The sequence below is a fragment of the Balaenoptera ricei genome, chromosome 15, assembly GCF_028023285.1.
Source record: "Balaenoptera ricei isolate mBalRic1 chromosome 15, mBalRic1.hap2, whole genome shotgun sequence".
NCBI lineage: Eukaryota > Metazoa > Chordata > Mammalia > Artiodactyla > Balaenopteridae > Balaenoptera > Balaenoptera ricei.
This window is the reverse complement of record NC_082653.1, coordinates 58,059,611-58,130,240: the sequence shown is the minus strand read 5'-3', so window position 1 is coordinate 58,130,240 and position 70,630 is coordinate 58,059,611. Positions and strand designations below refer to the sequence as shown.

At 47.2% G+C, this 70,630-nt stretch overlaps 1 protein-coding gene across 1 annotated transcript; it reads left to right on the top strand.

Moving 5' to 3' along the window:
- Positions 1-14,465: 14,465 nt before the first annotated feature.
- USP7 (ubiquitin specific peptidase 7) lies at positions 14,466-70,303 on the top strand. The gene is made up of 31 exons (XM_059895882.1): positions 14,466-14,606; positions 39,867-39,971; positions 45,038-45,236; positions 47,169-47,307; positions 47,965-48,053; positions 49,828-49,936; positions 50,782-50,912; positions 51,689-51,743; positions 52,761-52,841; positions 52,942-53,032; positions 55,301-55,383; positions 57,259-57,368; positions 58,706-58,862; positions 59,626-59,770; positions 60,044-60,174; positions 60,837-60,971; positions 61,350-61,451; positions 61,661-61,766; positions 62,549-62,641; positions 62,732-62,799; positions 63,136-63,236; positions 64,104-64,257; positions 64,869-64,936; positions 65,411-65,519; positions 65,614-65,691; positions 66,412-66,512; positions 67,292-67,391; positions 68,848-68,967; positions 69,122-69,193; positions 69,321-69,411; positions 69,726-70,303. The coding sequence occupies exons 1-31, from the start codon at positions 14,525-14,527 to the stop codon at positions 69,830-69,832; spliced, it is 3,312 nt and encodes a 1,103-aa protein (XP_059751865.1). The 5' UTR covers positions 14,466-14,524; the 3' UTR covers positions 69,833-70,303.
- The last annotated feature ends 327 nt before the right edge of the window (positions 70,304-70,630 follow it).

Here is a 70,630-nt window from a genome sequence, read left to right as displayed (position 1 = left end):
ATTGGGTTGGGTCTTTGAGCAGCTAATGGAAGGATGGGTGTGGGGGACAGAGGTTAGGGTTAGGGTGGAGAGCGAAGGGGGAGCTTTATCAGTCTAACCAGAATAATGACTGAAAGGGCTCCTCCACAGAACCCAGGCTCCAAGATGGGCACAGATGCCCAAGTGCAGTCCTAATTACCCTTGAAAATCCCTTAAATCACTTTTGTTACCTATTATCTTCCAAGGAAGGAACAAGATTACCTTATTGAGTACAGCTGAATTGACTGTTGTATTTAGAAATATCATAACATTTCCCCCTTCAAAAAAACAAAACAAACAAACAAAAAAACAACTTCAAATCCAGAATCACACCAGTCCAGAGCTGAAGTCATGTAAGTGAACATGAAAATACTGAGCATTTGTTCTATCTCCATAAACTTGTAAGATCCCTTTCCTCCCTCGGTTTCATCTGAAGCTCGCAGCCCTTACTCCCATCCCTTTGTAACTGACATTCAGGCCCACATTTAAACACCGTCTTCAGCTTTCTTTTGCATGTTTTTTGTGGTTCCCCATACATTGGATGCCCCTCCTTGCTTTACCTGCACAGAGAATTCAACCTTCGGAACCCCACAGACAGGGAGAGGGTTGTGTGCCGAGTGTGAGGTTGGAACATTGGAGAAAGGTGCGGGGCTTCACCTTAGTAGGTGGGGCAGCTACAAAGCTCTGCTAGTTCCCACAGCTGCCACTGACATCCTGGCTCCGAGAAACCTACAAAACCTACAAACGAATAGGTTTGTTCCTTTAGGCGCTATTTGAGTCTTTCCTGTGGAGTCTAACGTGAAGGAGATAAGGGCAGTTACTACCCTACGGAGAACACATTCCACTCCGATGGAGGAGGCAGACTTTTTTTTTTTTTTAACTTATTTTTTGGCCGCACTTGGGGCGTGCGGGGTCTTAGTTCCCCGACCAGGGATGGAACCCGCACCCCCTGCAGTGGAAGCCCGTAGTCTTAACTGCTGGACCGGCAGGGAAGTCCCAGACTTTTTTTTTTTTTTTTTTGGCTCTGTTGGGTCTTCATTGTGGTGTGCAGGCTTCTCATTGCGGTGGTTTCTCTAGTTGCGGAGCACGGGCTCTAGGCGCGCGGGCTTCGGTAGTTGTGGCTCGCGGGCTCTAGAGCGCAGGCTCAGTAGCTGTGGCGCACGGGCTTAGTTGCTCCGCGGCATGTGGGATCTTCCCAGACCAGGGCTCGAACCCATGTTCCCTGCATTGACGGGCGGATTCTTAACCACTGCGCCACCAGGGAAGACCCCAGACTTTTTTTTTAAATCTACATTTAAAAAAAATTTCAGCTCACATTTATTGAGCACTTATGTGTACCTGGCCCTGGGAATGTGGCTCTGCCTCATTGAAGAAACACATCTAGTGGGAAAAAGGCAAGACACGTAACAACGTGTGTTAAGTCATCAGCACTTTTAATCAACTGCAACAATGGCTGTGAAGGAGAAGTATAAGGTACAGTAATAGGGTGCTACAGGTGACCTTAAGAAAGTGAGTGAAGTCACCTGGGACGAAGGTTGTTGGAGGGAAGAGGATCAGGCATCTCCAGAAAGGCCCTGAGGCCTTCAGATTCAAGGTGGGGTGGAAAGGCTGGCAGGGAGGGTCCAGATCAAGCAAGGCAGGGTTTAGAAGGTTCTTAAGGGAGTTATCCCATCAAATTGCATTTTGAAAGGATGACTCTGGCTGCTGTGTGGAGGAATGGCTTAGATGTGGAGAGTACCTGGATGGACCTGGGAATGCCCCTGGGAAACTGGGATCACCCTTGGAGGGGGGAGGGGGAAGACAGCAAAAGAAAAGCACGGGAGGGTGAGAAGGAACCTTGGCCTGAACTTGAACAGGCAGGGATGGACAGAGGTGGGGGACTCATTTAAGAGCTCTGAGGAGGCAGGATAGGTTTACAAGTGGGAAGAGAGGATAAGGCATGACGGACAGACTTGGGCTTGGAAGTCTGGGCTACTTGGAGGGTGCCCCGATGAAATACCTGCATAATATCCAGCACTCTATTGCGAGGTGGACAGGCACAGAGCTGACGAAGCCCTTACATCCATCACCTCAGTTAATCCTCATAATAACCCTCTAACACTGTGCTGTCAGCCAAACTTTCTGCCATGATGGAAATATTCTATATCTGGGCTGCCCAGAATGCCAGCCACCAGCCCCATGTGGCAATTGGGCCTTTGAAATATAAATAGTGCAACTGAGGAGCTGAACCTCTAATTGAATTTAAGGTTAATTAATTCAGTTTTAAAAACTGATGCTTGATTCTGTTACTGGAAAACTTTCAAGTGTGTTTGAAATGACTTGGATATGGTGTTCTACTGTTTTTTTAAATTAATATATTATCTTCAAAGGAAATTTGAAAATACATAGAAATACCATTTAAACAGCTCCTGATAACATTTTGACTCTACTTTTTCCAAAGGGAAATTTTATGAAATCTAAATGGAGATCAAGTATTTCCCAATGAAATTTTAACATCTAAATTAAGATAAGTTGTAAATGTGAAATATAAGCCAGGTTTCAAAGATTTAGTAAGAAAAATGATGTAAAATGTCTCATTATCAACCTTTTATGTCAATTACCTGTTGAAATGATAAGCTTGGATGTAATTGGGTTAAATGAAGTATGTTATTGAGATTATCAGCAGTTTTTTTTTTACTTTATACATTTTTTTACTGTTAAAAAAAATTTTTTTTTTTTTTTTTAATTTATTTTTGGTTGTGTTGGGTCTTCAGTTCGTGCGAGGGCTTTCTCCAGTTGCGGCAAGCGGGGACCGCTCTTCATCGCGGTGCGCGGGCCTTTCACTATCGCGGCCCCTCCCGTTGCGGGGCACAGGCTCCAGACGCGCAGGCTCAGCAGTTGTGGCTCACGGGCCCAGCCACTCCGTGGCATGTGGGATCTTACCAGACCAGGGCTCGAACCCGTGTCCCCCGCATTAGCAGGCAGATTCTCAACCACTGCGCCACCAGGGAAGCCCTACTGTTAAAAATTTTAACACAATAAGTTTAATGTTAATTAACATCCCTACCTTCTCTGTGAACAATATAAATATATCAAAACATTTTATCTCAGTCATACTCTTACATGTTATTATTCTAGTTCCTTTTTTAAAAAATTTTTATTGAAGTATAGTTGATTTACAATGTTGTGTCAGTTTCAGGTGTACAGCAAAGTGAATCAGTTATACATATACATATACTCACTTTTTTTGTTTTTGATTCTTTTCCCATGTAGGCCATTAAAGAGTATTGAGTAGAGTTCCCTGTGCTATATAACAGGTTCTTATTAGTTATCTATTTTATATATAGTAGTGTGTATATGTCAGTCCCAATCTCCCAATTTATCCCTCCCTCTTTATACATTTTTAATTGAGATATAACTCAAAAACCCATTATTCACCCTTTTAAGGTGTACAGTTTGGATTTTAGTATACTCACAAAGTCGTGTAACCATAATTCTAATCCCAGGAAATTTTCATCACCCCCAAAAGAAACCCAGATCCAAGAGTGGTCACTTCCCCCACCCCCCCTACCCCGCAACCCCTGGCAACCGCTAATCTACTTCCTGTCTATGGATTTGCCTATTCTGGACATTTCCTACAAATAGAATCATACAATATGTTGTTATTTGTAACTGGCTTCTTTCACAGTACATAATGTTTCCACGGTTCATCCACTTTGTAGCATGCGTCAGTGCTTCATTCCTTCTTATGGCTGAATAATAGGCCAATGGATATAGACCACGTTTTGTTGGTCCATTCAAGAGATGACATTTGGGCTGCTTCCATTTTGAGGCTGTTGTATGTACAAGCTTTTTCTAAAATAAATTTATTTATTTATTTATTTATTTATTTATTTTACTTTTTGGCTGTGTTGGGCCTTCGTTGCTGCACGCCGGGCTCTCTCTAGTTGTGGCGAGCGGGAGCTACTCTTCGTTGTGGTGCGCGGGCTTCTCATTGCAGTGGCTTCTCTTGTTACGCAGCATCGGCTCTAGGCGCGCAGGCTTCAGTAGTTGTGGCTTGTGGGCTCTAGAACGCAGGCTCAGTAGTTGTGGTGCACGGGCTTAGTTGCTTCATGGCCTCTGGGATCTTCCCAGACCAGGGCTCGAACCCGTGTCCCCTGCATTGGCAGGTGGATTCTTAACCACTGTGCCACCAGAGAAGTCCCCAGTGCTTTGATTTTAGCTTTATATTTTTCATTAAAAATACCATTTTCCAAAGTCATGTGTCAGCTCCTGTTTTCCCCCACTCCCTTCAATGAGGTTATGTCGAACACTTGCAATATAGATTCACTTGTTACTGTCTGCATTCTGTCCTAGGATCCCCCAATATCCCTCTTGATTTTTTAAAACATTTGTGTACAATAAAGTTCGCTCCTTTTTTTTTTAATGTTTATTTTATTTATTTATTTTTGGCTGCATTGGGTCTTTGTTGCTGCACGCAGGCTTTCTCTAGTTGCAGCAAGCGGGGGCTACTCTTCATTGCAGTGCGCGGGCTTCTCTTGTTGCGGAGCACAGGCTCTAGGCGCGTGGGCTTCAGTAGTTGTAGCACATGGGCTCAGTAGTTGTGGCTCGCGGGCTTAGCTGCTCCATGGCATGTGGGATCTTCCCGGACCAGGGCTCGAACCCGTGTCCCCTGCATTGGCAGGCAGATTCTTAACCACTGCGCCACCAGGGAAGCCCCAATAAAGTTCACTCTTGGTGAGGTTCTCTCAGTTTTACAGATGCATAGGGTCATGTATCCCCCTCCCCCACTATCAAAATGAACACCTTAAAAATTCCTCTGCATCCCCCCAGCCCCATAGTTGACTCCTCCTTCTCCCTGCCCCTGCCCAACACTGACCTGCTGCCCCACGCTTTGTAAGATACACACACTGGACAACTACAAGCATGGCTCCGCTCCTGGGATTGTCAGGACATGCAAATGAATGCATGGGAAGCACTCAGGACGGAGCCTGGCACTCAGGAGCCTGGCACGTGAGTGCCCATCACATCAGAGCTGTTATAACTATCAGACTGGGCTTTGTTCACTGTGGGGTGAGGGTGGGGATGCTGGACACCAGCAAAGCCCAACAGGCTGCCAAGGGTGTGAGTCAGCACCGCCGGTGAGGCACGTAAAAATGCCCAGCCCCAGTCTCACCCTAAACCTACTTGAAAGAGTCTTCCTGGTACAGGATGTTTTTTTGGCTGCACTGCGAGGCATGAAGGACCTTACGTCCCCAATCAGGGATTGAACCCACGCCCCCTGCGGTAGAAGTGGAGAGTCTTAACCACTGGACTGTCAGGGAAGTCCCAGGCAGGATGTTTAACAGGACTTTCCTGGGATGGTGATGCTGAAGGTCCTGGGACATGCGCTGAGAAACTGCTTTGGGGTGACTTGTATAATGTGGATCAGAAAGTGCTAGAGAAGTTCTGGTGACCCTTGGGGGGAAAGGGGACAGAAGAGGTGTTCCATGGCTGGGAACCCATTGTACCAGATGAAACAACCAAGAAAAATGGTACAAGGTGGAAGTCTCAGATAAGGGCCGCCTGGACTCCCTACCACCGACCCGCTCCTGAGCCCTGGGGTCTCAGCCTTCTCATCTCAGAGGTTCCCTGTAGCTCTGCTCGAATGCTATATAGTTTTGATGTGTACTTCCTCCAAATGTTATTATTACAGTATTATATGCACATGATTCAAAAAAAATTCAAACAGTACAGCAGGAATCGACACACTTTCCATTAAGGGCCAGATAGTAAGTACTTTTGGCTTTGCGGGCCATATGACCTCTGGTCTTTATTGCAGCTTCTAATCCTGCCTTTGTAGGGTGAAAGCAGCCATAGACAATACATACATGAATGAATGCTGTGTTCCAATAAAACTTATTTTTTTAAATATGGAAAATTAAAAAAAAAATTATTGGCATATAGTTGATCTACAATGTTGTGTTAGTTTCAGGTGCCAGCAAAGTGAATCAGTTACACATATACATATATCCACTCTTTTTTAGATTCTTTTCCCATGTAGGTCATTACAGAGTATTGAGTAGAGTTCCCTGTGCTGTACAGTAGGTCCTTACTAGTTATCTATTTTATATACAGTAGTGTGTATATGTCAATCCCAATCTCCCAATTTATCCCTCCCCTACCTTACCCCCTGCAATAAAAGTTATTTTTACAAACAAGTGCTTCCATATTTGGCCCACGGGCCATAGTTTACTAATTCCTGTGGAAAAGTAAAGTAAAAAGTAGACACGGAATCCCCCCCCCCCCCACTTCCTCCAAGGAAACCACTGTTAATTTTCTTGTGCACAGTATTGTGGCTAGAAGCACAAAAGTCAAGTTGTTACGTGAAGGCGAAATAAAACAAGCCAGGTAACATCATAAGTTCAAGTGAAACCGAAAAAGCCCAAACCACTTTCCACCCTCTTTGAAGCCTTGAATGTAATAGAGATACAAACATATTTGTTTTTGAATTGATAAAGCAAATCAGAGTCGATAAGTAACAATAGAAATGATCTAACATAAATGGCTCCTATGTTTAGGGTAATGACCAACTTAGTAGGTGTTCCAGAAATGTTTGTGGCATCGTTTGATTAAAAAAAAACAAAAAACAAAAAAACACGACTCCGGAATGACAGTCATTCTCCTAGAGAATCAGGGCAGTTCAATTTAAATTTGGCCCGGTTAATTAAGTGCAACACTTGAAGCAGGGCTATAGCAATCATGTAGATTTATTAATTGAAGATTTGTTTTCTCTGCCCTCTTCTTTTGAATTTCTACTCTTAGAGCATCTAAGAATTTAATTCTGTCTTAGTTGTATTTTACCACTGCCCTCTTGCACTCATTTTCTTGGGAAGTTACTTCAAGTCAATAGCAGAATTAACCTCTGAATAATAATAAATAAAAAACAAGTACAAAGTGGTTAAATTAGGACTCGGGTAAAAGGTCACTTTTTCTCTAGGCCTTGATTTTTCTTATTGTGAGAAAAAATATCTCAATAACACCAAATCCTGAAACACATTGTTCTTTGCCACTTAAAGATACTATTGTTGATGTTTAAAGAAATTCAAAAGGCTCTCTCAAAATGTAGAAACTTGAAGTATAGATAAGAATTCCCAGGGGCTTCCCTGGTGGCATATGGTTAAGAATCCGCCCGCCAATGCAGGGGACACGATTGGAGCCCTGGTCTGGGAAGATCTCACATGCCGCAGAGCAACTAAGCCCGTGAGCCACAACTACTGAGCCTGCGCTCTAGAGCCCATGAGCCACAACTACTGAGCCCATGTGCCACAACTACTGAAGCACACGTGCCTAGAGCCGTGCTCTGCAACAAGAGAAGCCACCGCAATGAGAAGCCCTGCACTGCAACAAAGAGTAGCCCCCTTTGCAACTAGAGAAAGCGCGCGCACAGCAACAAAGACCCAACGCAGCCAAAAATAAATAAATAAATAAATAAATAATTTATTTAAAAAAAAGAATTCCCTTTCTGCTTTACTTTGGTAGACATGCTGGGGAGGAGCAGAGATTATTTGTGAATAAAAACTATTTTCTAGGGCTTCCCTGGTGGCGCAGTGGTTGAGAATCTGCCTGCCAATGCAGGGGACACGGGTTTGAGCCCTGGTCTGGGAGGATCCCACATGCCACGGAGCAGCTGGGCCCGTGAGCCACAACTACTGAGCCTGCGCGTCTGGAGCCTGTGCTCCGCAACAAGAGAGGCCGCGACAGTGAGAGGGCTGAGCACCGCGATGAAGAGTGGCCCCCGCTTGCCGCAACTAGAGAAAGCCCTCGCACAGAAATGAAGACACAACACAACCAAAAATAAATAAATAAAATTTAAAAAACAAAAAACAAAAAAAAACTACTTTCTAAAGAAATATGGTAGTTATTAATATAGGATATGTTTCTGTATTAAGTCTTTGGAGGTTCTGGACTATTTAAAGAAAAAAAAGAGAACACTCACCAGGGTGTCTGGCACATAGTAAATGCTTAATAAACGTTGTCCCTTTTTTGTGTGTAATTTTCTTTAAGACGAAAGGGACCTTGGTGTTCTCAAGCTGGTTTCTTGCCCTCAGAACCTGAGACTCTTTCCCTATCAACCTTGATATCAAATGCCATTATTTTAATTAATTTAAATTCCCTGAGTTCCCATCTGGCAGATGAAATCCAGTTGCTGCTTGCAACAGTTACTGCACTCCTAACAGTGGAGCAAGAAATCTGCCTATTGCCAGCATGTGTATTCGTTGATTCAATCAAAAATATTTCCTGAGCAAGGGCTATGGAAGGAAAGAACTACCTCCTGACCGGCCGTAGAGCCCAGTAGCTTAGCTGTGCTCTGTGTCTAAGTGTCCTAAGAGATGGGAGAGAGGGGTTCTGAGAAAGGGCATTTCCAGCTGGAAGGATGAGCCAGCCTCATCAGCCAGGGGACCCAGATTACTGCCTTAAAGCAAGATTTCTTTTTTTCTGCCTCCATCCAGACCTTGAGTGTGGGGGCCAGGAAAGGCGTTTGGCCGATATTTGTTGAAAGAATGAATGAATGACTAAGTGTGAGGTTAAATGAATTTTACTTTTAGCACATAGATATTCTCCACCCTCATTTTCAAATGTCTCTGAAAATAATTTTCCAAGTCAGCAGTTTATTTTTAGGCTTATTAGTAGAAAAGTAAGTTGAGTCATTGAACAACCCAGTGCCAGTTCTGGAGGCATTTTTGTTTGTCACAATTGCTATAGGAATCCGGTGGGTAGACCAGGGATGCAGCTAAACATCCTACAGTGCACAGGACAGCCCTAAATGGCAGTGGTGCTGAACCCATCCAAAGCCAGGAGCTCCCTGTCCTTGGGAGGCAGCTCTTAGGCTTGACTTCTGAGACAGGCAGAGCTAGGTGTGAATCCCATTTTCACCATCTCCTCGCCATGCCTCAGTTTCCCCATCTGTAAAATGAGAACAGTAATACCTTCTAACAGAATGTAAAGCATGGCATAGTGGTTAGAGGCATATGCTATGGGATGAGAGGATACCCTGGCTCAAACCTTTACCTTGTTATTCTTTTCAGTATAGTAAAGTACATAAAATAAAATTTACCATTGATGACATGTCATCCATTCACCATGTTATGCAATCATCACCACTATTTCTGGAACATTTTCATTACCCCACTCCCCAAAACCCCGTATCCATTAAGTACTCACTCTTTCCACCCCCATAACCAGCCCCTGGCAACCACTAATCTGTTTTCTGTCTCTGGGTTTGACCATTCTGCATATTTCATATAAATGGAATCATACAACATGTGGCCTTTTATGGCTGGCTTCTTTAACTCAGTGTAATGTTTTCAAGGTTTATTCGTTTCGTAGCAGGTATCAGTGCTTCCTTTTTAGTGGCTGTGTAATATTCCATTGTAGGATATACCGCCTTTGGTTAACCTATTCATCTGTCCATGGACATCTGGGTTGTTTCCACCTTTTAGCTATTGTGCTTTGTGCTGTTATGAACATTTGCGTACAAGCTTTTGAGAACCTGTTTTCCATTCTGTTGGGTACATAGCTGGGTCACTCGTCTGCTAAGTCTATGCTTAACCTATATTAAGAAACCCTTCCCTTGTTTTTTTTTTTTTTTTTTTTTTTTTTTTTAATTTTTTTTTTTTTTAATGATATTCTTGTCTGCTTACATTCTTTTTATGTATGTATGTATGTATGTATGGCTGTGTTGGGTCTTTGTTTCTGTGCGAGGGCTTTCTCTAGTTGTGGCAAGCGGGGGCCACTCTTCATCGCGGTGCGCAGGCCTCTCACTATCGCGGCCTCTCTTGTTGCGGAGCACAGGCTCCAGATGCGCAGGCTCAGTAATTGTGGCTCACGGGCCCAGCTGCTCTGCGGCATGTGGGATCTTCCCAGACCAGGGCTCGAACCCGTGTCCCCTGCATTGGCAGGCAGATTCTCAACCACTGCGCCACCAGGGAAGCCCCCTTCCCTTGTTTTTATTACCTCTGAGACTTTGTGCACCTGCCCTCTTTGCGGCTTGGTATCCTCCCCTGTAAAGAGGGGTGCATGACAGTTTTAGATCACAGGGCATTTGAGAGGATTAAACAAATGAGTTGCTGTATGCCCTTGGCCCCGTGCCTGCCACAGGGAAGCGCTCAGTAAACACGAGCAATTACTATTGCTCTTACCTGGTTGTGGGGATTCAGATACTCAACATAAAGCATGTTACCTGGCTCTTTGAGGAGTGCTTATTATTTGGTTTACAATTCGTGCTAAGAAAATTCTGTCAAGAATGTGCATTATGTGACAAACTTCTAGCCTTATATTAGCCAAATACAGAGTTCATTGCCCTTTAAATTTATATATTTATTTATTTTTGGCTGCATTGGGTCTTCATTGCTGCACGCGGGCTTTCTCTAGTTGCGGCGAGCAGGGGCTACTCTTTGTTGTGGTGCGCGGGCTTCTCACTGCGGTGGCTTCTCTTGTTGCAGAGCATGGGCTCTAGGTGCGCGGGTTTCAGTAGTTGTGGCACGCAGGCTCAGTAGTTGTGGCACATGGGCTCTAGAGTGCAGGCTCAGTAGTTGTGGCACACGGGCTTAGTTGCTCTGCGGCATGTGGGATCTTCCCGGACCAGAGCTCGAACCCGTGTCCCCTGCATTGACAGGCCGATTCTTAACCACTGCGCCACCAGGGAAGTCCCTGAGCTGTTTTTTAAAAAAAGTAAACAAGACCCCAGTATCTACAGCACACCTGGCTAACCATGAGCAGTCATTCTAGAAAAGACCTTACTTTAAGGGCATTAAGGTTTTGCCGGCTCACAGCCCAGAAGAATGTTGGCCACTTGACCTAATTAGCCACCCCTGTGGTCATTTTTGCCATTTGTTTAACCTCAGGCAGCCCCGTCCCTGTCCCTGGCACATAGTGGGTGCTCAGCCTAGGAATCGTTTTGAGTGAAAGGATGGTGGGTCAGGAATGCGGAAGGCCTGGGGTCTCATCTCATTCTCTCTCTTACAAGAACCATCTCACAATTTCTGGATGGGAAAGTAGTTCCTTAACAGCCACTTTAGGTAGAAACTGCCCTCCCCATTTCCCTGATAAGAATGTTGAGTTCAAAGAGGTTAAGTCAATTTCCCAAGTTCGAGTTTGCAGGACCCCTCTATGGAGCCTGGATCATCTGGTTTGCATCCTAAAGCCCCTTACCCTCCCAAACTGCTTACAGCAGCATGACCTTGGCCAAATGCCTTATCTCTAAGCCCACATCCTCACTACCCTTGTGGTTGAGGGGTTAGGTTGTCTTTCCAGGTATGGATTATAACTTAGTTATACTGGAAAAAAAGTGCCTCTGATTCCCATTTCCATTAAATTATTTGAGACCCTGACCAAAACATAGCTCCCAGGTAGATAAATATTTTGGGTCTAAAGAAGAAAAACCAACTGGCTGTTTATGCCGAGTCATGGCACGGGCCCTGGGAGCAGCAAAATATGTTTTGCTCAGAGAGTAATGATAGGGTGGCGCCCCTCCCTACTTGGCTCTACCTAATGACAAGGCAGATGGTCCAGCGGTTCCTGTCTCCCCAGTTTTCTGTCTCCTCTGGTCACTGGTTTTGGAACCAGGGTAGGGGTTGTAAAATTTCTAAAAATTAGCAGTGATCAGAAATAGTGCCCTAGGGGCTTCCCTGGTGGCGCAGTGGTTGAGAGTCCACCTGCCAACGCAGGGGACACGGGTTCGAGCCCTGGTCCGGGAAAATCCCACATGCTGCGGAGCAACTAAGCCTGTGCACCACAACTACTGAGCCTGCGCTCTAGGGCCTGCACGCCACAACTGCTGAGCCCGCGTGCCACAAGTACTGAAGCCCGCGCACCTAGAGCCCGTGCTCTGCAACAAGAGAAGCCACTGCAATGAGAACCCTGCGCACTGCAATGAAGAGTAGCCCCCACTGGCCGCAACTAGAGAAAGCCCGCACTCAACAATGAAGACCCAATGCAGCCAAAAATAAATAAATTAATAATTTATAAAAAAGCAAAACAAATTAATTGTATTGAGATCTGACACATACCACATAATTTACCCATTTAAAGTGCACAGTTCAATAGTTTTTCGTATATTCGCAGAGTTGTGCAACCATCACCAGAATCAGATTTAGGATATTTTCATCACCCCCAAAAGAAATCCTGTACTTGCTAGCAGTCACTCCCAAACCCTTAACTGTCCAGTCCTTAATCTATCTCACATCTCTATAGGTTGATTTTCCTGCTCTGGACATTTCATGTAATTGGAATCATACACTATAAGATCTTTTCTGTCTGGCTTCTTTCACTCAGCACGGTGTCTTCAAGCCTCATCCATTCTTCATTGCCAAACAGTATTTTATTGTATTGGGTGTACAACATTTAATTTATCCATCGTGCGAGGTATTCTTTTTACTCTTATTCTTTTTAATTCCCTGGTTGGTTTTGAACCCAGTGATGAAGATAAGGTTGGCCAGTGTGGAACCCGATAGACACCTTTATCACTCCCTGCCACCCCTTTCTCTGCCAGAGCAGTCCTTTCTGCCCTCCCCCAAGTCTCTAGAGAGCTGGAGAGAAGGATTCCTTTGCATCTGAGAACTGTTCATTAGCATTTGTGAGAATCTGTGTGAATAACAACACCTCTTCAGAATCTGGGGGTGACCAAGGGGCTGGGATTGATTCCTGGTGAAGTAGCTCCTTCCCTCTTGTCTGCTCACTGCTTTGGTCCAGCAAGAAATTCACTGGTGGGAAACATTTAAGTGTATGAAATGCTGGGGGGGGGGGCAGAAGGGAGCGGAATCTAGTCACATTTGAATCATACATTCATTCAACAAATAAGTATTGATTACTTGCTATGTCCCAGGCATTTGGGATACCACAGTCCACAAAACATTCTTTTCTGGGCGGGGAGACGGACAGCGAATAAAGTGGAGAAAACTGGAGAAAAATGCAGGGACAGGAGATAGGGAGATAGAAAGTGGGACAGGAATCACAATTTCTTGGTCATTTGGGGGCAAAATTATATTCTCCCTTGAGACGGTCACTTAGAGGTGCACATATGTAGAGATGTGTATCCTTTTCTTCCATTATCTTTTTTATCCGCATTGCCTTGGTTCTCATCAAAAAGTTGAGACCCCAATCACCGGTCTCTCAAGGATCGGGAATGAGGGAGGCCCTGGGTGAAGGATCTTACCCAGACTGGGCTGATATGAAGGGGATAAATTAATGCCTAAGGAAGAGCTATTTGGGTTGGTTTTGAGGGACCAAAACCTGGTTTCTGGTTTGGGCTATAGTGAGAAAAGAAGTTCTCGTACGCGAGGTACTGGGTGAATAAAGTACAGACCTATTAAAGGGGGTAAATAACAGTGCCAGCAAGTGCTGATCCGCGGTGGCCGCTCGCTCCGATCCGGGCCCTCTTCTCCGGAGTCCACGGGCGATATCAGCTACCGGCTCGAGATCACCCGTCTGCGGGCAGGGTTTCTGCCCCTACCCACGACGGCCTCAGGGGCTTTCTGGGTGACCAAATGCCCGGGATGGGGCATTTGCCGGGCCACTCGCCCCCTAGGGCTGGGGCACCCAGTCGCCCACATCGGAGCGCCCCCGGGCCCGGCCGCGAGGCTCCGGGCGGGCACCCGGCGAGAGGCCGAGGCGGGCCGGGCGAGGGGCACTGGGGGCGCGGCGCTGCGGGCCGCAGGCGGGCGGGCGGGCGGGCGGACCCAGGAGGCGGCGGCGGCGGCGGCGGCGGCGGCGGCGGCGGGCGGGGCGCTCCCTGCTCCGCCTCCCCGCTCCGCCCTCCCGCTCCCGCTCCGCCCTCCGGCTCGGCGCCTGCCCGCCCGCTCCCTGCGCCGCCCGCCCGCTCTCCTCGCTAGCTCGCTCGCTCTCGGGCCCCCCATGCGGATGTGACATTTCACGCCGCCGCCATTTTGAGAGCGAGCCGAGCCGAGCCGCCGGGCGCCGCGTCCGCTGCCGGAGCCCCGACGACGACGCCGAGGAGGCGGAGGCCGTAGCGCCTGGAGCGCGGCCGGCCCGTCGCCCGCCCGCGCCGCCACCGCTCCCGTCAGCCCCAGGCCCCGCAGGCCCGCCGCGGCCGGCCAGGCCTCCCGCCCGCCGCGCCCGGCCCGAGGCGGGGCTGACTCCGCGGCCCCCGCCCGGCCGCCCTCCGCCCCCGGCCGGCCCGCGGCCCCGCAGCCCCGGCCCCGGCGGCGGGAGGCGGGCCCCGCGGCGGCGGCGGCGGCGGCGGCGGCCGCAGCGAGCGACGAGGCCGCCCGGCCCGGCCCGCCGGCCGCCCGCCCGCCTCGGCGCCGAGATTGGGCGAATCGCGAGCAAGTACGTGCGCGTCTCCCTGCCGCCGCCGCCCGCCGCGGGCCGCCCCGGGGCCGCCGCCGCCGACGACGCGCGGGAGGAGGAGGAGGAGGCCGCCCCGCCGCCGCCGCCGCCGCCGCCGCCCCGGCTCGCCGCCGCCGCCCGCCCGCCGGGCCCGCAGCCCCGGCCCCCGGCCGCAGGCGAGGCCCAGGCCGCGGCCGACATGAACCACCAGCAGCAGCAGCAGCAGCAGCAGAAAGCGGGCGAGCAGCAGCTGAGCGAGCCCGAGGACATGGAGATGGAAGGTGAGGCCCGGGGGCGGCCGCGGCGGGGCCGGGGGGCGCCTTCCATTGTGGCCGGGGGGAGCCGCGGGAGCCACGCGAGGGGCTCGCCATCTTTAACCAGGCCCCGGGAGGCCCCGGGCGGCCGCGGGCCTCGGCCTGGCCGGCCCGATCCGGCCGGCCCGGGCCGGGCGAGGCTGCACAGTCATGCCGGGCCCGCGGGCGGGGGGCGGCCGGTGGCCCCTCGCCCGGCGCATTGTCCGGCCCGCGGGACCCGGGCGGCCTCGCCGGCACAAAGCGCCCGGAGCCTGGAGTTGTAAATTAGAGCGCTCCGGCCGCGGAGGGACGCGGGCGTTTGCGGACTGCTGGCGGCCGCTGCGCGCCCGGCTGGGGAGCCGGGCTCCGGGGACCGTCTCCCCGTTGGGGCGTCGCGGGGGCCTGGCTCTAGCCGGTAAAGTCGGGGAACCGGAGACCTCCTTGGGCTCGGGGCTCGCCCGCACCTGCTCCCGCACGCTCCCCAGCAGAGCCCATTGGGGCTTCGAAGCGGACCCCCAGATCGCTCCATAACAGCACTTGCTGGCGTCGGGCTTCATTTGGAAACACCTGCAAGGGGCGCAGATGTTCTCAGCCTTTGGACGGGCCCAGAGTTCGGAGTCAGGCGCTCTTCGTTTCTGAGTTAGCTGTATTTCGGGGAGTTTGGCTGTGTACGGTGCAGTCAGCCTCCGGCCAGGTGTGTGTTTGAAACTACGTGAAAGTCGCCGCCGCCCTCACCCCACCCCCACGACTACCTATCTCTAAATCCACCCTGATTCCAGAGATAACTTAATTTTCTGCCCATGTGCCAGCAGTTTTCCAGGGTAAAACTGCTTTGAGATACAAGGGCATGGTAATAGAGGTTTGCTGCAGAGGCGCTGGACGCGGAAGGGTCTTGGGCTTACGTACCTCAAGCGGACTTGGTGGTTGGAAGGCATCTTTTATTTCTCGTGGCCCCAAGTACTGAAAAGGGCAAAGTCTAAGGAGTCTTAAAAGAGAGTCCTTACCTATTTCGAGGGGGACGGACAGGCAGGAGTCAAAAGAGTGCCCCTGAATGAACGGGGCATTGAATGTTCTGTTCTTGTTTTGCTTTTAGCCAGAGATCTTGGGGTGTGGAAGTGAATGGGGGTGCTAAGGAAGCTCAGGTGAAGCAGCATTTGTCCTGTGGGGTGGCTGCACGTGTGGGGTGCTGCCCCCTGGTTGGTGGGAACTCTTACCATGACTGGTACTCCCCTGTGAGTAACGTACTGCCAACAGTTGGATGTGCTCTGAAGAAAATGGCCTGCAAGATGGCAAAAGGTGAAGTGGTGGAGATGCCTGCGGAAAGCACTTCCCGCTGGTACTTCAGTGGCCAGTAATGGGGGACAGGAGAACCCAGTCCATGCCAAGGACCAGGCCCCACTTGGCCCCAGAAAGGCAATAACTTGGTAGAGTTTTTGTCACGTGTCATTAAACAATTAGCTGAAGGATACATTGCAGAGAGAAGTATGTATATTCCTTTTAATGCCTTGTAAAAAGGGATTGCTTTTCAGTTTCCTTTTCAAGTTATCCCCCAGTCAAGACAAAAATCCACTAGTGCTAGCATATCTGTGTCCCACTTATGTTGTCTTAGCACTTTTTAAGCGTTTTGAACACAGGTGAGAGCTGATCAGCGTGGACCCCACTGCATAGTGTATTTCTGGTACAGAACTGGGTCTCTGGGGAAATAGTCATGTCTACAAATTTCAAGGGCTTTTCTATAAGACTAGAGAGTGTTGAGTGGAGGAAGAGTTTTCAGAAGTCATGCATGCTTTCAAGACTACGTTTTTTTTTCTCAAGGAGTTTTGTTCTCATATCCAAGTTTTCATTGGAAAAGTCTCCCGTAAAATCATTAATCTGCAAATTTACTGGTGTCTTAAACTGGATGGCAAAGGTTGTAGTTTATTATTGCTGATTCCGTAAACTTCAGTCTTCTTTTGAGTGGGCCTCCGATTCATTATCCAGAGGGTACCTTGTCTTTATAGGGGTTATGGTCGTCAGCACCCTGTGAACAGCCGCAGGTGTGCAGTTTAAAAAGCTGCCTATGTCTTAGGCAGTCTCTTTCAGCCTTTCTTAGCCTTCCCACTCCTAAAATGTGGCGTTAGGTTTATACCTTGTAGTTTAGGACCAGAAAGTGTGAAAATCCTTCCTATTAAAAAGCGAGAAGGGTGGGATTTAGTGACCATCAGCTCTGCTTGGCTTCGTCTGCCAGGCTCAGTGAGAGACTCGCACCTGCTTGGTTTTTGCCTTGGTTCCTGTAGACTCACTCAGCAGCTGGAAGCTGTCAGGGCTCCCTCTGATGAGCTCGAGGAAGGGAAGCTTTGTGGATGAGGAGCATTTGCTCGCCCCTCCTGGGCAGGGCAGTTTCGAAGGAGCCGGGGAGACTGGTTTGGTTGGCGGTTTTTTCCTACCAGCAGGTCCGGTGTTAGTTTGCGCTCCTGCTCCGCTTTATAGGGGTCACATTTGCTTTTGACTGATCCCTGCGCAGCCCTTGCACATCTGCTGGAGAATAACAGTGCTCAGGATTAGTTATTTTAAAAATGTCTTGTTTTGAGCCGTTAGGAAAGTTATGAAGGGTGAAGGGCAGAGAGGGAAAAGATGGGGGGGGGGCGTGGGGTATGGTGGCAGTTCAGTGGGGTTGAGACCACATGTTTCCTTCCTGTGAGGCCCCTGCAGGTTTTCAGGTTGGGAGGCAAATAGCACCATGGAGGTGGTGGCCTTTGTCGGCCTGGCCAGGAATGAATGTGCTCCACAGTTTATTCACTCTCTAACTCAGAGGCAGTGCAGGCCGAGGGGCTGCAGGAGGGACCTGCGGTGGCCTCTGCCCTCTCGGGTGCTTGAGAGGTGATAATCTGGTCTGTTACGCCCCCTCCGAATCACCAGGAAGTTTTCCCAAGGCCTGGCTTCAGCATAGGCGGGCTGGCACAAATGTCAGTACCTTGATGTTTGTGCCCTGGTGTGGCTCTGCTGCCCGTGTGAGCAGTCTGTGTTTCAGAGTGTAATCTTTGACACTCATGGGCACAGACAGTTTTGGTTGACTTTTGTACAACACTCAGACCACTGCTCTCAGGACACCAAGCTGGGAGCAAATCAGTGAGTCGTCTGCAGTTTCTGAAAAGAATCGATCACTGACTTCTGTGGTTTTTGTTTGGGGGGCAGCAGTGGTGGATTTCTTTTTCTTTCCAACTTGTGTGGGTAGATGGAGTTTCAAGTTACTTTTCTGCTAAAGCAGGTTTGGGAGTGGAAAGTGAGTTCTCTTGTACACGTGTACCCAAATAAACTACACTTGGGCATTTTATTATATCTAAAACATGTTTGCTTTTCAAATCGTGCCATAACAAGACAAAAATTAAATAATATGAGAATATTGATTTTCCTCTCACATTAGCTTTGGTTGGTAAAAGAACTCTACAAAGTGAGCATCAACTTGGAGAACCCAGAAAAGATAGAGACACATAGAAGAAATTAAGCCAAACCTAGAAACATCTGACTGATGTGAGCCTGTCAGGTTTTGATGGGACTGGAAGTTACTTTCCAAAGGCATCCACCCTCCTGATTCTTCCAGGCTGCTGATTTTGATTATCTGTAAACAAAAGATTGTTAACAGCACATATTGCAAAAAAGTGTATACCTTCATCTTGTTTTTTGGGGGGTGGGGTGGGGGGGATCAGTTTTGTGGAAAGGAGGAAAGAAGCCACTGAGTTAACTCATGGTGGGGCAGTGTGGTGAGAGAGTACAGGCTTAGCGCCAGGCCTGAGTCTGAACATGGACTTAGCCGTTTAATTGTTGTGTGACCTCATGCACGTTGCTTAAGCTCTCAGTGCCTCAGTTTCTGCATCCTTGAAAAGGAGGTCTGTCGTATCCTGCAAGGTTGTTGTGAGGGTGGAAGCACAAAGCATGTGTGAAGTGCAGGGCACAGAGATAGGAACATCAGTGTTCACTCATGGTGTTGTGATGGTAAAAGGGTTGCACCTGAGGCAGGGATGGGCACAGGTTAATCAAGCATGGCGCACACAGGTGGGGCAAGTTGACTTTCGTGGTTCTATGGTAATTATATCCTGACATGGATTAGGAAGAAAACTGACCAGCCTCAGTCTAAGCAGCATTGTTTATGAAATCCTAGGCTTGATGTGCCTATATAGATATATAAGGTTAACGGTGTAATATTTTAAGAAAAATGTGGTGGATGATAGAGGAGTGGCTAGTGGATTTGGTGCGTTGTGACACTGCTGCCGAAGCCTGGTCCGCTCAGCGGCCTTCGTGATGAGAGTATTCTTGCTCTTGCACTAGGCTTAGAGCATCTAGTAATGGATTTGATGAGGTTGCCAATCAGGTTGGAGCAGGGAAGCCAGGTCACACGAACCTCCAGACTTAGGGAGTCGGCCCTGAATTGTTGTCTCTAAATCCCACATCCTGTTACCAAAAGCCCTTTTGGTTTTCCATCCACCACCCTAAACGAGGCGGCCCCTGTGGCCTCATGCTGGAACTTTGCAATAGCCTTCTTACTGGTCTCTGCTTCCACTCTTCCTGGACCCCACACAGCTGTCTTTTCACTGCCCTGCTTATTAGAAGGACTCAGGTGTGCTGCCTTCCTCATGCAGGTAGACGGGTAGTCGCACAGCCCGGCCTCTGCCATCAGGATCCTCAGTCAGCCTGCTTTGTGCTTCAGGCTCTGGGTGCACACACACTTGCACTGCATGGGGTGCAACTCTGGCTTTTGGGCCCTGTACTTGCACAGGTAGTGTCTGCTTCTCCTTGGATGCAGACAGGACAAGAGACCCCAGGAAAGTGATTTAGATGCCACCTTTTCCCTAAACTTTTCTGGTGGTCTTAGCCACTTGCCTTGCATAAGAGCCATGTCTTGCCCCATGAGCTACTTGTGGGGTTGCTCTTGTGTACTCATCTTCCTCACCGCTGGACTGTTTGTGCTGAAGATACCCACCTTATGTTCCTTCTTTGTTAAATGTGTTTGTGGGAGACACTCATTCAGGAAACAGCAATTTTAAGGCAAAACAGTAGTGCAGGAGATGGCTGGCTGGCAGGGTGGTGTGTGAAAGAGAATGCCAAAGCCATAAACCAATATTGCTTTGATAGCTGCTAATTCAGTTTTATTGCCTTTAACGTAAGTTGCTTCAAGTGGCATTTTTGATCCTTTTGCAAGGAAAAGCTCCTTTTCCAGACAAGGGTATTGATGGACCTTACTGAAGTTTTCTATTGAGTATTTTAAAATTTGTTATTGTTTCTGGTTTTTTGCATGAGTAGTATGTAGCCTGGGTACTTCTGCTTGATTTCGAAGGCAAAGGAATTTACTCTGGGGACCGAGTTGTAACCAGGTATTTCTTGACATGTACTGTGATGGTTAAATGTTAAAATGTCACCTGCTTCAGAAACTTCTTGTTCTGAACTAATTTGGACTTAGGCAAGTTGGAGGAAGCAGGATTTTTAAGTGTCTTGCGTAGGCAAGAAAGTCAAGTTATGCCACTTTGGTAGTAACTTAACACATGGCTTGGCTAATGAGAAGTCAGATGTGTTGAAATTCTCTTGAATAGAAGCAGGCCTTCTTCTGAGCGTTGGTGATTTAAACTTGGAAGTTGGACATGGAGGTAATTAGAAAGTTTGTTGTGTAGGGAAATACACCGACCTGGACTAGAGTGAATGCTTCCAGAACTTAATGATGACACTAGTGTGGGCTAGCAAGAGCCAGGGAGTGGGGGAGGGGCCTCCGGGGGGCACGCCTTGGGGAGTAGTGTCACTGTCTTCGGTGTTGGGCAGAGCAGAGCGCAGAGCGCTCCAGGGGGTGACGAGACGGGAGGGCTCGTTGACTGTGCAGCTGGGCCCTCGCTGGGCTGAGCACGTGCTGCCTTGTCACCAGCTCGGCTGGGACCACTGTTGTGCGGGCACAGCTGTTAATATTCTCAGAGATGCCCAGGTGTCCTTCCAAGGAGCCCAAGTCATCTGATCGACCTGGGGTTTATCTTAACAAATGTGAGTGAGTGCTATATCAGAGTCTCAAGGTGGTGGTCCTCCCTTCTTTCTGGGTTATTTGAGAATCTGCAAGATAAAGAGAAGGAGGTTCCCTTCTGTGACCACAACAGTTCCACGTGATTTTCCTGCCTGGCATAGAATATTCGAAACCCAGGCCCTCCCTGGGTTCTGATTCCATGCTAGTGACTAATTGGTTTCCCTGACATCCTGATACTGGGAGGACAGTGTCCTGTACGAGGTACCAGCCCCCAGAATATTGACCAGAGGAAGGTCTGGCTCTTGCAATAAGTTGTTGAGCTGGCCTCTGCTTTGGAAAGGGGCTGTATGAGATTGTTGGGGTGACCTGTAATGCAGAGTGTGATCACACCCAGGGTGTGGCCACCAGTGTCTGGGTAGTGATCTGACTTCTTGGCTCCCTCCTGCCCCCCCCCCCCCGCCATGGTACTTTCAGAAAGAGTTGAGGGGGCTTTTCTCTAGGGTATAGGCTGAGAAAACTAAACTTACTCACCTGGAGTTGCAAGTGCATTTCATCAGTATTACTTTGGGGAATAAATTACATTTCAAGGCCCTGAATTGACCCTGTGCTATTGCTGTTTTCAAGTGAGGACATGTAATGCTCCTTAGCCTGTTCGCGTGGTTAGAGAGTCCAGCTCCTCCTCGTAAATAATGTAGGGCAGGTCATTTTTTTTTTTTCTTTCTTTTTGAAGTATAGTTGATGGGTAGGTAATCTTGAAGTGCTTGATTCTTAGAGTTGGTAGTTTATGTCAGCTAGGAGGAAAAATTATTCAGTCAAACAAAGTGTGTGTGAATTGGTTAAAAACATTCCTCAATTCCTATTGCTGTTTTATAACCATCATAGATGGGCACGGAAGAATACTCCAAGAGTCTCAGCCTTTTCCTCTTCTGTCTTTAGCTTGTAAGGACAAGAGGGAGAACAGATAGGGGCTGGAATGCCTGACCTGCACAAAGTCCACAGAAATAGCTGGTGGAGTGAGGTTGCTGAGCTCTAACCCTAACCCCGCTCCCAGTGGTGGCCAAGGGGCGGCTTCTGACCTGTGTGATATCCTGCCTGTGCTAGCCAGAGGACTCCTCCCTCCTCTAAAGCACTCCAGGTCTCCTGCTGCTACCCATGAGAACAAACTGAGTCTGTTTTCCTACTGAGACCTGGATTGCTTGAGAATGCCAACTCATTTTCTTATGGGGGCAGAGGAGAAGACATGTGGGGTAGGAGGATGCTGAGGGTTTACCCTGCAGTGTGCAGTAAGGTAGCCACCGGCCACATGGTGGCAATCACATTCCTTAACTGACTAGCCACGTTTCAAGTATTGAGTCGCCACCCGTGGCCAGTGGCCACCACATTGGACAAGCAGGTACAGCACACGTCCGACAGGGCAGACAGTGTTAGTGGCCAGAGTTCACCGAGACAGTCTGGCTGGATCCTTAGCTAGAGGGTGTTTCTGGTAGCATTAGTGTCACATTGGATGTTGGAAAGATACAGTGTGTCCTGGAAAAGCTAAATTAAAATGAGTGAATAAATAGTTCCTGGGCAAACGCTACAGAGCAGGCTTTCTTCGGTTATTTGTGGTGAAGAAACAGTTTTGTTTTTTTTTTTTTTAATAATTTCCAGTCTGTTGTGGACAGTTTCTTTCTGTATTTTGTAGACACGCAGTGTAAACAAATTGTTTAAGAAATGAAATAAAATACACATACACAGTGCAAGCCCCAGGTTGTTATTAAAGTCACATTTCAACAGTTATTGCTTAGAACAAACACGCAGGGAGGATTTGCAGAAACTGTACGTGTTCACTGCAAGCGTGTATAGGCCATTAATATAAGGGAACGTGCTGTTGCACTTGTAACTTTGTCATTCCACCATGGTAACTGAACAGTTTTGTGTGAAATAGCAATTCCCCGTATTATCACTGAACAGTTTTGTGTGAAATAGCAATCCCCCGTATTAAAAGCTTATTTGCACACTAGTTTTTAAAGTAAATAATCTCGCTTCCTGCTTGGATGGATGGCATCCCTGCTCCTCATAGAGAATGTTGATTCAAGTCATTTCGATGTTCGTTTTACTAATATGCAAGTGAGTCCAGTGCTGCGGAGCTATACCCCTGAGATTGGGAGCCATCTTCCAGCAGTTCTCCAAAATGTATCCATAAACAGCTCCAACTCTATCCTGTAAACCAACATCTAAATTATGTTTCGTTGAAAGAAATGGGTTCTGGGTCCTATTGACTTGGGTTGCAGTTAACCAGCTAACCCTAAACTCTTACAAACTGTAATGGGGTCCCGTGGGACACGTGACACCACACTCCAGTTTGACAGCGCACCCACTGGCCCAGGCTAGGGTGTTGCAGGAAGTCAGGTTGCTGCAAAGTCTCCCCGCTTGCTCTGTTTCGGTGAGGTCCGCGGAGGGCACCTGCTCGCAGGCTCTGCGCAGGCACCTTGGGCTTTGCCACCCCCGCCCCCTGCTTTCTCGTCTGGATGTCCCCGAGCACCAGGCCTCATGGCTTGCTTCTGACTCCACTGTACCCTCGTGGCAGCAGAGCTGTACTTGCTGTGCACTCGCAGAACCTGGCGCAGGGCTTCTGCTCACGAGCTAGACATTTATGCAAACCCTCCCGACTGGCAGGTACAGGGCTGGCTGCCCCCAGCACTTGAGTGAAGGCTCTTGGTAAACATGTGCCAGGGAGGGCTGTGATGGGGCGGGGGTACTGACCTATGGTGGGAAAAGGGTGGGTCATCGGAGGCTTCACAGAGGAGGGGACACAGCTAAGTTTGAAGAGAGGGAGGGGTGGTGTGCTCAGAGGCAGGAGGTGTAGAACAGCATCATGGGCTTGGGATCTAGAGCGAGAGGATCTGTGGTCCCCAGAGTAATGGTCCACAGAGATGTCTGTCCTAATCCCTTGGAAGCCGTGACTATGTTACTTACCTGGCAGGGGACTTGGCAGGTGTGATTAAGTTCAGGATCCCTAGACGGGGAGATTATGCAGTGTTATCCAGGTGGACCCAGTGTAATCACAGGGTCCTTAACCCGTGAAAGAGGGAGGTTGGAGTGGCGTGATGTGAGAAGGCCATTGCTGGCATTGAAGATGAAGCTGGAAAAGGCCAGGAAACAGATTCTCCCCTCGAACCTCCAAAAGGAGCCAGCCCTGCTGACACATTGATTTTAGCCCAGTGAGGCCCATTTTGGACTTGTGCCCTCCAAAACTATAAAAGAATAAGTGTGTGGTGTTTAAGCCAGTAAGTTTGTGGTAATTTGTTCAGCAGCCAACAAAACTAATAAGGATCCAAGAAGGTGGGTAAGAAGCAGTAGGTGGGTGTCCAGTAAACTGGCCTTGAACCTTAGAGAGCTGCCTAGAGGCTGGGAGAGCTCGGCAGCTACCCCTCCCTGGGCCAGGCCCCTGGACGTGAGGGCTGTGTCTGTATCAACTCATTGGCTCCTTACCACAACTCTGAAGTAGATGCAGCAGCGTCCCCATTTTACAGCTGAGGGAAACAAGGCGCTGAGGAAGTTAAATACCCTACCCAGGGTTGGTGGCAGCAGTGGGATCTGAACCCAAGCCATGTGGCTTCACAGAAATTTGCATCTCATCATAGTCAGTAGACACTATTTGTCGTGAAGACGTTGCTATTGCTTTTTAATTTAAGCCGCTGCCTTCTCCCGCGTTTTCCTATCTCACCACCCAAAATGGCACAGCTGCAGTTGGGCTCCGCAGTCTGAAGATTTTTGTGTGGTGTTCACCACATGCTTTGAATATAGAAAGTAGCTCACTGCCGAAACCAGCCGGGTCCACCTTATCCTTCAGCAAGTGCAATATGGTGGCAGAAGCAACATAGATGTGTTTTTAAAGGTAGATGCCTCCCTTCTTTGAGAATCAGGTATTCAGTAATGCGATCCTAAGCTGAAATGAATCATCCCTAAAGCAAACCATTCAGGGCTCTGGGCATATGGAGAGATTTAAACTTGAGAAGGCTCGAGCCTCATCTGCCAGGGCTCAGGGCGAAAGCGTACTGCATTTCAGAGGCCCAAGTTCTGTGGAGCTACAGGGTCAGACCTCAAGGCACCTTGTCCACTCAGGTCCTCCTGTCACCTCACCCCCATGACCCTGCATCTGCACATGAGCAAACTGAGGCTCCTCCAAGCCACACAGATGGCACCAACCTGTCTGTACCCCTGCTGTATCTTGAAGTCCTGACCAGCTGCATTCCTCTCCTCCCTGTCACCTAAATCATCTGTTTCTTTCTTAAGACAGCAGCTTTCACAAGGTGGAAGGAAAACAGGGTCGGAGGTGCCAGAGCCTGGGATTCCTCAGCTGGGCAGGGGTTGAAAGAAATGAGGTCCTAAGAGGCCTGCCAGTCTCCTCGCTTCACTGACTTCCAGCTAGTTGCATGGTGGTGTTTCTGTGGCACATGCAGAATATCTTCCTTCTGGGCCTCTTTCCCTGACAGTGAGTTTTAAAACATGAGATAGATACATACACACAACTTTAACAAACTGCTAATGCATTCATTGCTGAGTTGGCGAAATTGAGACCTTCAAGCCAGTGGATTTGGGGTGTCTGGAGAAGATGCAAATAAACGAGGTAACTCTTGGGCATCCTGGTAGGGGGGACGACACAGAAAGCAAATGATCCGTAGAGGTGACTAGTTCAGCTTCAAGATGTGCGGCGGCCAGCCACACAGATTCACACACTGCCATGCACAGTAAGGACAGGCGGTCCTGGTGGTGGCTGTGATGGTTGTGGGCTCCTGCAGGATGCCCAGGTCGTGGGGATTGTGATGTTACAGGCATGGTCCGTGGGAGCTGTCAAAAGTCTTCAGAATTATTCTCAAGTTGGTCATTAATTACCTTGAGGGCTATGGGGAAGGGGGAAAATTAGTACTACAAATCTGGAAGTTTTCTGTTATAGCCAGTATTTCCTTGGGAATCAGAGGCTATTATTTGAAATTTCTATTTTGATGAAGTTAAAAGTCCTGTACTTTTTAAGGCCTTTTGTTCTTAAAATACTGGTTTCATTTTGGGTATGTTATCAGAGGGCTCTTGGTCACATAATTTTGTTTTAGAGCAGAAAACGACTATTCTACGCCCTACTCCACAGGTCAAGAAACCATGTCTCTGGGGGCTTGAAGTGATTTAAGTAGAATTAAGTAAACCCTCAGGTCCTACGTCTCACTAGCGCTATTTCAGGGGCTCCATAGCCACCTGTGGCTCGTGGCTTCCGTATTGGGCAGCGCAGCTGTAGACCGTCTCCATCATCACAGAAAGTTCTAGCGGCCAGTTGCTGCTCCAGACCCAGCCTGTGAACTGGGTTTAGCTTTGCCTTTCTAGAAGACCGCCTTGGAGAGGATTGTTTAGAATAACAGAAAACCAGGCATTTTCTTCTATGAAAACCTGGGAAGAAGGTTCCCCCAACTGGCTCAGCACAGTGCATTCTTGACCCTTCACCTCAAATCACTGCTTCAGGCACTGGGCTGGGGTGGTTTACAGAGATGAAGAGGTGATAGGTGTCGTGGTTTACAGAGATGAAGAGGTGATAGGTGTCTTTGCTGAGGGAGAGTCAGCAGGATATAGATGGGTCACGTGAACACGTAATTAATGCAGAATAGAAAGCGATGAATGCCACGAGAGGTGCAGAGAGAGGGCTCTGGAAGTGGGGGAGAGCAATTATGTCTGGGTGCAGGGGAGCAGGAAGGCTCCTGAGTAGTACTGGCAGTGGCCGGAGGGGGTGGTTAGAATTTGAGTTCTGGGGGGTTTGAGGTGAGAATGGCAGAGGTAAGGCTTTTGGGTAGATGAAAATAGAGGCCCCTCTCTGATTCCTGCCCATGTGCATGGATTGTAATGAACTGTGTTTCTTTGCTCTTCTCCCCTTTAGACTTTGAGGCCGGGAGGCATTCTATTCTCTACACCTTGAACAGCAGTTTCTACCAGATAATTGAACGCATTGCATTTTTATATTTTAGTTTCAATAGGAGTGGAACATGCCACCATGTTCAATGCCAAATAACCTTAATTTTACCTACTTTGGTAACCATTATAAAGGGTTAGATTTGCACCTGCCCTTCTATAAGTCTTTGTGAAAAAATGTTAGTAGTCAACATGAATTTTATTTTTATTTATTTATTTATTTATTTTTCTAAAAAATGTTTATTTTTGGCTGCATCAGGTCTTAGTTGCGGCACACAGGATCTTTTCTTGAGGCACGTGGGCTTAGTTGCCCCGCGGTATGTGGGATCTTCCGGACCAGGATGTTCCCGGACCAGGGATCGAGCCCATGTCCCCTGCATTGGCAGGAGGATTCTTAACCATTGAGCCACCAGGAAAGTCCCTCTTACACTTCTTGTTGTCAGGATCCTGGGACAATTTTAAAATTGGTGAGAACCCTGAAGAGCTTCTGGGTAGGTGGGTTATAGCTATAATTATTTGCCAAATTAGAAATTAAAACAGTCTTAGTTATTCATTTAAAAATAATAAACCAGTACATAGTAACACATTTAACATACTGCTTGTTTTTGGGTTTTTTTTGGCCACGCTGTGCAGCTTGCAGGGTCTTAGTTTCCCAACCAGAGATTGAACCCGTGTCCCCAGCAGTGAAAACACTGAGTCCTAACCACTGGACCGCTAGGGAATTCCCACATTTAACATACTTTTTATAGGAAGTATTTTCTAAAACAAAAATTTAATGAGGAATGGCATTGTTCATATATTTTGCAGATTTCTTTATTATCTGGCTTGATAGAAGACAGCTGGATTCTCATATCTGGTGCTGTCAGTTGCAATGTAAATTTTACTGGAAATATAAAGACAACCCAGTCTTCCAGAGGTATAGCCTTTTCAGGTAACTGTGGCAATTCTTTCATACTACATCGAAATTTGGTAGCTTCTTAAGGTTGATTACAGCATGCAGTTTGAAACCCTATGATTAACTTATCGTGCTCTGTTACATTAAAATTTATTGGTTTGTCTTGTACTTTGAATGGAGCATTTCTAATACCATATATTCGTCATTTGGAAAATACTGATTCACAGAGTTATACAGATCTTTTAAATGTTGGCGTATTTCATTATACAGTTATATTAAAAAGTCCTTAAAATACCACATTCATGTGTGTAACAGCCTACCTAACTAGGTACAGGGTTGTAGTTATAACTCCAGAAAGCTCACTGGCACAAAGAGAGCAGTGACTTTTGTCCTGTATGTAAGAGTCTTACTACTATCTGGCAGAGGACGAAGATGGTTGGATGATAATTAGCTAGTGGCAGCCTAGTTGTCCGCAGCAGCTGACGCCATGGGGACGGGCAGCAGGCAGTGTTGGGTGGTCCCCTGCAATGGGAAATTGTCCTCTGGTCCCCCTCACACTTACAGGTGTATGTAAGATGGTCCTGTTAAGATGAGTAACAGATATTTTGTGAGAATTCAAGGAGAGCGTGCTTAAACCAGAGGTAATTGTGATTTTGATTGTTTTGCTTTCTATTCCTCCATCCTGGTCAGCATTCCACTTGTTTATTGTTTGTGTCTTTCCCCTCATTTTCTCCGTTTTCCAGTAGCTTGTGTGGAACAGTTGGAACTCTTTGGGAATTGGTCTGAATTTAAACGTAGCTTATGGAGTAGCACACCTTATTTATGTATGTGAGTTTACTGGAGCAAAGGGTGTGTCTGACCTCCCATTTTCCTGGCTTTTTGGCGTTTTTGACTCCCTCTCTCCTCAAAGAACAGGAGCTGTGATGCACACATTTGTGTACAAGACCACCCGAACAAAGGTCCTGAGGCAGAAAGACTCAGACCTGTGTATCTTTTATGCTCTCTCAGTTCTCTTTTCCCAAATGGTTAAAGATCTGAACCCATATCCCGAGGCAGTGCTTATTTAAAGAGTCAGTAAATCATTTCTTATTCTTCTCCCTGCCCTCCAGGTGTTTTTTTCCTTTGTTTTCTTTTGTTGTTTTTGTTTTGCCTTTGGGGTGAATGGCTCTGAGTTTCAGCACAGGTGTAGGTCTGCGTAACCACTGCCCCAGTCAGGACCCAGAACGTCCCCTCACGCTGTGCTGTGCTGGTCGTGTCTCCACTATGGCCATGCTCCCCATCTCGTACAGGTTTGTCATTTTGCAGATGTCAAGAGAATGGAATCATACAGCATATAACCTAATCAGTAGTTGCTTTTTATTGCTGCTTCCATTCTGTTCCACGGAGGGACATCTGGGTTGTCTCCAGTTTTTGGCAGTTACAAATGAAGCCATTATAAATACCCGTGTTCAGGTTTTTGTGTGAACATGAGTTTCCATTCCTCTAGAGGAAGGTGTAGAGTTGTTGTGTGAGGTATGCTTCGTGAGGAACTGCCACCTACTTCCCAGGTGCCCGTGCCCTCTCCCCTCCCGCTGTCCCGTTGATCCTCATCCTCGCCAGCACTCGAGTGTCAGCATTTTTCACTTTAGTCATCCCGGTAGGTGGGTAGCGGCTTTAATTTGCAGATATCTAATAGCTCATAGTCACACATCTTTTTATGTATTTATTTGCCATCCGTATACCCTCTATGAAGTGTCTGTTCAAGTATTTGGGGTTTTTTTGTTTTGTTTTGTTTTTCTGTCAAGTTTGGAGAGCTCTTTATATATTTGATGTAAGTCCTTTGTCAGATAGGTGATTTGCAAATATTTTCTCCCAATCTGTAGCATGTCTCTTCTCTTAACAGTGTCTTTCTGGAGAAGTTCAGCTTATCAAAATTTTCTTCTATGGATCTTGCTTTTGGTGTTATGTCTAAGAATTCTTTGCCATGTCTCATGTGATTACTTCTAAAAGTTTTAAAGTTTAAATCTATGTTCATCTATGGTCCATTATCAGTTAGTATTTGTATAAGGTGTGAGGTTGGAGTTCTTTTTTTTTTGCCTATGGATGTCCAACTGTTTCTTTACTGTTTGTTGAAAAGACTGCTGTCCCTTTCCATTGAATTGCTTACACCTTTGTCACAAATCAAGTAGTAATGTTTACATGGGCCTTTTTGCGGACTCTCCTGTCCCATTGATCTGTGTCTACATAACACAGCACCATCTTGATTACTGAAGCTTTATAGTGAGTCTCAAAATCAGGTAGTGTAATTCCTCAAACTATGTTCTTTTCAAAATTGTTTCACTTACTCTGCTGGATTGTGATTGGAATTGTGTTCAAATATACCGATTAATTTTGTGAAAGCTGACACCTTCGCTATGCCTTCCAGACCTTGAACACCACATGTCTTCTGCTCCCGTGACTTTACCTGGGAAACTAGTCTTCCTCCCAGGAACTTTTAAACACTTTCTTTGGCCGCTAGTTTTTTAGAAGGTCTTGAAAGTAGGTGTTCCTTGACAGTCCGGGTGGGTCCCCTCAAAAGGAGGGTAAGGCCTGAGTGGTGGTCTGCTGACACCAACGTGGGAAAGAAAACATCAACCAGAAACAACTTGGTCCTCTGTCCTAGGCTGTTCTGTTTGTGGCTTTATGCAAATAAAAGAACTCATTTGAAATTGGCTGTGCTTGACTAGTTTTTAAAAGTTTTAGTTAGCACAATCACAGTATGTTTAAAATCTCTCTTCTACTTCTGACCCCAATCCTCAGCCCCCAAATTTCCTTGTCTTTTTAAGTAGTTCTAAAGAAAATCCAGGCATTTAAGAGAGGATGCTGCCATTTGCCCAGGTGTAAAAGGACCTTCAAGGTCACAAATAATCTAGGTAATCCCTTTGTTCTGGGATCCTTTTGTTCCCACTCCCTCCTGCCCCCAAATGGGCAGCTCCTGTACCCTTTTCTTTCTGCGATACAACCTTTTTTTTTTTTTTAAGTCTTTATTGAATTTGTTAAAATATTGCTTCTGTTCTGTTTTTTGGTTTTTTGGTCTCGGCATGTGGGATCCCAGCTCCCCAGGCATGGAACCTGTACCCCCTGCATTGGAAGGCGAAGTCTCAACCACTGGACTGCCAGGGAAGTCCCCACTGGTACAGCCTTTATGGGCTGCTTGAGGTGGTGTCTGGCCTTAGGCAGTACTTTGGTTGTGCCTTTCTGCATCGTGCTTTGCTTTGCTTTGCTTCGCGTGTGTGGGTGGTTTTACCTTTATTATAAAGGCAATACATATTCATTGAGACATTAAAACAACATGGAAGCAAGAAGGCAAGAAAGACTCCATCCCTCGATGAACATATGTACTTAATGTACGATGGGTGTTGTCCTGTTTTTCGTCCCGTCCACATGTACAGCTTCCTTCATTCTGTAAGGACATCCTGCTAATTGATTCCTCTCTTGGTGGACATTGTCCCTTAATATAGTTTTACTTTCTTTAAAACTACATGAATGTAGAGTGAATTTATGTACATAAATAAATTTTGTAGATAAATGGGTTTTTCAAACACCAAAAATGTTTAATATTTTTAGAGAAATACTGCAGAAAATGGAACACTTACACCTGATTCAGTTGTTCAACGTACACATCATTCACTATGCCGGGCCCTCAGACAGCTGTGATTTGTGGAACTGTTTGTCCCCACTCAAAATAGCCTGTTTCTGTCCAGTTCTTGTCTTCCTCCCCCCCCCAATACAGCTTTATTGAGATTTCATATACCCTGCAATTCACTCATACAATTCAATGGCTTTTAATAAATATATTCACCCATCACTACAGTCAATTTATCACCCCAAAAAGAGACCCCTGCACTCCTTAGCCATCACCCTTCCACTCTCCCTCCCAGCTCTAGGCAACCACTGATCTGCCTTTTGTCTTTGTGGGTGTGCTTGTTCTGGACACTTCATATGAATAAATGGCGCCATACAATATATGGCCCTTAGAATTAATGCGCATTTATGCTTTAAGTTTTTCTCTGTAAAAAATGGTGCTTCAGTGTAAGAAATATGCTTGTATATATCTTTGGGCATGTATGCTAGTTTCCTTGGAATGGATATCTAGAGATGGCATTTTGAGTGAAAGAATATTTGACTTTGGTTTTAATAAATACTGCCTTTAGGGAGAATAATTTGACTATAAATTTAGACTTTAGCCATTTGACACCACCCATTTTGTGATGTGAGACCCTCAATACTTATGGGCATTTCCAATATTTTTCACTGTTAATCTGGTAGATAAAAAGTGGTATTGTGTTAATTAGGAAAGTTGAGCAGATTCGTTATTTGTATTTCTTAAGAATTTCTCCTTGTTGTAGTTGCGTTGTCTCTTCTTGATTTTACGGTCTCTGTGTGTTCTGCATATCGACCCTTTTGGCTCCTGTGGGTTGCTGATACTCTCTGCCTTCAGCCTGTAGCTTCTGTGCAGCTCTGTCTCTGCTGGGCTTGCTGGGACTTGTTTTTCCTTTCCACAAGTGGACTGCCCTACCCAGTGTAGCAGATAAGCCCAGATGTGTAAGCAAGCAGCACGGACATAATTATAAGCTGCTCAGTCGTGCACGGTGTACACCCCTCTCCGTGCCCGGCCACTGTTCACTCAGGCATCAGTCATGGTTTGTGGGACAGACATGATGGCAGTTAGCATGATCCTCTAAAAACAGATGATTTTTACATAATGAAGCCAAACTGAAGACCCCAAACAAATAGTTTTATTTAAGGAACACAGATTTATACGTGACCTTCCTTGGGGCTTTATTTTCATATAACTAATTTAAATCAGGATTATTTAAGAGTATAGAGCTAACTGTCGGGTTTCAGTACAGAGTCTGCTTTGAATCCTCACACTCTCCCCAAGGCAGGACCCAGGAAGTCCTGGTTTAGCAGAGCAGGACCACCACCCGCAAGTGGGCTTTCAGCTCCCTTCATGGGGCAGGCATGGAGCCAATTCATATAAAAATCAAAATAAAACCAGAACACAGTTGTGGTATTGATTAAGCCACGGACGGTTTCATTGTTAATATGACCGAAGGAATTCAGAGAGTCACTGGAGGCAGCCCTGCCAACTTGGCAGGGGCAAGATAGCACAAAACCACACCTCACCCACATCCTCCACAGGACAGCAGAGGAGCTTCTGATGGGGTCTGCTGCCTGTGATGATTAGGACAGGCTTGATCAGATGGCTGCCTGGGGCTGGCAGCCAGGGTCCAAGCACCGGGACCATCTCAGTTCCGACCGACCTGTTTTTGAGTGTCACAGTGCTTTCAGGGCCACCGGTGGTTTCCTCTTCATTTGGTGGGACACATGCTTGACGTGAACATTCGGAGATTTTCAAGGCCCTGCCCACCCTCTACCTGAGCCTCATCTCCCACCTCCTCCCTTGCCCATTGCCTTGTCCCTGGTCACTCTGGAACCGTCTGGAATGTGCTTCTCCAGGATCTCTGTCCAGCGGCTCCCTTCACTCTCTGGCCCTGGCCCTGATGTCCAAGGCCTATGGCTGGCTCTGTTTTCCCCTCTGTCGCGTTAGCCCTCTTGTGTGAGGGCTGCTTATCTGTTCCCTCCTGAAGCCCAGGGCGCAGCCTGCTCTTGATACATCAAGACACTTGGCAAGTAGGGGGCTGACTCTTTTGAGAAGAGGGCGCCCAGCCTCAGCCTCTACCTCCCAAGTTAGTCGTGTGTGGAGAAGACCAATGTTAGGAAAACAGTCATTAGGACGTCGCCCTTGTTACTGTAATTGCAGGCAAATAGGGTGTGCCCGGGTGGGGGGGGGGGATGAAATCCTTGTAATGCAGTAGTGGATTAAAAATGACGTGTTTGAAGCATGGTTGCAGTTTTCCATTCTAAGAGGTTTCACAGAGGGATTGAGGGCTGGAAAGCACTTGGGCGCTTCCTCACGGCCCACAGGCACTGTGGCCCTTGTCTGACTGGGGGGCGGGGGTGAGCTTGTTGGCGAATGGGCCCTGCTGCCTGGTCAGCACCTACTCCTTTCCACCCAGCGGCTGCCAGGACTGGTAAGCCTGGGCGAGAGCTGAGACAGCTCAGACCTGCGATTTTGCTCCATACCTTTGTATCCTTGCTTACCTCCAGGTTCTGCCCAAGGACTGGATCTGGATCTGTTCCCCAGTCTGTGCGAGGCCTGGCTTTGCCTGAGAATTCCCCCAAAGGGGACTGGAGTTGACACAGAGCCATCGAATTCTCCCAGAGAATTGTAGGTTTTCTGGGGGCGTCCAGAGTTGTTTCCCAACGCCCGGGAGGTTCTGGTTTCTTAGGGAGTGTGATAGCTGACACCTGTGGGTCCTTGCTTTTGTGGAAGCCTTCCCAGTCCCCCACCTCCCCCTCCCTCTAATCAGCTCAGCTTCTCAGCTGGGCTTAGTAGGAGTGGTACATCTTCTGTCTTTCACCTTCAAGTTATCAGATGTCTCTTTGCTTCTTTGAGTTTAGAGCCAGGTTTTTTGAGGATCAGAACATTGGGAAATCAATTATATCTGAATTCTTGAAAATAAGTGATGGCGCTGGAAGAGTTCTCCTGAGCAGCATGAGAACTTGGTGCAGGAGGCTGTGCAGGGCCACTTGGTAGTGGCTTTGGATGCGTTGTTGATCTTTGCCACTGGGAAAGAGCACTGCTTGTGGGAGCTCAGTGCGTGTGAGAAAGATGACCCTGACAGATGACCATACAGTTACACGGCGTGCCGCAGGACAAAATCATTGTACGGTTGTTTGCTTGTAGTGTCACTCAGATGGCCAAAAAGGGGGTGGTGGTGGCCGGGAAGAGTCATCTGTAGGGGAATGGGTGAGTAGATCATGACATAATGGTATGGTGCTATTCAAAATCAAATCCATGTACGCATATCTATATGGATCTTGAATTGGGATGCACGTATTGTGAATAGTAAAAGTGCTTGTATCTTGTGCACGTGTATGTACATGAACATTGGGCATGCCTTTTACTTGTATCAGAGGCAGGGAGGTCATTGTTTCCCTTTATTTATCGCTGCACCCCTTGCCTTGCTTCTTTGAGCATTTCATTTATTCTGTAAAATCCTGAAGTAAAAATACCTGTCTCTTTGCTCAGGACCTGTACAAAAATGTTTACAGCCGCTTTATTCGTAATGCCTCCAAACTGGAAACAACCCGGATGTTGCCGCTATCTGAGCGAGCAGAGGGTGGCATGTCCTTGCCACAGAACCCTCTCAGCAGGATAAAGGAATGAATTGTCCATGTGAGTCTCAAGGGAGTTATGCTGAGTGTCCGAAGGTGCTCCATAAGGTCACTTACATACCCTGTGTCCAGTCTTGAAATGGCAGATTGTGGATATGGAGAAGATTGCCCATCGCCAGGGGGTTGGGGCGGGCACAGAGGGAGGTGGATGTGGCCGTAAAAGCGCTGCCTGAGGGTCCTTGTGCTGGGCTGCTCAGTATCTTGAGTGTGGGGAACACACAGACCTCACATCATGAAATGCATGCAAGTGAATAGGAGGAGGGTCAGTATATTGTCGTTCTCCCAGTTGTGATATTGCACTATAATTTTGCAAAATGGTGAGAGTAGGCATTTTTAAAGTATTTGTGGCTAAAGAACTTTTCACAGCATTGTGCCTCTTTGCTCAGGACTTCCTTCTTTATTTCTTCCTGACTAGTGCCTCTGGCTTCATTCAGGAGCTCCATCTAACATACTTTATCTCAGGGTGAGCAGTCCTCCTTAGGGAAGGGCCACTCCTGTCTCATGGAGGAAAAGCAAAGAGAGTAGCCGCTCCACAGCTTACAGGCCCAGGGCAACATCCCTCACAGTCCAGCCGGGACCCTGGGTCCATCTGTAAACACCCCGCTCTGCCTGATCCCGGGCTATGATCACTGCCTGAGAATGTTCATACAGCGCCCAGCACACAACAGGGACCAGTACTTGGGAGTTACTTATTTGTGAAATCCTGGGAGCAGACGTTAGATCCTTCTCTCGTGCCCCGTGTTTCCTCTGCTGCTTCTGCCCCAGCATGGACACAAGCCCTCCCTCCCAGGCCGGCCCCTCCTGAAGAGCTATGCTCTGTGCACCCACCCAGTGTCTGTGTGGGAGACTTTCTTTCGTATCTCAGCTCTAAGCTGCCTTTCTCTCTACCTTTAATTACGTGAGAATTTCAGACATGCTTGTATGGATGCTTCATGCTGAAAATTTTCCTGTATAAGTTTAATATCAGCTATATTCCTTGCCTCTTAGGCTTGAGGGTTTCTTATGTTCTCTTTTTAAAAATAAACTTGAAATTTTGGGTTAATTTTAGATGTACAGGAAAGTTAGTAGAGTGTGTTCCCATGGACCCCTCACCTGGTTTCCCCCACTAGCAACTTACATCAACACCTGAGGGAACTAGTAACTCCAGACTTCTTTCCCCCCCGCCCTGATACTCTCTGTTTTGAAGGTGATTGTGTAAATTGATGAGGTTGTTTGAATATGCTTCTGGCCCTAATTTTGTGGGGCGCTTTAAAAAAAAAAAAAGAATTCTGAGGGAGAGCTCCTGGAGATTCTGTGCAGTCACTCTGATGCGGCCGAGAGAACCCCGCCCCCTCCCCAGAAGATTCTGCTGCAGAGCCATGCAGACATGGCAGGGAACCGTGGGCTTGGACCAGAAGGTGACTCAGCTCAGAGTGGGGGCCGTACGCCGCTGGTGGATTTTCAGAACCAATATGCCATTTCTGAACAGTCCTTCTGCAGTGTATTTGGACTTGCGGAAAGATATCAGTGTTCTAATTTACCTTGATAACCCCCTATTTTTTGTAATGTTCTTCAAAATGGATTCAATGCCAGGAGAGAGGAGAGGAGGAGGACCAAGCAGAAGTCTGGGGGTTTTGACTTGGAAGTCAGGGTGAACTGCTGGACTGGGGCTTAAGATGTGCTGGTTAGGCTCTGCTTGACCAATTCAGGGACCGAGTGTTGGCCCGTGGCCTCTGTGGTAATCCACGTGTTCTGCCATTTTAACTGAGCCGTGGTTTTGCTCACTGGGTTGTATCACTAGTTGGGACTTTTGAGGAGAAATCTGGGGGGCTGAGTGGAGAGTGACTCTGGGGCATGGCTGGATCTTCGTGGCCCAGGTACCTCCTGGTGGCAGTGTATAGACTCTTAGTTGGAAGACCGTGAGGTGGGTTTAATGGGGTTGTGTGGTTCCCTCTACCCAGCCTTTTGGGGAGAGGTTTGAGAAATCTTTGGGAAGTGATAGAAAATGTCAAGGCCAGCAATTTGGAATTTTCTATTTTCCTCATCCAGGAGTGAGATTCAGGTGCTAAATCAGCACCACATCATTTCCATAGCAATTGGCCAGTGTTCTTTGGGGTCAGTAGCTCTGGATTGTGACATCACAAACGGAAGTCTGTGGGGAGAAGAGCTGGATGTAAGCACGGGCATCCTCAGTAAAAGAGGAGGAAATGCAGGCTTTGTAACTAAGCAAGGGAGCCTTTTGTGTTTCTAAAGTCACTCTTTAAAAAAGGTATTTTGTGCCACATATATATTAAAATATGCCGCTGGTACTTATCACAAGGTTGTTGTCAAAAGGCTTACCAATCATGAGTAATGGAAATGATCTCCTTTTGTATTTCTGGGTGTCATGTATATATTTCAGAATGATAATTGCTTTCCTCCCCTCCTTGACATTTAAGTATATCAGAGACCTTCTTGTCTATGTGTTTGAGGCATACCATATTGTCATTGGTATTTGCAACTGTTGTGTGTCAAAAAAATTAGTGTTGTAGTTCATATTTGGCCAAATGAGAGTTAATACATTGGGAAAATTCCAACTAGGCAGGATATAAAATTCAGGAACAGGATCACTTTATATAGAGTGATAAATATATGTACGTGCCAATCTTGCACTTCTTCCTTGATGATAAAGACAGCCTTATCATTTAGGATATTTCTGGAAGCCTAATACAGACTGTGGTATCAGGCGCTTTCATCATTTAATTCTGGTCCAGGGACTTACCGTGTCTTAATTAAATTTTTAATCCTCTTGTTGAACTAACTCATTTTTATGAGAAGCTTTTTTTTAACTGGATATCCAGTCCCTTAGGAGCTAGACTTGAGTTGCCAACCTTTTCTCCAAGGGTCCCATGGCAGTTGGTTGGGAGGGCCTGTTGCTGGACAGGTTCTTCACGTACATGCTGGGCCAACCAGGAGCTTTTTTTTTTTTTTAATTTTTTATTTTATTATTTATTTATTTATTTATTGGTTGTGTTGGGTCTTCGTTGATGTGCGCTGCTTTCTCTAGTAGTGGCGAGCGGGGGCTACTCTTCGTTGTGGTGCGTGGGCTTCTCATTGAGGTGGCTTCTCTTGCTGTGGAACACAGGCTCTAAGCACGTGGGCTTCAGTAGTTGTGGAACGCAGACTCAGTAGTTGTGGCGCACGGGCTTAGTTGATCCGTGGCATGTGGGATCTTCCCGGACCAGGGCTCGAACCCGTGTCCCCTGCATTGGCAGGCAGATTCTTAAGCGCTGTGCCACCAGGGAAGCCCCCAACCAGCAGCTTTTTGCAGTTTCACAGCCACCAGCCTGGATCACCGTCTCCAGGCCTGTGAAGGGTGGAAAATTGGTCAGCCCAGCGGGAATGTGTACCCATGGTGTGTAAAAGATGGGACGTTGCTCAGGAGGAGCTGGTTCAGCTGCAGAACCCTACTTGCCTTGCGTTTAGGAGCCACCTGCAGAGAAACCTTTGTCACTTTTGCATTCGTGCATTCTAGACCATGTTTTAAAGCTCTTGCCGTAGGCTGGATTTGAACTGAGGAACTAAATTAAAAGTACCAGGCATACGTCAAGCAAATTACTTTAAGATTTATAGTGCATTCATGTGATGTGTGTGTGTGTCTGCAGTGAAGAATCACTCTACTGCTGCTTCTACAGAACCTCTTGCTAGTTTGTGTTCTCCCAGTGTTTGCTGATTGGTATAAAGGGAAATAAGAATTTACACACTCTTATTCCAACATAGTCTCTCTCTTTTATAGCAAGGGTTGCATATGATGATATATATTGCTTGGTACCTTAATTTTTAAAAACTTAATATAACTCAGAACATTTCATATAGGTACACTGAGAACCTTAAAAAAAACTGTTGCATAATATTCCATTGGTGGAATGTGCTGTTTATTTCAAAGGCCTTCATAGGGTTTTTCCTCATAAAATATTTTGTATGATGGTTTGAGGTGGTTAATATATATGTGCGCATATATATATATATATATATACATACTTTTTTTTTTTTTTTTTTTTGGGTGCCACACTGCGAGGCCTGCAGGATAGGATATCTTAGTTCTCTGACCGAGGATTGAACTTGGTCCCTCGGCAGTGAAATTGCAGAGTCCTAACCACTGGATCGCCAGGGAATTCCCTGAAATGGTTGATTTAGGAGGATAAATGTGGAAATTCTGTCAAAGCACCCAATGTTTCATTTTGCTTTTTAAGCATATAAGTTTTAGAGTTTAGAGTTCAAGCTAGTTAAGCAACAGGGAAAGGGATTTCTCCTTTCCCTACTTACCTCCCCCAGTTTTTCTGTCAGGATGTCATGGTTGAGGGGTCAGTTTAAAAATTTATGTTTTCATAGACAGCTTTTAACACAATTGCTAATTAAGTGTATATTATTGATACTTAATAAAACAAAAGTATCAGGAGTGGCAGTGGTCTAAATTTGAGTAGTAATACCTGTTTCTTAGCTTCCAAGGATTTCTAACGTGTGTTTTGAGATGCTTAAGAAGGAAAAACGGATGGTTTATATTCAGGAATTATTTGAGAAAAGTAACCTGACAGTTGGAGTTTGGAGCTTGTCTAGAGGGGAAAGGGGAGGGTGCTCTCCATGGTGCTGAATCAGACCGACTGCTGATCATAACGGTGTAAAGGCTCTGAGTATTGGAGTCCAAGGACACAACTATGCAGCTATTTACAAAACCACATCTCCTGTTTGTAGTTGAGACACTTAATTTTTATTGGAGTGTCTGATTTGCCAAGGAAAGCCGACTGTACAGGCAAACAGAACAGCATTAGTTGCAGTGAGCTATTCTGACATGCTGGAAGGACAGGATTTACATGTGAAGTATGGGCAGTAGAGGCTATTTAAATCCTAAATCCCGCCAAAGGCTTTTTAAAATTCTTCTTTTAAACCGTGGACCTATGTCAAAATAAACGTCATTGCAAATGGAGCTGATTATTGTGAGGTATAATGTGTTTTCAAGTCCCATTTAGCATTTTGAAAGAAACAAAGGTTTATATTTAGTAAACATACTAGTAAATACCTTTTGGGTTAAAGTGCAATTATTTTGGCACAATTGGAACTTACTAGTGACTGGAAATTGTCAAAGTACAAGTATATATATATTTTTTTATCTAATTCAAGCCATGAAGGGAAAAATCATGGAATTTCTTTGTTTTCTTTAAAGCTGGAGATACAGATGACCCACCAAGAATTACTCAAAACCCTGTTATCAACGGGAATGTAGCCATGAGTGATGGGCACAACAACACAGAGGAAGACATGGAGGACGGTGAGTACCTGGGCTTTGTTTACGCGCATTGGGCAAAAACCTGTGTCGGAAACAGACGTTTCTTCCTTGAGTACTTCTGAGTTTCTTAAGGGTAGCTAGTTTTCAGGAGGTTGTATCTGAGGAAAATTTAGGAGCCTGTTTTGGTTTCAAATTTCAAGATTGCCTACAAATTTCAAGGTAAGTTGATTTTCCCCAGCCTAGGAGAGAAGGTTGAAATACAGGAGTTTGTAATAGATGGGTATTTGCCCAGGCCTGCAATTAATTTTCCAGCCACTCCTAGTATTCAGAACACAAGTAAATCTTACTGTCCTTTCCTTTTCGTCTGCAGCACGATACTTCTAGACACTGGAACGTGGCTTTCCATTGCATTCTTATTGTAGCAAGTATATCAGTTGTTTGTAGCTAATAATCCCTCCCCACTCCGGTTAGGTGCGAAACCAGAATCGAGCTTTGGGCTTCGTCCCTCAGACTGACTTTTGGTCTTTATCTTCTCTGTGGAAAGTGTATGCATTTGTACATGCATGGACATTTTGTGCCTAGGAAAGCCTTTCTTTCGAGGCTATTTCTTCGCTATAGTTTATCAGACTGTGGGACCTGTGCATTTGCCAGGTTGAAATCATGAGAAGGTAGCAGCCAGTAATCACTTTATGCAGCCCCTGGAATCTTGCAGTGTAATATGAAACCATGTTCTGTCAAAAGCATGTCCATCAATCCTCATGAGGGTTGTGTCCTTCCCAGGGGTGTAACGGGGCAGTTGAAAGAAACCATCAGTCACGGGCTGCACCACCAGAAGGACTGCTGTTCAGACCTCCTGCCAAAAGTTCAGCCTCCATGAGAAACTGCAGCCGTAGTTGAGAGTTCTCTCACAGTGCGGTTTACCCCTGGCAGCTGGCTGAGGCAATATCTGAGGAAGGTAAAGAGGCGTGGTCTGACCCGCTGCTTTGTTACCTGTGGAGTGCACTTTCCACCGCAGATGAGGGCAACGGTGTGGGTGTGGTCTCTTGGTTGCTGGGCTCTTGGTTTTATTTCAGACCCCGGAGATGCCAAAAGAGGTTCAGAGAGTGCAGTTGGGAAGGCACAACCAGGTCTGATGTACCAGGCGTGAGTCAGGAATCGATTGTAGTCTCTCCTGGAGCAGTGAGCGGTCCAATCCAATCAGAGCCCTCCCGCTCTGGTTTCCACAGAGCAATTTCATTCTCGTTTTTCCCCAGGTGTTTTTACGGGGAGGGCTTGGGAGGAGACAGATGTGGATAAAAGGGCATGTTCTCTTGGCCTCTGATGCCTTTTTTGGTGGATCCTTCTTTGTTGGAAGAGACTGTCCTGTGCCCTGTAGGATGGCAGTGTCACCCGTCACCCCCCCCACCACCCACCACCCCGTGCAGTCGTGACAACCGAAAATGTCTCTAAACATGGCCAGAAGTCTCCTGGGGGCCCCAGATTGCCTCATTTGAGAATCAATAAGGAGATCATAATGTACATAAAATCCCTTTTGAGGCAAATTTTACTAAATTATTAGTAGTAAATAATGGTGCTATAGAACCTAAAAGTAGAAATGCTCCTACTGCGAATTACCAGATGGGAAAAGCACGTTACAGGAGAAAGTAGAAGTGATCTTCAGTAACACTTTGTTCCTGGCCTTTCGAAAGGCCCAGGGTCAGGAGAGAGAAAGATCCTATCTTTGGCAAGGGGGGCGGGAGGGAGATGGTTCTCTTTGTAGGAGTAGAAGCCTTCGTTTACAGCAGCATTTTCCCAGCAGTGATAGGTATTTTGAAACACTTAATGGCAGGATACGTGCGTTGTGAAAAGTGATCAGAAATCTAGGAAGTTTGAGGAGTGCTGGCTTAATTAAGCATGTTTCTTAAAGTACGTCTAAGCTGTCAGCCTCCTAACATCTTTCTCCAAAAGACTTTTTTTGTTAATGATTCCCCAAGCCTCTGAACGTTAGAATCTGTTTTTGCTGAATCTCCTTTTAACATCTTTGGAGGGCACACAGTATGGGAAACACCGGGTTAGAATCTGATTTGTACAGAGAGGCCTTCTTAGTAGGGGGAGTTTCTTACACAGCAGTTGAGTGGCTAACAACACAGGTTGGAAAAATGTTTAGTAGAGGTAGAGAGTGATTGTTGTAGATCTAGATTGTTGGTACCCGTGAAAAAAACCTTATTTCTGGGAATTAACTAGGATTTGCAAAGACTTGTATTAGAATGAATAATTGATGTTTGACACAGTTACTGCAAGAGCGCCATTTGGGGAAACCTCAGGCCCGCCTTTCTTTTTAAAAGACCTAAAGTGGTGGGTTATCGAGATTTCTGACAAGATGCGTGAGGGCAGCAGGTAGCACGAACTTGCCATCCTGTCATTTACGATAAGATGCTGGAGTAGGTAAGTCAGTGCTCTGTGGTGTTCAGGCAGGTTTGAGTCTCTGTTTGGATGAAACACTAACCCTGCAGGATACAAGGTATCCTTCATAATCCCAAGTATACTACTTTTACCAAAAAAAAAAAAAAAAAAAAAAAAAGTTTTGTTTTGAAGCAATTATAGATACAGAGGAAGTTGCATAAATAGTACATGGAATCCCGAGTACCTTCCACCCATTTTTTCATGTAGCTCCCTTAGGGGAGGGTAACAAGGCCGGCCCTATCTGCCAGAGATGGGTTTCATGTCTCCTCCTCTTTTGTAGACCCTCCTGTCTTGACCTGGTATTTAATACAGGTTTTCAGTTATTCATTTAGTATGAAGAGTTTGGAAGGCAGCTATATGCTCACCTCTATACCACCAACGCCACACAGTATGAAGAGGTTGGAGCTATGGGGTGGTGACATTTTTATTGACATGAAATCTCATGTTAAACTTCCTAATTAGCATGCTTTGGAAGATAATCCTGTGCCTTGAACATGAGGCAGAATCTCACATCTAGTGTGTGATTCAGCAAGTGTGAACTGCACATGGGGGCCAGGGTGGCGCCAGGCTCGAGACCCAGAGCCTTGGCCTTGACGGGCTGGCCCGCTCCTGGATGCATGCTGTGCTGAGCTCACCGTCGTGTGGTCCTATTTAATAATTAAGATTAATTGAGGAATTTGACCAAAGTGTCCTGAGGAAGAGCAAAAAGGCATTTATAATGTGTATCATTTTTTTGTTTGTATAAAACTGTAATCCTACAAAGACCCGAATGGTAACTGACAGTCAAGTAGGTGAGTTAGGAGGGGGGGGGGGGGCTTGTGACATAATGTCCTTAGGTCCCAGGAGTGTGTCCTGCCATCACTGTACAGCAGGCCAGTTTTATTGGGCTCTGCGTTTGGTCACCTGAACGCTAGGATGGCCGTTTACAAACCAGAGGCAGGGTCAGTGGGCTCAGTGTGGGTGCTGAGACCCCCTGTGCTCACTTCGTGACACCTTGGATGAGATAAGCCACTTAACCCTCAGCAAGCCTCGGTTTCTTCATCTGTAAAGTGGGAATTAAGTAACACCTGCCCTTGCCTACCTTGTGGGGTTTAGGTGCTGCTCAAATATGATTTGTGTGGCTGTGGAGGAGTGGCCCACTCTTCTCCTCAGCCATTCTGGACCTCATTCTCTGGAACAAGTTTCTTGTCTTTTCCATGGACTCTCATCTGTGCAAGGGATGAGGGTAGTACCTGCCCCTTGAGGAGGCTCGAATGCAAAACGCCCCCGTCCAGCTGCTCTTCCTTTGAGGGCCTCTCTGCTAACAGCTGAGCCAGGTTACGGGTAGTAAAAAAAAAAAAAAGTGGGGACGGAGAGCCTTTAAACGAAGATAAAAGCGCTGTTACACATCCTTTTGGGTTTTATTTCTTTGGTAAAGAATACTACTCTCTCATGAGGACTGATGGACATGTTTTCTTAAGAACAAATTCAGTCACAGCGGAGGCAGTTCTGTGTGCGGAGAAGTCTGCACCGCAGTGACCTGAGTGAAGTGTAGAGACGGGCTGAGGGCACAGACCTGCGAACCCCACTTTGCGTGTGGGGTCAGGGATGTCAAAGTAGCACCTGCTTCTCAGCCAGAAAAGGCCTTCCTGTTGTTCTGTAGACCAAGTGTGGCCCTTGGCCCCTGGGCCTGTGAACTGTCCCCAGTCTGCCACGAGATAGGCACAGAGAGAGGAAGCACTTAGAAACTTGTTTAGCAATTTGGCCTTCCTGCGGCAGTTTTATTATGTTTTATAAAAGTGCTGGCCGGTAACAGGTTGGCCTTGGGACAGCTGCTCCCCTCACGGGGAGAGCTGGAGAAGCATGGACACTGCTGGGTTTGTCAAAGCTAATCCACAGCCTGGGTCACTTGAAAGGAATAGTCAGCAACAGAAAAAGCTGGAATTCCAAGTGTGACTTTTAGTTTAATTCTTATCAGTGCTTTTGCATTTTATTGGAGGAAATCTTGATTTCTTAAATTGGCCTTTGGTCTTGCTGAGTAAATTTAACAGTTCATTCTGTTCATGTCAAAAAGAATGCCAGTCTCTTCGTTCTTTTTTTCAAATAATTCCCCTTAGAGAATCTAGCCTGATACTTCACCAAAATTGTGAACTAATGAAGTTATCATTTATTTTTAGCTAACTTCTTAGGAATCTTTTTATCTCTAAACAGTGCTGCACTTCCCAGGAATGGCTGTCGCCCACTCCTCGGAAGTTCTTGTTTGCCTGCAAATTCATGTTTCTTCTCCACACTCAGCCCAAGTCTCAAGCCCTTTTCTTTTCCTCCTCAAGTCCTCTCCTTGAACAGATGTGACATGAGAAGTTTTACTCCTTTTCTCCAGTCTCTCCACTCACTGCGGATTACTTGGGAAGTAAGACAGAGTAGAATAGACATTCTTAATCACGCTGAACTCGTCTGGTGGGGAATGCAGGTGTGTGTTGCTAGCCCTCTGAGTTTGGGATTTCATTTACACAAACTATGTGTCATCTCACAGTTTTAGATGGTTACGAAATTGGAAATGATGCTATCCTTTCCCCGAAGGGTTAGGTTTTAGCAGTTGAATATAGAATGGTTAACCCAGGTTTGTGCTGCTTTCAGTGTTGTCTGACAATGCCAGGCTTGGTGATTGACAAAGCGTTTTCTTGCAGACACGAGTTGGCGCTCCGAGGCAACCTTTCAGTTCACTGTCGAGCGCTTCAGCAGACTGAGTGAGTCGGTCCTTAGCCCTCCGTGTTTTGTGCGAAATCTGCCATGGAAGATTATGGTGATGCCACGCTTTTATCCAGACAGACCACACCAAAAAAGCGTAGGATTCTTTCTCCAGTGCAATGCTGAATCTGATTCCACGTAAGACAGTTTAAATGATGCAATTACAAATCCACAAATGGTTCTAGTACATTATTGGAAGCCAAATTGGCCTCTTTGAATTTTGGATTTCTCTTTGAATTCCCTTTCTACCTTTACATAGTCATTTGATTTTAAGTTATATTAAATACAATTCCCTCTTTGAAACTCACTGGTAGGTATTATATCCAGACTAGAAAAGGTGTAAATTTTTCTTGCAAATAAAAAACTGAACTTTGTGTGTTAGAATCTACCTGCCCGTGGAACATGGAATCAGGGCCTATCTGGACTAGCTGACTGCTGGATTACCAGGTGTATTTCTTATTCTACCAGTAACTGCCAGGGGGGAAAATTGTAGTTAAGGAAAATTCTTCAGGCAGACATCCTCACTGTATGTTAACCAATTTCTATGGGTTATTCAGAAAGTTAAAATTAAAAAGCAGAGTGTCGCTGTTCAACGTTTATCAGAAGCACAGTTGAGAGATTGTTTGAAGGGATGGATCCCAGATCACTTTGTCACCCTTTCTCATTCCACATCCATGAACCCACAGGAAAGCTGCCTCCTTGACCACGTCTCCCTGCCACCCCAATTGTGGCCCTTGGTGCCCTTGATGAAGATGTTCCCCAAAGGGCGCTGGTTCCAGCTGTTCTGCCAAAGCTTTCATTTTCCTCTTCACTTGAGTATTTAAGAAGCCAGTTTTATGGGGCAGTCAGGGCCTTGGCCAAATTTTTACTTCTTGTGTTCAGTTCACATTATGATCTGATTTCTGATGAGCGTTGAGGCTGGATTGGTTTTAGTCTGACAGACAACTTGAACCTGAACGGTAGTTTGGGAAACATCCAGCAGTCCACATCCAGCGATGGCATCCCGAGCGAGCGGCATCCCCGCGGGAACAGCACTGCCCTTGCCCTTGTTCTGATGAGTCTGCAGTCGAAACATTCCTTTATAAAAAGCTCAGTCGAATGAGTTCAGTCAACACCTTCCTTTATAAAAGCTCCACTTTAAGTTGGTTTTTAAACATTTTACACGTTGATCCAGGGGCCCTTTTGGGGTCTGCCCCAAACAACCGCACCTGCAGTCACTCTCGGGTGGTGGCATCCTTGCTCAGAGCCCCCTATACAGCCCGGCCTGGAAGCCTCACAGCACCTGAGGGGGGCAGGAGTGACACTTATTAGTAGAGCCTACAGCTTTAGGTCTGTTCACCTAAAAAGTAGCTTTATCATCATTCTTCTATTCAAGTAATAGCCGTGTTAGGTACGAGAACTATTATCTGACCAAAAAGCTATCATCTCTTGTAAAATCTAAGCACAGTATTTAAAGTTCAAACACTTGTATTTTATAGATACCAGTAAAAAACTTGAAACCTTTTAGAAATTAAAAAGACATAGGGGCTTCCCGGGTGGCACAGTGGATAGGAATCTGCCTGCCAATGCAGGGGACACAGATTCGATCCCTGGCCCGGAAAGATCCCACATGCCGCGGAGCACCTAAGCCCTTGCGCCACAACTACTGAGCCTGAGCTCTAGAGCCCGCGCACCGCAACTACTGAAGCCCGCACGCCTAGAGCCTGTGCTCCGCAACAAGAGAAGGCACCACAATGAGAAGCCCGCACACCGCAACGAGGAGCGGCCCCCGCTCCCGCAACTAGAGAAAGCCCGCGCGCAGCAGCGAAGACCCAACACATCCAAAAATAAATAAATAAAATTTTAAAAATTCAAAAAGACATAAAGCATTGAGTTAAATCACTCCAGACCACATAAGGGCACCCCCAGACCCTCTTCACTTCTTTCTCCTTTAAAGATAATGTGTGTCCCCTTATTCCGTCTAAAAAAAATAGAAGGAAAAAATATGGGCGGTTTTGTGTGCTGTTTTAAAAATTGTGTAGAAGTCAGGTAAATCTGTCGACTGAGGCTTAGATTGTCCTCCCTGAACAGGTCTTGGTCCTGTCATGCACAAGCGGTGCTGAAGATCATAAATTACAGAGATGATGAGAAGTCATTCAGCCGGCGTATCAGTCATTTGTTCTTCCATAAAGAGAACGATTGGGGATTTTCCAATTTCATGGCCTGGAGTGTAAGTAACAATGTACTTAGACTGAATAATCTGAGTGTTGTTCCTTGTTCCCTAATTCTCCATTCTTCACATCCATCTATTCATTTTAGAATCAAAATGTTTGCTTTGTAAGTTGGATAGGTAACTGAAAATGTGTTTTCTCCAGTTTCCTACGTCAAGTTTTTAGCAGCCAACAGGACTTCATCTCAATGTTTTGGTCAAACATTGTAAGGTAGTTTGTAGCTTTCCTGAATAGGCTAGGTTTCCTTTAAAAGAAATAATACTGAGGCAGGCATAGTGCGGGGTGGTTTCCTGTAACCAGTGAATTCTCAAGTCAGCTCGTTTGGGCTGCTTTTGCGGAGGTGGAAGCCAGTAGGACTTAGGAACGCCCTGCTCAGCGCTCTAGTGTGGGCTCTCGGCAGCCTCCCCAGACCCTGCCTGCTGAGTGGACGCTGAGCCCCTAACACCTCCCATTCCTCCAGGAGGCATCCAAGCTTTTGCTGTTTTCACTCAGAGAACATTGTTTAAAACAAGCCGAAGCACTGCAAAACTAGAAGCACAATTTAGGTGTTTTGAAAAAGTAGTATTTTAATCTATTAAGTACAGGGTAATTGTTTGGAAAGAAGTGAGCATTTGCGGGTTCTTATGCAAGTTGGATATTCTTATTTTTTTTTATAGGAAGTGACTGATCCTGAGAAAGGATTTATAGATGATGACAAAGTTACTTTTGAAGTCTTTGTACAGGCGGATGCCCCCCATGGAGTTGCGTAAGTTTTCCTTTAATTGGATGCTATTAAGAGATGTCGTTAGTTCTAGTGAAAGGAGCAGAGGAGCATATATAGCAGATAAGCACCCTCTGTGTGCTCACCCCTTGGCACACAGACCAGATCAACGGATGTGTGCCAGCTTCACGTTCATGCCTTTGTGTGGCGGATTTATTGAGCAGTTTCTATGTGCCAGACACTCTGCTGGGCTCTAGGAATATAATTATGTTGAACAAGGCAGGCATGGTTTTCTGTCCTCAAAGAACCTCCAAGATCACTCGGGCAGAGGAGTTGACGGCAGTAACTGCAGCAGCAGATGTGCTTGTTATTTTGTGGTGTGGGGTGGCGCTGGGAGGAGAGGGTTCCGTCCCTGGGTCCAGGCGGTCTGTGGGCAAGAGGCCGGACTGGGGGAATTGAAGGTGGGGAGAAGGGCGTGAGTAAGGAAGGACACCCGGCAGGGAAGTTTGGGGTGGGCGGGGCACTAGGAGAATGTGAAGAGGGCTGAGATGGTGCCTTGGGATCAGGTTGTAGACGAACAGGACTCTTAAGGCCAAGGAGCGAAGAAACAAAGTGCAGTCTAGGTGGGAAGGACTCAAGTGTAGGCGCCCCTGTCTGTTCCTGTTGTTTCTCTTCCCACGTGGCCCTCCTCTGGCATGAGTGCGCAGGCTGACCCTACGGGTGGGATGGGCAGCCGACAGCCCAGAAGGGCGGTCATTCAGCCCAGGTCCTGACTAAGGTGGCCTGCATGTGGCCCTGGGAAATTTCAAAACAAATAAGATTTATTAGTTTTCATATTCATTGGGCTGCTACCAGAGGAATCAGCCTTTTCTTGAGTAGCCTTTTCAAAACATACTCTTGAATTGTATTCAGGTACCAGGAGTGGGGGGCAAAAAGATGGTATTTCTAGTTAAACTTTTTGTGGGTTTTTTCCCCCTCCTTTAGAAAACATGCCCCCTATGCTTATGATACATCTTTTGACTAAGAAAGTAGATTGAGCTTTTCAGACTTACCAATCAAAACAGGTATCTTGGTTCAGTCTTACAAAAACCTCTTACCCCCGGCATCAGAGTCCTGCTGGCCTGACCTCACAGTAAATGTCTAACACCGGTCACACATCTGCACCGTGCACAGAGGGGGAGGGGGTGGCGCTGGGGAGGGCTCTTCCGCTTCCTGTTAACTCTTGGGGGCGAGAAGGTACAGACTGTTCTCTCTCCTAACCAACCACCTGTATAACAGAGTAAAGGGAAACGGCTCTTGGAGTTGAGGTCTGAACCTGCCGGTATGCATGCCTGTCCTTTCCCGTGTACGTGACGCTACAGACAAGAGGGGTTTCGGCTGTTCCCGTCCCACCTTGTGCTGACTACACGTGTGACCCGATGTGTGTGTGAGGGAGCCGCACTGACACTCAGTCTGATAGAAGTAGACTTGAACTCCTCTCTTGAGAGTGCTGCTCTGGGTAAATGACGGCACTGCTGCTGTCAGCAGACCGCGCGGAGGCTGCCTCTCCGGTGCCGGGCTGAGTTCGCACTGGCCCACGTGCTTGAGCAGACAAAACTGGTGACCGCCGGAGGGAGCCGTGTGATAACTGCCAGCTTGGCGACGAGCTACTCACTTGGAGGCGGGTGCTCGGACGTCGTCACCCCATGTCAGGATGGTGGGATGGAGGTGGTGGTGCAGAGCAGCGAGGTGCCGGCCCCCAGTCCCCTCGCCCACACACGTTGCAGAAGCAAGGAGGTGTCCTGTGCAGTTTTCCCTCAACCTCAAACTGATCTTGTAGGTGGGATTCAAAGAAGCACACGGGCTATGTCGGTTTAAAGAATCAGGGAGCGACTTGTTACATGAACAGCCTGCTGCAGACTTTATTTTTCACAAACCAACTACGAAAGGTAAATGGATGGTGTTTCTCTCCCTCAACCTTCCACCCACCCTTTTCTCTCAAGTATTAAGGGGCAAGCAAAGCCCCGCCGCCAGACTTGTCTCTTGCCGCGTCTCCAGGGAGGGCCCTGCTTTACGCTTGTACATAGCTCTGGTCCTCAGTGTTCGGACACTTGTGAAGCTAACTCAGGTGATGAAAAGTTTACCACAGCCGACAAACCTCACTTTATTGGGCTAGAAATAATAAAGCTTTTTTTAAAAATATGAAAGTCATTAGCAGCAACATTTGAAAAGTTTTATATTAAAATTGATTAGTTGAAAAAGTCCTGGTCAGGAATCTTAATTTTTCACTTACTATAGCTAAAACTTGTACAAAATATAAAATCTAACGGAGGCTAGTTACTCGCACTTCAGGACTGTGGTGCGAGCAGGGGGGCAGCGCAGGCAGCAGACACTCCCGGGTTTGGGGGGACCATCGGCTGGTCTGCTGGCGTGTCCTTTTCGCACCGTTCTTCCAGGCAGCGTTAATTACCATGATAGGATGATGTCTTGGGGACAGTTGAGTGTGGTTAGTTGCAGTAGCATTGAAGTTTCATCAACTCTTTTGTTCAAAGTCATGTTAAGTTAAAAAAATGTTGCTCTGCTCTAAGAAGTATGAAATAGAAGTGGTTCTCATTGGATGGTGAGCCTTAAGTAATTTTTAAAATTCATTTTTCACTGTCTTGATTTTTAAAAGACCTTTTGACCCTTTGGGGGGGATAGTTAAAAGCCCTACCCAACTGCCTTCATCATTGTGTTGTTAGAAATGATACTTTCACATAAAATTCCATTTTTATTTCTGAATCATTTCTTTTAGGCTGTGTACATGATGCCAACAGAGGGCGACGATTCATCCAAAAGCGTCCCTTTAGCATTGCAAAGAGTGTTCTATGAATTACAGCACAGTGATAAGCCCGTAGGAACAAAGAAGCTGACCAAGTCGTTCGGGTATGTGTTGGGAGACCTGTCCATTCTGCTGCTCGAGGGCTGAGTTAGTGGACGGGGAAGGGTTGAGAGCAGAGCTCAGGCACTTGATTATGTCAGGGCATTTTATCAGTGTCCTTTGTTTGACCTCTTTGGAAATGGAGGCTTTTAGAATTTTGCTTGAGAAGCAGTTCACCACTTAGGTTTACCTGTCAAGGAAAGGATACATATGGTCTCCAAGTTTCTGTACATTTACTTGCAAACACGACCTCCCCTCCCCTTGCAGTAAGATGTTCAGAACAAGATAAAGTTGTGAACGTTTTGGGGTCTGGATAAAATTCAATTTGTCTTTGAATTACAATCTTCTTAAAAATTTAAGAATAATGACTAATTACATGGTTCGGTTTTTTTTTTTTTTTTTTTTAATTTATTTATTTATTTATTTATGGCTGTGTTGGGTCTTCGTTTCTGTGCGAGGGCTTTCTCTAGTTGTGGCAAGCAGGGGCCACTCTTCATCACGGTGCGCGGGCCTCTCACTATCGCGGCCTCTCTTGTTGCGGAGCACGGGCTCCAGACGCGCAGGCTCAGTAATTGTGGCTCACGGGCCCAGTTGCTCCGTGGCATGTGGGATCTTCCCAGACCAGGGCTCGAACCCGTGTGCCCTGCATTGGCAGGCAGATTCTCAACCACTGCGCCACCAGGGAAGCCCCATGGTTCGGTTTTTTAGTCTGAGTTGCTTGTCAATTTACTCTTGTTTGAAATCTGGAAGTTTAAATATAAATTCATTTTATCTCTCTAAGGTGGGAAACGTTAGATAGCTTCATGCAACATGATGTTCAAGAGCTCTGTCGAGTGGTGAGTTTTCAGCCGTAATTGTTTACTACTTACATTTCATATTGTGAAGCACTGTCAGAAGTTGTTAGCAAGTAAAACCTCAGACCTACTTCAGTCACTGTAATTCCAGTTACGCCCATCTTTGTTCAGGACCAGAACCAGGCCAGAAAGAAAAGACAGCATGTATCTAGTTTAAAACCAGAAAGACTGAAAAATTATTTGATAGGGAAGTGTGAGGGAAAAATGTAAATTTGAATAGTATAGGTAGTGTACTTTTAATTTGTTAAATTGGCATAATTAGCAGTTATTAATCCAAGAAACAACAGATTGGCTTGAGTAGCTGTCCTGATGATCCCACTTCACTTTAGAATAGTGACTTCCGTTCTTACTCTGTAGTACAAGACCCAGACCCCGCCTTGGCACAAAACTTGTGGTTGAGGCAGACCCCTGTGTGGGTGATCTTCTCCCAGACCATCTCTAGTCACTAGCAGACGCCCACTCTTCCAGTTGTGATGAAAGAAATACACACACACACACACACACACACACACTCACACTCACAACATGAAATGGCTATTCAAGGTGATTGGCTGGGCAAGGTGTGTTTTCTTTTTTGCAGCACTAGCTGGATTGAATCCAGTTCATTAAATATCCATGGACAAACCAGTCAATCCTGTTGACAGGCTCAACCTCATTAATCTCTTGGTGTGGACCAATACGAGTTAAGTTTAGTGCTCAATTTACATGCTTTTCCACAGAGGTAAAATGAATATAAAAAATGCTTCTAAAGGCACTACAGATTACTAATTCATTCCAAAGGCTGTATAGAGGGTTAATCTCAACTGTTGCATGTAGATATTTTTGTAAATATCCAACCAAGGAAGAAGATTTTTGTATGTTTTTGATAATTGCATGCTAAAGGTCATAATATTTATAGTCTAGAATTTCTTTGACCATTGAAATTTCCTAGTCACGTTTCAAATTACTGTATGTTAATTAAGCATAACATTTTCTGAAAGCCAAAACTTTCTCTTCCAGTTGCTTGACAATGTGGAAAATAAGATGAAAGGCACGTGTGTAGAAGGCACCATACCTAAGTTATTCAGAGGCAAGATGGTGGTATGTGATAACCAGTTTTAAAGAGTGATTTTTAAATATTTTAAACATGCTAATATTTTGACGGTTAATGCTTAAGCCATCTTATTTTCCTTATTTGTAGTCATATATCCAGTGTAAAGAAGTAGACTACCGATCTGATAGAAGAGAAGATTATTATGATATCCAGCTAAGTATAAAAGGAAAGAAAAATAGTAAGTTCTGTGTACATAATGGCACCACCACCTTTTCATAATTTGTTTTGGTATAATGCTTCATTGACACAGTGGTCTTTATTGAAATATAGTGTAGAGAAAATTGCCCAAATGATGAAGGTACTGAGTGAACACAGTCTGGTGACCCCACCCGGGTCAAGAAACAGAACATTTGCAAAGCAAGATGGTGGCCCTTCCTGGTCACTGCCTCCCCCTCCTCACAGGAAACCACTGTTTGGCCTGCTAACATTCTTTCCTAGGTTACTTTTGCGTGTTTTGTGATATTTACGTAGATGGGATCGTGTAGGATATGTGTCTAGTTCTCTCTTTTCTTTTCCTCAGCATTGCCTCCATGCACTTCATCCTTATATTGAGCAGCAGTAATGGGTCATTTTCATTGTTTTATAGTATTCCACTTTAGGAATATAACACAAGTGTTTGGAAACCATTCTTTCCTTGATGGGTGTTTGGGTTGTTTTCAGTGTGAGGCTGGTAGGCGTGAGGCTTGTTGGCCGGTCTTGTGTCCACCCCTGGTGCATTTACGGTGAGTGGAATGCTGGCTCGTAGGGCCTGCGTGTATGTCGAGCTTAGCAGATACAGCAGTTTATCCATTTCTGCTCCACCAGTAGGGTGCGAGCAGTTGTTCCACATCCACTCCAGAGCCGTCAGTCGCCAGACTGGCGTTTTGGTGGGAGAATGGTGCTATCTTGAGTTCAATTTGCATTGCCCTGGAAGTTGGGGAGATTTCACCTTTTTGAATGCTTATTGGCAATTTGGGTGTCTTCCTGAACATATGGAATGTAGTTCGTAGTAACTTGATGTCCTGGTCCAATAATTCCGTGATTTCTGGATCTGTTTCCATCGATTCACTTTCCGTCTCTGGCTGTGAGTTCCAGCTTCTTTGCCTGTCTGGTCATCTTTTATTGGATGCCAGCTGTTGTGATTTTTATCCTGTTGGGTATTGGACATTCTTAACCTTTGTTTCGGGGCACATTTCGTTATTTGGAGATAGCTGATTCCTTCGAGGCCAGGAGGAGCCTCTGCACGTCGCCGGGGCTCTCGCGCGCGGCTCTCCCCGGGGCCCTCTGTCCTGCGCGGGGCCGCTGCCTCGGGCCGCTGAAAGCCCCGCCCTGTCTCAGGGGGACTCCGGGGCCCGCTGGGGTTTCTCTGCCCTGCGCGGCAGCCTGAAAGGTCCAGGCAGTGAGCTGGGACGTTGGCGGGCTCTCAGCGGCCACGTCCGGCCCTGCCTGTTGTCCCGCGTGTGAACACGGTTGTTGGCCTTGTAATGGAGCCCCGCGCAAGGGAGGGAGCGCGCTTCCTGTTACTCCCTCACGGCCTCGGCGCGCGAGTTCTTCACCGGCTGTGCTCGCTACCGCTCGCCTGGGTTTCGGGCTCTCCGCCCGGCATGGGGCTTGCCTTTGCACTCTTGCGGTGCGCCCATTTGGTTAACAGAATGTCGTAACTGTAGTGAAATCCAGGTTATCAGTCTTTGCTTCTTGTGTCTAACAACACCTGCGCTGGAGTCGTAAGATAATTCTCTTATCTGTTACTGTTTTCTCTTTTCTGTTTATTTACAGTCCACCCAGAATAGTTTCTTTCTGCTTATGGTCAGAGTGCACCAAAGGTGCTCTGCTGCCCCTTTGTCAGCAGTGAGCCCTTCGCATCTGTGTAGACCTCTTCCTAGACTCTACCTCCCGGTCCATTGGCTATCATCCTTGGATGGACTCTTCCTTCTTCCCTTTCAGCTTTATTGTGGTTTAAGTGACAGGATTGTAAGGTGTTTAAAGTGTTCATCGTGGTTATTTGGTACGCTCAGGTATTGTGACAGGATGACTGCCTTCTAGTCAATGAACTTGACTTACACGTGGCAGCGTTATCAGCCGTGTCCCCGTGCTGTGCACAGGAGCCTCCGCTCTTACTCCCTCTCACAGCAGAAGCTCGTGTCCCCTTCCAAACTCCCCCTCTTCCCCTACCCCAGCCTCCCACATGCCTGCTCTCTTTCTGCACCGACTTTAAGTGTTTGGGTTAAAATTTGTACTTTAACATTACTGAAGATTATTAAAACATTGACTCCATGTTATCATGTAACACCCTCAGTGGCCTTAAGAGTTCACACCTTTTGCTGGATCAGTGAAGTTGTAGACCTGTGCTCACAGCTACAGTTATTTACGTTCCTCCCTGGCGTGCCTGAATTGATTGATTGACTATGTTATAATCAAAGCTTTAGTGATAACTTCGGCTGACTTTTTTCTCTTTCTCTCTTGAAAGTATTTGAATCATTTGTGGACTACGTGGCAGTAGAACAACTAGACGGTGACAATAAATACGATGCCGGGGAGCATGGCTTGCAGGTAACTTGGAGATTGTGTGCTAGTGTCCTGCTGTATCTTTCCACTTTGTTTTCACATCCTTTGCTTAACTGTGAACTAAGCATTCACTTGTATCTTTTCACATGCCGCTGGTGTTTAGAACGCAAAAGGATTTTATTTCTGTCTGGATGTTGTGTTAGAGAGCTCTGATCGTGTCGCTGGTGTAGACAGGCAGGGGTGGGGAAGGTGTTGTGCCTCCTGGCTACCAGAGGCAGAACCATCACCCGACACGTGTGCCCCCTGCCCCCCCCGCCAGTTCCATCCATGACTCTGCCCCTTACTTCACCGGTGTCTGTGCCAGAGCTTCCCTCAGTCTCTCCTAGTCACAGATAGAACTGCTTAGTCACTGGGACTCTGGTTTTGGCTGGTGGTGGTGGTTTGCTCCCCCGCCGCCCCAGTGGAGTGTCAGTTAGTTTTCTGAGGAGCCTGACTTCCAGAGCGAGGAGTGCATTTTCCGTTATTTGTTCCACACTCGGTGTCCCTGCTTGTTTTCCACATGGCCCCGCAGGAACTCTGGCAGAACAGTGAGCGTTGTAGACAAGCGGCAGTGCACGGTCAGATAGAGGGGCGCGGACTGTGGCCTGGTCAGGCTGCTTGGGGGGTCAGCAGCATCCTCACGGGCCCAGCCCTCCAGGTCTGTGTTGCAGCCTCATAACCTTGACTCACTGGCTCAACTGATTTATGATTTTTTTCGGACCATCCTGGGTTTACCAAGCTCGCACATTTATAATTCACGGTGCTGGTGAGCCCATTTTGCCGTGGGTCACAGACCTGCTGTCCTCCTGCTTGGTCAGGCCACTGATTTGTAGATCAGTAAGTTACTTGGCAAACATGCCACTGGATTTGCTTAGGAAACACTTGAGTCAACTCACAAGAATTGCCCTTATCCACACTGGATATTTTTGGCTCTGGGTGAACAATAGGTATTTTAGAGTCAGACTCTCAATGGACAGTGGCTGAGAAACAGGATTCCTCTATAAGTTGTACTAAAGCCGTGCCATTCCTTTGTGTGGCAGTAGGTTCCTGGGTTTTTGTTTTTCTTCCCAGAACTACCCAGTTCCCTTAACCATGCTAATGTACAACAGAGAACATGGCCACAGAGGACACCAGTTCCTCCAGGTGGGTGTTTTCTAGCCAGTGTTGGAAATAAGGTTTACAGCTCCGAAGGAAGGGCCAGACAGGAAATACAGCTGTGCTGAGGGCCGCCGATGGCCTGGCGGTGACTGGCTTTGGCAAAGGCTCATTTGAGTGAGGAATGAGCTGGCTGAGGTGGAGAGAGGAGTGAGGCTGGGCCCCTCCTCCAGAGGCCTTGTTGGGGGCTGTCCTTTGGCCCAGAGGCTGGTGACACCTGGGCAGAGGCTGGGACGGTGGTCAGAGGGCCTTGCTGATACCGAGTCGGAGTGGTTTTCAGAAGCAGGAGTGACCAGTCAGCACTGACCGTGCTTGCGGGGAAGGACGGCGGTCACGGGCAGTTCTCCCAACCCAGACCGTGCTCGTCTTATTCTGTTCCGGTGTCCATAGGCACATCTCATTCACATAATCATAATCCTCTGCTTTTCCATTTGATTTTCCCGTGTTTCTCCAGAATTTTCGTAGTGTTTAATGACTGTGTTAATAGGGCAGCAAGTGACTGAGCCGTAATTTACTTAACTGTTCCCCTGTCGCTGGACATCAAGATAGAGTATAATGCAAACTAAGAGGAAATCACACACACAGAACATTTAAAGACACCCTGTGCCCGTCTCCCCACCAGAAGTTCCCAACGTGTTCCACCCTTGCTGTGAAACGCTGTTGCATTTGTTGCTTCGAGAAATAAGTAGAGGTAAACTAAACCTGTGCTTCTTTTTCAATGTTCAGGAAGCAGAGAAAGGTGTGAAATTCCTAACATTGCCACCAGTGTTACACCTACAACTGATGCGATTTATGTATGACCCTCAGACGGACCAAAATATCAAGATCAACGATAGGTAATCTAGAGTGGGATGTGAGAGTTAAGATTTACCCATCGTCCTGATTTAGGGGGTTAGTCTCAGTGCTTTGTTTAGTTTTTCTGTTTTCGGTCTCATCTCTGATTTATTTAGGTTTCCTCTCTGCCGAGGTGTCCCAAGAACTGTGCTTTTAAAGGGATAATTTCAGGGGCTGCTTCCTCTGTATCTCCTCCTCAGGGAGCCCCTCTGTCTACACTGTGGCAGACTGAAGTCTGTGGGGGAGAGGGTGCTTTCTGCTGCACAGGCTTTGGTTTCCCCAGAAGTGGCATTTGCTATTATTACTCTATTGGTTTACATAGGATTCTCCAATATGTTGTTATCTCTCAGTTGGCATAGGCTTATAGAATGTGCTAGAATCCTCAGGAATGCTGGCGTAGGTGGGCGTGTCCCCCATTCCAGGTGTTTTCTAGATCCTTAAAGTACCAGTTAAAAGGTTGCTGCCACACACTGCTTTGTCTGGTTCAGGAGACAGAACTTGCACCCTGATTAGTTGGAGCAGTAACTTTGTACTCCTTGGTCAGGGGGTACAGCCTGACAATAACCAGCCTCCTAGAGGTTGGTCAGTCACCCCTGAAACTCGGTGGAGAGTGTGACTTGATCGTATCACCTGCCACCAGCCGGGCCTGCTCATCTGTTCTTGCCCTTTTCCGTGGGGTCTCTTGAGACAGCAGACCTCACAGACCAGCAGCCTGCAAGCTAGGCCCAACCTGCTGGTGTGCTTTGTTGGGTCCTCACCTTGGTTTTCATTCTATTTTTATTGGAATTAGTTGCCAACATTTTTTCAGATCGTGAGATTTCACATAAAAGTCCAGATTTCTGGCATCTGGCATTCAGAACACTTGGCAGTGCCGGGCCTGAGTTCCCAAGGGCCGTGCCGGGTGGCAGCTGCCCCTCCACGCCCAGGCTCGTGCTCTGCTCGGCACCACGGTCCTCCTGCACCCACCTCCCGCTCTTCCTGCCTCCACCTCCCGCTCTTCCTGCCTCTCAAGGCCGGCCCCCCCCGTTCATGACAACATTTGGAAATATCCACATCCTAGAAAAGTCAGTGTGTTTTTGTCACAAGACTGACTGTTATGTAATATCCTGGAATTTAAAATTCCGTTAGGTGTGTCAGTGCTTTATAGGTATTTTTCTCAAATCAAGCTTCAGATTTTGTTGACGTGTGAATAATTTGTTGTGATGAGTAGGAGCTGCCCTTTCCAAGTAAAGAGGAGCCAATGAGTTAGAAGGTCTAGCAAGGAATAAAGCCTAAAGGTGAAATATTTTACGAGTAAATGAAACCTGGATTTCTCTTAAAATGTTTTTATTTTAAATAGGTTTGAGTTCCCCGAACAGCTACCACTTGATGAATTTTTGCAAAAAACGGATCCTAAAGACCCTGCAAATTACATTCTTCATGCAGTCCTGGTTCATAGTGGAGATAATCATGGTGGACATTATGTGGTTTATCTAAACCCCAAAGGGGATGGCAAAGTAAGTGCTGGGGAGGGGGTGGGGTAGATGTGATGCTTTGTAGGGAATTCAGTGACACTCAGCTTCAGACTTGGCCTTGATAGCGAAGGATCCCTTCTTGGCCTCTGTGTCTGTATGTTCCTGATACTTCTAAAGGTGGATAGTAAATTATGATTGTACTTGATATATACATCTCGTTATTAGTATTGGACGTTGGACCTTGCAGGATCCCTTTACGTCTACCATGAGGCACTTAGCTTCCACTTCGAATAATCACCTGTGGCCCGCGCTCGTGGGCCTGCACTGGTTGTGTGTTATTGCACGTGCCTCGTTACCCGCGCAATGTAACGTGCCGTCTTGGCCTGGTTCACGTGGATCCCATCCCGTGATCCTCACCAGGAGGAGCAGATGGGGGTCTCGGGGTCTGTGTCCAGGGCCACAGGGCCAGTGAGGAGCAGAGCCAAGGTGGAGCCCGCCCAGCTCGTGCTGAGGGGATTTGAAGGCGGGACCCTCGTGGCACCAGATGAGGAACCTGTAACTGTAGGGTTAGTGCCATTTAAAACGACTCCATCCGCGGTGGGCAGAGATGGAGCCTAAGCTTCAGCATAGGCTGTTTGAGTACATGACAGAAATTGCCCGTGGACGGGTGTTAGCAGTTCTCCGGAGTGTGGGGTGTGGGCGGCGGAAGTGCTGGCAGCTCCGTGAGGGTCACCCGAGGCAGGTCGCGCCGCCGCCTACTTGTGTGCTCCTCCAAGCGCCGTGTCTCTGCTGCTCCCCGTTGCAGTGGTGCAAGTTTGACGACGACGTGGTGTCCAGGTGTACGAAGGAGGAGGCCATCGAGCACAACTACGGGGGCCACGACGACGACCTCTCCGTGCGGCACTGCACCAACGCCTACATGCTGGTGTACATCCGGGAGTCGAAGCTCAGTGAGTGGGACGGGCGCGTCGTGCCCTCGCTGTGCCGGGCCCCGAGTCCCGCCCGCTGGGGCATTTCATACGACGTGACAGTGGGCCTAAGCGAGAGCCACCTGTCCAGACACTTCCCTGCTTATGCTGCCTTACAGCATCATCTAGAAGCAGCCGGAGTGGGCTTGCGGGTTTGGATGTGGACCCAGGGTGCCAAGTAATTTTACTTAGAGGGTGGCTTTATTTGTGATGACGTAGCGCACAGAGGTGAAGGGAGATGTGTTTGTCCTGCAGGTGAGGTTTTACAAGCTGTCACCGACCATGATATCCCTCAGCAGTTGGTGGAGCGATTACAAGAAGAGAAGAGGATCGAGGCGCAGAAGCGGAAGGAGCGGCAGGAAGCGCATCTCTACATGCAAGTGCAGGTCAGCCTCCGGGCAGGCGTCAAGCTGCTCCGCGGGCCGGGGCGTCGGCCGCGGGTCTGGGCAGCCCCGTGAGCGTGCGACTGAGGAACTGCAGGCCAGTTCCCTCACCGTTGGGAATGTTCTTTCCAGTTCAGGGTATGGGCTTAGATGTGAGAGGTACTCAGGCTGCCAGAGCAGCGGTGTCTTAGTGTTTAGAAAACATGCAGGGGACCAGAGAAGGAAGGGCGAGCAGAACCCAGATGAGGCCTGGCAGGGAGAGCTCTGGGGGGTGGGGGGTGGACTGCCAGGTGGTTTTGGTTGCGGTTAGGAAACAGGCATTTGTTTTAACAAGTTGATTGACTACCTGGAAAAAAAGGTACATGTGCATCCTGGCTTTATAATATTTGGGGATCACCATCCAGATGGATTTCTAGTTGATGTTTATGGATGAGCTTAGAATGGCCGCATGGAAATATGTAGGGTTTCCAAATATTCATACCTGATTTAGTTCTTGGTCATTTTGGTGCTTTTCTGCTTGGGTCTTCTGTAGAAGGTTCATTAAAGCAAAAGACTAGTTGTTTTTATTTTTAGCATTTGAACCTTGGTTTTGATCAGCATGACCTGGTTCTCTTTTGTCTGTTAGTGGTGTAAACTCCATTCTGCATTTTCCTGCCTATTTGCAGATTGTTGCAGAGGACCAGTTTTGTGGCCATCAAGGAAATGATATGTACGATGAAGAAAAAGTGAAATACACTGTGTTCAAAGTGTTGAAAAACTCCTCGCTTGCTGAGTTTGTCCAGAACCTCTCTCAGACCATGGTGCGTGCCCGTCCTCCTGTTGATCGTTCTCTCTCCTTTTTCATAGCTGGACCCTAGAGGGTCCTGCCCTTGGAGGCCGGCGCCGTGTCCAGGCGCCACCTGAGAGTGAGCTTGGGACCAGAGTTCCGTCCCTTCCGGGTTGTGCCCTCTGGCATCTCCCCTCATCTCCCCTTCCTCCCCCCGCCTCCCCCTTGGTAAAATGGGCTTGAAGTTCTGGGACACCAGAGATCCCGAAGGCCAGGTCACTGTTGCCCACACCAGCAGGGAGAGCTGTAATCATGATTTTTTTCCCCTTATAATCATAGAATCATTACCTTGATGTAGAATTAAAATATAAGCTGATTTTGCTTTGATTAATTTAACTGTAATTCTTTCCAGGGATTTCCACAAGATCAGATTCGACTGTGGCCCATGCAGGCGAGGAGCAATGGCACCAAACGACCGGCCATGCTGGATAACGAGGCCGACGGCAGCAAGACGGTGAGTGTGGAGGTCTGGTCTGGTCTGGTCTGGGCTGGTCTGGGCTGGTCTGGGCTGGTCTGGGCGTGCGCGGCAGGCACCGCGTGCCCTGCGGTCTCCCCCTCGGTCCAGTTACATAGAGTTGGATCTTGTCTTCAGTACTTGATACAGTTTTTCACTCTCACTTAGCCATTAAAATCTTCTAAGCCCAGCATCTCTTTTGGGAATAGATGATTGAACTCAGTGATAATGAAAACCCTTGGACAATATTCCTGGAAACAGTTGATCCGGAGCTGGCTGCTAGTGGAGCAACGTTACCCAAGTTTGATAAAGATCGTGAGTGCCTCCCCCAGCCCAGCACCTCCAGAGAGTGGAGTTTTATTCCCGGAGTGTCGTTCTAAACGCACAGGGTTAAGTGTTCTTCCCTTGCAAAGAAATCTTGTTAATCCCCAAAATGCTCGCGAAACATCCACCGTGTTCAAGGCTTCTTGATGAAGTCAAATCAGACTGACTGTGGGTTGTAGCGTCCTGGCAGGTGAGAAAGTGGCAGCAGCGTGGAGTCCAGCACGTTCCATGTTTTGCTAATCACGCTGGTCTTGTATATACTTGACAGATGGTGTAGAGCAGGGGTTGCTGTCAAGGGCCAGATAGTGAATATTTCATACTTTGTGGGCCATACCGCCTCTGCCTGCTATTGTAGCTACTAAGCGGCTATAGAGATTAGGTAAAAGAACTGTCTTCCAGCGCAACTTTATTTACAAAACAGGTGGGTCCAAGATTGCTTATTTGTATTACTTCAAGTGGTCACTTCTCCGGCAAAGACACAGACACAACCTTTTAACAGATACTTCCATGGTAAAACACTCTGCTAGCGAGTACCAGGTCTTAAAACTAGGTTTCCTAAATTCTGTGCACTCATTCTCATCTTTCCTGCTTCAAATGCAGTGTTTCCCATGGGTTTGAGGTTTGAAATGATGCCTCAGACCTAGGATCAGCCTCTTAACAAACTTCATTGCACACAGTAACTTTTAGGTGCCCTAAGGTGTCATTTCAGTTGCTATTTCTTAACTTTGCACTGACCAGAAGATCCTAACAAAGCCTGTTTATTAACCTTGTAGATGATGTGATGTTATTTTTGAAGATGTACGATCCCAAAACACGGAGCTTGAATTACTGTGGGCATATCTACACACCAATATCCTGTAAAATACGTAAGTCTGGCAGCACTCACCTTCTGAGCTGATTTTGCCAAAGTCTCAGTGTATCACGGCTTTGAAATTCTTCATTTTTCTTGAACCTAGGTGACTTGCTCCCAGTTATGTGTGACAGAGCAGGATTTATCCAAGATACTAGTCTTATCCTCTATGAGGTTTGGATCCTTATTTTTCTGTAATCAGCACATGGTTAGTGGTTTGGGGAGGACTTCTTCTGCTTCTTTGCTAGCCCTGCATTTGTTGTGTCAAGACCACAGCTAAGTGGGGCCTCGGGTGATCCTGAGTCAGGATCCTCTCTGTACATTTCTGATGTTTGATGTTTCCCTCTTTAGGGTCAGTGATTATTATATCCTTATTACTAGTATTTCCTACTATTTATTCAAAATGTAGGGCTGATGGAATTGGGTATAGAGAAAATACATACAGTGTGTGGCCATATTAAACATTGGACAGACGTTGCATTGTTAACCGTGTCCTTTCTTTTACTGTAGGAAGTTAAACCGAATTTAACAGAGAGAATTCAGGACTATGACGTGTCTCTTGATAAAGCCCTTGATGAGCTAATGGATGGTGACATTATAGTGTTTCAGAAGTACGTACTTTTTGAAGTTATCTCTTTGTACTAAAACCAGAAGTCCTAGAACCAGGAAATGATTCTCTAGACCCTGAGTCACGTTTTGTTTGACGTTGACAGCAGTTGGCCTTCTCTGGGTTTTGGAATTAGGGGTGGCAAACATTTTCCTCATTGAATGCTTTTATTTCCCAAAAATGTCTACAGCGAGCATGACAACTATTAGCAGGAGGGCAAAGGTCTTTAGGGAATAGCAAGGTTGTTTTCTTTCCTTGAAAACATGAAATTCTTAGAATGCACCTACTTGGGTAATCACTTAAATCTGTGTGCATGGAAGCCAGCAGGTGTGCAGTCTGAAGGCAGCCTGATGATGCACTCGGCCTTTTCCTTGCTCTGGAAGCCGTCTTGCCTGGGCAGGGCAGCCCTGAACACTGGCCACACGGAGGCTGCAGGGCCCGGTGGCCAAGAGCAGGGGTGGCAGACCTCTTGTTTAAGGGCCAGGCAGTAAATATTTCAGGTTTAGCGACGACCCGGTCCTGCAGCCTTCGCAGGAAAGTGATAACCTGCCAAGTCCCGGTCGGGGAGTAGACTCAGCACAGCCAGCAGGGTGGGCCCCGCAGCGCATCCTGAGTCCTCTCCCTTGTCTGCGGAACGAGAGGGCGCTGCTCTGTTTCGGGAGCGAGCTCGGGAACGGAAAGCAGCCAGCCCTGCGCGTGGCTCGGCGCACACCTTCTGTGCACGATCGCCTTTGCCTGGTAGCCGGGCAGGCTCCCAGCATCGGGAAATGCTAACCTGAGTTTAGATCCACAGTGCTCAGCGTCACTGTTACTTGGGAGATGATGCCCGAACCCTGGCCTGGACTTTGATTGTCTGTGTTTTTCCCCCCAGGGATGACCCCGAAAATGATAACAGTGAATTACCCACTGCAAAGGAATATTTCAGAGATCTCTACCACCGTGTCGATGTGATTTTCTGTGATAAAACAATCCCCAATGATCCTGGATTTGTGGTTACATTATCAAATAGAATGAATTATTTTCAGGTATTTGATAAAATGCTCTTTTCCCTTCAGATTCGACAGCAGAAAGACCAAGCTCTTTTTTAAAAAGCTTGCTGATGCGGCTGTGTAATGGATTTGGTCCTGGGGGAGGGGTCGCAGTCCACTGTCTGGGGAGGTCCTTGACGCAAGTGGGTTGGTGTTGACGTTGCCAGGGGACCGGAAGCTCTTCTCCCCTCACTCCCCTTCCCCCACCCTCCGCCGTGTCTTCTTGCTCTTCGAAATCCTCTTGACCCCTGGCATAAGTTGCTTTCAGAGATCATAGTTTTAACAGCAACTTTGCTTCAGTTGTAACATGCCAAGTGTGAACCATTAAAGTCTTCAGGAAATAAATCTACAGACAGACCTCCCCAGTGAAAGTGAGAAACACTTTAAAAGGTTTTCTTCCTCAGACACGCTGCTCCTGTGGTAATATACTAAGGAATATAGTTTATTCCTGTTAGATGGTAACTTTCCGGGGCATTTAAATTCAGGCTGCTTATAACAGGTTTCTTTAGGAGCACTAAGCAAATAATCAGTGATAAAGTGTATCAGCAAGTTTCCGTTTGTTCCCCGGATGTGAACCTTGCCCTCTGACTCTGGCCCTCCCTCCCCAGGTGGCAAAGACAGTTGCTCAGAGGCTCAACACCGACCCGATGCTGCTCCAGTTCTTCAAGTCTCAAGGGTGAGCCACGCTCACAGATGCCCAGTGTTTGGTCTTGACTGCATGTGTTCCATAGTTCATCCAAACATCTCCAAACTAATGTAATAAGTAGCCGGCCACCTCACCCGACATGCCATTTCTTGCTTAGTTTCAGATATAGAATTGTCACCACTCACATCTTGACCACGCTACTCCAAGACGTCAAAATAATTGGCAGCCTCATCTAAAGCCAGGCTTACTCTAGAGACCTCATCCACACACCTCCCTCCCATGTGTCCGGCTGGGCCTGGCCCAGCCCGGCTTCTGTGTGCCGTGTCACCCTTGCAGAGAGTGTTGAGGTGTGACAGACGCAGGGACTTAGGACCTGGGGACAGGAGTAGTCATAGTCCAAATTTCAAGTCTAGGTGTCAGGCCAGGGGTTTGCTTTTGTGCTCGCTTACGGATATTTGTTTTAGGCAAATAAGTCTTTTATTTATATGCTGTTTTCTTGTGTAGTTATAGGGATGGCCCAGGTAATCCTCTTAGACATAATTATGAAGGTACTTTAAGAGATCTTCTACAGTTCTTCAAGCCTAGACAACCTAAGAAACTTTACTATCAGCAGGTATGAGTCCAAATTAATGTAACCGTGGGTAATAAGGAGAAGGCTCGGGTTTCTGTGGAAGCATATCTAAAATGAGTCTCTCTTTTCTCAATAGCTTAAGATGAAAATCACAGACTTTGAGAACAGGCGAAGTTTTAAGTGTATATGGTTAAACAGCCAATTTAGGGAAGAGGTGAGTTTTTTCCATGGTATGAGTGTTTATTTCTATTGCATCTTGTATATTGTATCTCTCTCCCGAGACCTTGAAAACTAAAACAACCAAAGAAAGCTCCCTAAGCGGTAGCGTGTGTTAGCGGCTCGGCTCGAGAGTTTGAGAACCCCGGTGGGGGGATGAGCTCTGTCCACCCGGCCCCCGCCGCCACCTCTGAGGCTTCAGGCAGAATGACAGTGTCAGGGAGACCCTTTCCGACTGATTGGGACCTTGCTGCTTGGCCTTGGAGCCGGCGGCAACTCCGCTGGGCCCTTTGCAGATGACACAGCCTCACGTTAAGTGGTTCTTCTGGAAAGTCTGTGCCTACTCAGACACCCAAGTCGTTCACCTTTCTAGCTCTACCGGTATTGAGAGGAAATCTGGGACATGTGCCATCCATGTTGTCACCTGTGTGCAGCTGTCAGGCTGAAATGACACAGTCCCCCCTGGTCCTTGTCCTCTGTCTCACCATGCTGAGAATTGGACAGCCTCTTAGTGACCTTTCAGGGGGAGAAATTCCTGAGAAGCTGTGCTGTGAGTGGCGAGCTTTTTGCCTCAAAATGGCATTTCTTAGACTCCCCGCAGTGTGGGGCGGCTCCCAGGCTTGGGCAGGTGGTCTGAGTGATGGTCGGCGGGGAGGGGCCCAAGCAGGCCCTGCGTGTGTCCTGTTTTCTGTATAGCCTTCATCTTGTTGTTTCTTAGGAAATAACACTATATCCAGACAAGCACGGGTGTGTCCGGGACCTGTTAGAGGAATGTAAAAAGGCTGTGGAGCTCGGCGAGAAGGCATCAGGGAAACTTAGGCGAGTATTTCCCGAACCCCGTAGGTAGAGGCGGGGGCAGCCCTGGCCTGGCCCTGGACTTGCGCAGTGCCCCCCGCACCCCCCGCCGTAGTTGCCATGCTCATCTTTCAGCCCATACTTTGCAACACTTTCTATAAATACTTCACATTTAACCTTTTTTTTTTGGCCCGTCTTCCCTCCCTGTGTCTCCGGATATTAATTAGCAGTAGTGCAAAAGGGAGATTCAGGTAGAAAAGCCAAGCAGAGGAAGAGTGATTCAAGCAGACTGATGAGCTGAAGCTGGAAAACGTGGGCCTTGATATTGTGTCTGAGAAAGCTGGTCACTTCTCATCTGTTTTCGCCAGTGTTCAGGCCACAGAAAGAAGCCCCAGATTTGATGTTCAGTTTTTATTTCAGAGAGTCGGGTGCTAATCTTATCACCTTGTCTTACGGTCAGCTCGTAGGATGGAACAGCCCTTGGGGCTACTTGGTTCCCAGAATGTTTTCTTTACAAAATTAATAAAAGAATGAGGCCTTTGTTATCTAAAGGGTGAGAAACATTTCACAAGCCCTGCCCAGTTTGGAACCATAGCAAGAAAGATGTACACACGCTCCAAGGGGGTCTCCGGCCAGTGTTCTGTCTGCTCCCCAAGGATACCTGCTTTTGACATTTCAAATCTTCGTAAGAAGACAAGCGAGTCTTCGTAGCTTTGTAATAAAATGACTGACGAATAGTTTTCTAGAAGGTTTTTTTTCTAGAATGAATGTATATAGTTCACGTTCTTCCTTGTTCTGCACAGGCTGCTAGAAATCGTAAGCTACAAAATTATTGGTGTGCATCAAGAAGACGAACTACTAGAATGTTTATCTCCTGCGACAAGTCGAACGTTTCGAATAGAGGTAAGCGTTCCTCTGGCTGCACCAGGGAGGAGGGTTCCTGAGCCCTGGCAGGTGGGGCGGCCGCCCGCAGCTTATTCAGGCAGTGCGGCAGCTCCTGGGAGTGGCTGTCGTTTTGTTTGTGTACCGGTAGATGAAGTGACCCCTGAGATTAGTTTAATTCTGCCAGATTTTGACAAATTGAATGTTTTATTATGATAAAATAGACCTAACCTAAAATGTACTGTTCAGTAGTGTGAGCACATTCACGTTGTCGGACAATCCTCACCGCCATCCATCTGCTTCACTGAGCCTCTCACCCCGGCTTCCGACAGCCACCCTTCTACTCTCTACTACTCCACATACCGCACTTATTTGGCCTTAGAAATTAATTTTAAGTATGGATCATCAAGCACATCTAGTCAGAGACTGGGTCCCTGTTGATTTTAAAATTGCTGAGTTTTCCACAGTAACTGGAACAACTCATTATTTGGTCTCTTAAAACCCAGAGTTTTGGGACTCCCCTGGTGGTCCGGTGGCTAAGGGTCCGCCTTCCCAATGCAGGGGGCCCGGGTTCAATCCCTGGTCCGGAAACTAGATCCCACGTGACGCAACGAAAACCTAATGTAGCCAAATAAATAAATAAATTTTTGTTTTTTAAAAAGTTTTCTTTCTTTTAAATTTATTTATTTATTTTTGGCCACGTTGGGTCTTCGTTGCGGTGCGCGGGCTTCTCGTTGCGGTGGCTTCTCTTGTTGTGGAGCACGGGCTCTAGGCGCGCAGGCTTCGGTAGTTGTGGCTCATGCGCTCTAGAGCACAGGCTCAGTAGTTGTGGCGCACGGGCTAAGTTGCTCCACAGCATGTGGGATCTTCCTGGACCAGGGCTCGAACCCGTGTCCCCTGCATGGGCAGGCGGATTCTTTTTTTTAATATATAAATTTATTTATTTTTATTTTTGGCTGCGTTGGGTCTTTGTTGCTGTGTGCGCGCTTTCTCTGGTTGCAGTGAGCGGGGGCTTCTCTTCGTTGCGGTGCGCGGGCTTCTCATTGAAGTGGCTTCTCTTGTTGCAGAGCATGGGCTCTAGGCGTGCAGGCTTCAGTAGTTGTGGCATGCGGGCTCAGTAGTTGTGGCTCGCGGGCTGTAGAGTGCAGGCTCAGTAGTTGTGGTGCACGGGCTTAGTTGCTCCGCGGCATGTGGGATCTTCCCGGACCAGGGCTCGAACCGGTGTCCCCTGCGTTGGCAGGCGGATTCTTAACCACTGTGCCACCAGGGAAGTCCCCAGAGTTTTCTTATAAGCTTAGATATTTCTCCTGGCTCTAAACTCTAATTATTCTAACAAGCCCCAAACATGACATTTTGGCAAAAATCTGACCTAGCTTCCCTTGTTGGAGGAGCGAGTAAGAATTAAGAATTAAAATGTGGCGCTGTGTTTGCGTTAACTGAATTTCTCAACCCCTTGTGTTAAAAACGTGTGTCCCAGGAGATACCTTTGGACCAGGTAGACATAGATAAGGAAAATGAGATGCTGATCACAGTGGCGCATTTCCACAAAGAGGTGTTTGGGACGTTCGGGATCCCGTTCTTGCTGAGGATACACCAGGTGAGGCGTCCTTCTGCTAAGAGGCTGAGCGTCTCGGGTCGGGGCCTGGGCGCTCGCGCTCTGGGTTAGTGTTGCCCAGCGGGGTTCCTTCCCCGGGGCGGCGGCACAGGAGGGCATGAGCTGTGTGAGCACACGCGCCCTTTGTCGTTCGCAGGGCGAGCATTTCAGAGAAGTGATGAAGCGGATTCAGAGTCTGCTAGACATCCAGGAAAAGGAGTTTGAAAAGGTACGCGCTTCTTGGATACTTGTGAGTAATTTGTCGGGCGGGATGCTAAAGTCTTGACTTTTTTTGCCAGAGGTGTGAGCTTTGCTAGTGTTTGGAATTAATGGCGTTTTCGGTTTTTGTCTCTCAGTTTAAATTTGCCATTGTGATGATGGGCCGACACCAGTACATAAATGAAGATGAGTATGAAGTAAACTTGAAAGACTTTGAACCTCAGCCTGGTAAGAGCCCTCCCACAGTGAAGAAGCAGGTAGTAAGTGGCCGGGAGGCCGGCAGCCCTGGGTTCAAGTGGCGGCCTTGTATTTCTCCAGCTGGGAGATTCGGCCTTGTTTTCCTCATCTGTAGAACAGGGAGGAACGGCAGCCTGTAACCGATGAACTTGGCAGGCATCACACAATGGCCCAAAAAACTAAGGTCCCAGGGGAGACGGTGCCGCCATTGGGAGCCCTGAGACCTCGGTTGGGGATGCAGGTGCCCTCGCTCCGGGGGCCCAAGCCTGGGCTCTGTGGTCTCAGTTGCTTTCTCTCCCCGCCAGGTAACATGTCTCACCCTCGGCCTTGGCTAGGGCTCGACCACTTCAACAAAGCCCCAAAGAGGAGTCGCTACACATACCTGGAAAAGGCCATTAAAATCCATAACTGACTTCCTCCCCTGGCGGGCGGGCGAGGCGGACCGCGGTGGGTGTGCCCTTTAACAACAGCCAAGAACTCTGGTGCGCGAGCACTGTCCCAAGTCTTCAGCAAGAGGATTTGCTGCTGGTGTTAATTTTATTTTGTTGAGGCTGTTCAGTTTGGCTTCTCTGTATCTATTGATTGCCCTTTTTGAGCAAAATGAAGGTGTTTTTATAAAGCTTGGATGCCAATGAGAGTTATTTTATGGTAACCACGATGCAAGGCGCTGTCAGCGTGTCGGGGAACAGCCGGCGGGCGCGGCGCTGGACAGGCTCGGCTGTCCCCCCACCCCGGGGCCCGGCCGCCAGCCCCACAGCTAGTAAGTCTTCTGTTTAGGCTCGTCTGACGTCTTTCCCTCAATTATACTTTCAATGACCTTTTGTGCATCTGTAAAGGCGAAACAGAGAAACTCACAACCTAATAAATAGCGCTCTTTCCTTCACTCGTGTATTGTCGCCCCTTCCTCGGTCTCCCCAGCTGCCTGGGTCTTTTTAATAAACTCGTCTCCCTTCCGTCAGCCACCGCTGTCCTGCAGCCCGTTTGCAGAGTGGATGCACTGAATACAGGCCTGACAGACACTTTGGGGGTCTTTTTATTAAATTGAAAACGCTGTTCAATACAATTAAGGTGTACTATGCTGCCTCTCGGCAAACCTAACGATCTCAAGAGTTCATTCGAGCAGGTGAAAAAATTATAAATAGACTTGTCTCCTTAAAACGGAACAGGCGGAACCAAGAAAGGAGGGCCTTTTAGCAAAGAGGGCATGCCC

Bases quoted from the DNA above. Each gene is read 5' to 3' on its own strand.
- USP7 (XM_059895882.1), top strand. From the start codon at position 14,525: ATGAACCACCAGCAGCAGCAGCAGCAGCAGCAGAAAGCGGGCGAGCAG. The intron at 14,607-39,866 runs GTGAGGCCCGGG...TTTTCTTTAAAG, and splicing joins CGAGGACATGGAGATGGAAG to CTGGAGATACAGATGACCCA. The intron at 58,863-59,625 runs GTAAGTGCTGGG...TCCCCGTTGCAG, and splicing joins ACCCCAAAGGGGATGGCAAA to TGGTGCAAGTTTGACGACGA.